At 40.4% G+C, this 72089-nt stretch overlaps 2 protein-coding genes across 2 annotated transcripts; both read right to left on the reverse strand.

The window, feature by feature from the left end:
• Positions 1 to 18718: 18718 nt before the first annotated feature.
• Nup35 (nucleoporin 35) lies at positions 18719 to 39462 on the reverse strand. The gene is made up of 9 exons (XM_021153689.2): positions 39361 to 39462; positions 35522 to 35692; positions 34005 to 34132; positions 31940 to 31994; positions 23569 to 23710; positions 22958 to 23027; positions 21704 to 21832; positions 20605 to 20769; positions 18719 to 19604 (listed from the first exon to the last, which is right to left on the reverse strand). The coding sequence occupies exons 1-9, from the start codon at positions 39398 to 39400 to the stop codon at positions 19527 to 19529; spliced, it is 978 nt and encodes a 325-aa protein (XP_021009348.1). The 5' UTR covers positions 39401 to 39462; the 3' UTR covers positions 18719 to 19526.
• A 5349-nt stretch (positions 39463 to 44811) lies between these two features.
• Positions 44812 to 60372, reverse strand: Dusp19 (dual specificity phosphatase 19). Its single transcript, XM_021151544.3, has 4 exons — positions 60062 to 60372; positions 56487 to 56533; positions 53233 to 53385; positions 44812 to 47787 (listed from the first exon to the last, which is right to left on the reverse strand). Exons 1-4 carry the CDS (start codon positions 60282 to 60284, stop codon positions 47548 to 47550), a joined length of 663 nt encoding a protein of 220 aa, XP_021007203.1. The 5' UTR covers positions 60285 to 60372; the 3' UTR covers positions 44812 to 47547.
• Between the last annotated feature and the right edge of the window lie 11717 nt (positions 60373 to 72089).

A 72089-nucleotide genomic window follows, 5' to 3' on the forward strand; every position in this document is an offset into this window, starting at 1 on the left:
CATCAGCTCTCATTTCAGGTGGTTGTGAACCACATGTGGTTGCTGAGATTTGAACTCGGGACCTTTGGAAAAGCAGTCAGTGCTCTTAACTGCTGAGCCATCTCATCAGCCCAGTAGTCCCATTTTAATGAGCATTTTATTTAAAAAGTTAATTGGCAAGAAGGCAGAAATAAGTCCTCTGAAACGGAAATAATTTAAAGATGTATATTTCAAGTGTGATTATATATTGTTTTGCTCTGTTTTTATACAGGGTATTTCCACCACCTAGGTTGGTCTTCAGTACTGGATTTGAAGTGCACTTCCCACCATAAGCTCCTGAGAACTACAAGTATGTTCCCTCCCACAGAGCCATCAGTTTGTAAGGTTGCCAGGTGACATACGAGAAAGGGGGCCACCTTCAGTGGCAGATGCTGATGATAAGCTGAAATAAAGACAAATTAACTCATTCAACAAGATGGAAGGTATCATTTGCCTTCACTAAGACCACCATCAGCGGGATGATAGTGGTAAAAACTGACTGTCTTGACTTTTGTAAGCACTGGAGGGAGTCACTTAAGATAGTTGTGAGATACAGTAAGTAGAGGTAGGGGTATGGCTAAAGAAAGAGAAAAGGTCAGGAGATGCTATTCTTGTTTTCACTGATAAGTAGCACCACCCTTAGCAAAACAAACAAAAACTAATGACTCCAAAGAAAGGAAGGAATTATTATAGCGTGCAAAAGGTGTGCCTAGTATAAGAGTTTCCACACAAGGGAAAGCATGCTTTTAATTTCCCTTTAGTCTCAGGAGTGAAGACAGAGTTTTAGTTAAACTTTTCTTGTTGTGACAGAAGACCTTATACAGAGCCATGAGGGAGAGGTTTGTTTTGGCTCGCAGTCTGAGGGGACACAAACCATCTTGATGGGGAAGGCATCACAGCAGGTGGCTGGCAAAATGGGAATCAGGGGAGGGGATTCCAGTGCTCAGTGGCGGTTCCTATTTTCCCTCTGTACGCAGTCTGGGACAGTGAATCATGGGAACCAGGCTAGCCATATTACAGCAGTCTTCCCCCATTAATATTACAGCAGTCTTCCCCTATTAATATTACAGCAGTCTGTCTTCCCCCATTAACGAATCCTCTCTGAAAAATCCCTCACAGACAATAATGCCCCAAGCGTTTCTTGATTCAAGCAGGTTAACTGAATCTCGTCAGCTCACAGAAAACTGTAGGAGAATAGATGTAGACTAGAAGCATGAGGAAGTTCTCTCCTGCGTACCTTAGCTTCCTTGGGGGAAAAAATGGATCCAGATCAGCTGGGGGGCGGGGGGCGCAACAAGGAGCAAAAAGTACAAAACTGGCAAATTTGGCAAATTCTCAAATTTATATCACTTCTGATATGTGCAAAGGGAGTCTTTTTATAACTCATTAATTTCTTTTTAACACTTCACTCTGGAGAGATGTAGGTGGACAAAGAGCCTATAAAACTGCCAATTAACAGTTCCAGCTGGAACAGCCTCTAAACTGGGAGAGTCAACTGACTCAAACTGTGGCTGCTCTTACCATCCTCTTATGGAGCTGGCCTCGGAACAGAGGGGAAACTTGCAGAGCTAACGGAGTGATCCCTGCCATGTGTCCTGCCATCCTTGTGCTAGGCTCACTGTGGCGTGCTGGGTGTGACTTGGGAGTGTCCATTATCCCTACCCCTGGGACTTCACGTCTACACCTTCCCACCCTCATTGCTTCCGTTCTTTAGCAGACCTACTGTGTGGACATCTCTCAGAGTGTGGAGGTAATGCCCAGTGAATATTCAGCCTCATTCCCTCCTGCAGAAAATCACTCCCTTTACCCTCTCTTGCCACAAAACTGCCTCCCACTGACACAGACTCCCTCCGTAGCTACCACAGGAGCTCTCCAGATAGAAAGGGGGGACAAGAGCTCATTTATTTAAGATTGTCTTGGCTGCCTACCGCCTCTGAGAAGTCAGATCCCCACGTCTAACTACTTACGTCCACACATTTAGGAGCCAGAAGAAGCCGGCTCCTTCAGTTTCCTAGCAGGGTTTTGCAGAGCACTACATCCTACTTTTCTTATGGCTACTGAACCCAGCTGCTTAACCTGACTACATGGATGTGTGCATTTGTTACACTGTAGAAGAAAACACTCAATAGATAATCTGGGTATGATTCTAAAGAACAATAGACTTGCATCAAGGTAGAACTGAGGATTACTTAAAATGGAACTGCAACGGATTCAGTGTCTTAAGATCCGACTCCTTCCACACAAACAGTAAACACTACACTCCATGTTTTCTATTTGCCCATGCACTTTAGAGAAGTGTAGCTAATATAACTGGTATGGAACTCCACGGGTGACTTTTCATGCCAGCATTTCATACTACTTTTAGCAGCACTCCCCACCTGGTTTTAGTGGCATTACCATCTTAATAATTCTATACTGAAGCGATTACTTTTAAAAAGGCACAAACTTTACAAATAAAGCAAACACGCTTTACTGCTACCTAAATTGCAAACTGCAAATACCTGCCAACTGGCTGTGTTTAGGCTGTTTACACATTCTCTCTTAAAGGTCATGTCTCTAGGTCAAAGGCCAGCCTGGCCTTGCTAGTGTTTTGCTCATCACTGTTTAACCCATAACAACCTTTTTCCTCTCGAAAGAGGAATCCCTCAGTTCACCCTAGAAAACAGGTATGACGGTCAGGGCTCTTAGGTTGCCAACTCTACAACCTTACTGAGAACATGCCAAATGGGTTGTAGAAAATCAAAGCTTCACCAAACGGGCTAGAAAGTTGACATACTGAACAGAACAAGAATGGGTATGGACTGTCCCCTTTCATGTTTAGTAAATTAACCCCTTAGTCAGATGGTTGTGAAGTCAATGCATTCCAGCCTTGTTTGGGAACCATGAGGCCATGGATCTTTGAGGATAAGTTACAAGGACATAGGAGGTTATACAAAATGGTAAAGAGTGGCATTTACACCTTATAATAGGCACATAGGTTTTTAATACTAAAGGGAGAATAATTTAATGAGCCCATCATATCTTAAAAGTTTATAACTCATTGTACTTTTTATATTATACTACACTGTTAGATTTTTTTTCAACTAGTGTTTTGTTTCCTAATGAACACAGATAAATTTTGGGAAACATTTACCAATTTGCAAGTTAGTTGCGAGTGTGTAACAGTTACAGCTATCTGTGTTTGTCAAGTTCCCGTGTCCTCTAACTGCCTCTAATGTTGGACTAACCAGGCTCGGACCCAGCTCCATTATTCCCATGACCTAACATCTGCACTGCCTCAACATCCCCGCTTGTACGAGGACAACCACACTTACCGTTCCTCTGCGGAGAGTGGCACGCTTTTGTTTTGTTTTATAAACTGCCCAATAGCAGGCTTGGCTTTAAAGAACTCATAAAGGAGAGAGACTTGGAGCTCCGAGGTGGAGGAAGGTGGGTGTAGGTTTTCTGTGTTAGGAACAAAGCCTCAGCAGCAAGTGATCCAGAAATGCAGACTGCTTGGTCATTAGCAAGCATCCAAGCATAATTTGAGCCAGAGCAGCATTCTCTATTAACAAAACTCAGGTTGATCTCTGTGGGTGAGAGATCCTGTATCCTCAATACCACACATTCTATGGCAACCAGGATATACTGGGTGGTTGGGACCGTGATATGCTTAGCTGCAGTGCTCAGATGATTAGCTTCAGAGTATCTCAGCTCATAACAAAATTTATTGAATATTTTACCCTGGTGTTTATATAAAGGCTTTAAAGTTAACCAATTGAAGCAATGTTTCATTCAACCTTTTAATCACTTGCCTGTCTCCTAATCTCTGCTTTCCTTTGATCCAACTCTTCCCAATTTTCCCTCTTCTGCAGGAATGAAGAATCCATACTTAGGGCTTCAGACATTTCTTTTTGTGGTTGATGCTTAGGTCTTTCACTATTGGTCCTGTATTCTCAGTCCGAATTCACAGACTTCTGGTCTGACCGGTGAACATCCATGTCCACTGGATGGCCCCACCCTTGCACTGCATGGCATGTGTTGAAAATGGAGCCCTCTGCTTTCCTTTTCACCTTGGCATCTCTAACCAGACTCTTGCATTCTGTCCGTGTTATCTTCTAGGAGTTTTGTTTACATTTATTTGTTGTATGTATGGATTGTGTGAGTGTTCACATGCCACAGTGTGCATGTGGCGATCAGAGGATAACTGGTAACATTGGCTCTCTCTCCTTCCACCATCTGAGTTCTGGGGAATAAACTCAGGTCAGCTTTAGTGGCAAACTCCCTTACCCACTAAGCCATAGCCCGAATGCTTCCAGTTCTGACACTGGAATAATGGAAGGGTGCCTTCATTCTGTAGAACTGATTAATCTGAGTCCTTTACTTCACACCCAGAAGTGTTTCATACCCACCAATCATGTCCATTATGCTTTTGAATGCCCTGTCTAGGACTTGATTTCATGAGTAGGTTAACATTAATTTCTCCTATGCTCTTAATTCATTCTTTGTATAGAGGGTGGTTCTTTGTTCCATATACTGCTTGTCTAAGAGAAACATGCACAGTTTCACTTTGCAAAGTATGATGCTGATAAGAACACCCATGATGCTTGCTTGCTCCGAGGACAGATCCCTATGGAGGTTACTCTGTACATGGCCCCAAAGGCCTGTGTGTTAAAAGCTTGGATGCCCCCTATAGGTGGAACAACAATATGAACTAACCAGTACCCCGGAGCTCTTGACTCTAGCTGCATATGTATCAAAAGATGGCCTAGTCGGCCATCACTGGAAAGAGAGGCCCATTGGACACGCAAACTTTATATGCCCCAGTACAGGGGTACGCCAGGGCCAAAAAAATGGGAATGGGTGGGTAGGGAAGTTGGGGGGGGGGAAGGTATGGGGGACTTTTGGGATAGCATTGGAAATGTAATTGAGGAAAATATGTAATAAAAAATATAAAAAAAAGAAAATATCTAATAAAAAATAAAAAAGAAAGATTTTTAGAAAAAAAAAAAAAGCTTGGTTGCCACATGATAGATCTGGGGAGTTTAGATCATGATGGCTTTATCCTCCTCCGAGAACAAATTGATGGCATCCCTAGCACACTCTGATGCCTCTCATTCCAACCATACATGCCCCCCGCTTCCTCAGCCATCACAGAGTGAACAGCTTTCTTCTCCACATCTTTCCACCATGATACGCTGCTTCATCATAAGGCAATGGGGCAGCTCACCATGGGCTGAAACCATGGACTCTGACAACTGAAGAAGCTGGAGTAGTCCACAGCTGAGCTTTCCTGCAATACTGAAGTACCCCTCTCCCTAGCTCTGCTCTTTAAAACAATGGGCTCCAGATTTCAATTATTTTATTGTTTAAAGGAAATTTTGAGGTAAAAGAAAAATTTATACCTGCTCATTCTTGTACTTGCTCATAGCAGTACATTTTTTGATCCTTTATAATAAAACCAGGTATGTACTATACAATTAAAATCAAGACTCACAACTGCCAAGAAAGTACAAAGTCTAAAAAAGTGTTTCAATTTTTCCAAAAGCTGATGCACTTTCCTTCACATTTTCTTTCCAGCTGCTGTTTTCTGACTAGTCACCAGCAGGTGGAGGCACACCTGCACGCAGAAGTGTTTCTGAGGAGCGGCAGCAGGAACACTGTTTCTAAGCACTTTAACTTACACACATGGATGCACTTCAAAACGATTTCTAGAAGGCTTGGCTTCTAAGCAGCAGCCAGGAAGAGACGGATAGTTTAAATTTACAGATACTCCACAGATTATTCAAAGAAATAACTTAAGATATGACACAAAAGTCGCTAAGAAACTTGTCTCATTGGGCCCATCTCTTAAGAGAAAAGTTCAGCGTTCCTGCCCAGGAACTCCTGTCATCTGGTTCCTCCCCATTTGCTCCATGAGCCAGTGAAACTCTTTACCCCAAATGCATACCTTAACCTCAGCCACATACACTAACACGATGTATGAAGAACTTACCCACAACTAATAAATATGACCAATGACCTAATATTCACAGTATTTTGCACAAAGCTTTGGTTCACAGAACCATCTGTTTTTTAAATTGTTAATTATTTTTAGTACTTTAAATGTTTTTCTTAAAACATTTTTAAGCAACAGAGTTGTTCTGGAGCCCAGAAAGTACAAGTTCTCTAGTGTACCTCAAACTTAAAGATCAAATGTATTTCTGTAATTTCCCTAACTTCCTATTTCCATACTCCCATGCCCAGCCCGCCCCCCCAACTCCCTCTCAAATGTATGGCCTCTTATTGTGTATTACTAGTACAAATAAACAAATATAACCTGCTGAGTCCACTTAGTTGTACATATATGTGTATGTTTGGACTGACTAGTTGGTACTTGATAACCAATAGGGAAATACTAATTACTAATACTCATCCTGGGAAATACTAATTACCTCTCAGAGTTGGTAATGACTTGTAGCATTTTATCTAGGGGTGAGACCTTACATTTATCTAGGGGTGAGATGCACACCGGCATGTCGGCTAGTGTTGTCATTGCTCAAATACTGATTAAGCAGCCACACTTTCCTGTAATATGCAGAAGACACAATTTTACAGACTTCCTGGTCCTCTGGCTCTTACATTCATCCTACCACCATTTCTGTAATTTCTGTCTTAGGTGCAGCAGTTGTGTTGTAGATTTATCAGTTGGGGCTGAAGGGTGAGAGCCACATATACCTGCATATAAGGATATACATTTAGAATGCCTCAAGTCCAGTCAGAGCGCTGTAGGTTGCCTCTATAAGTGCGTCCATTGCTCCTTTAGAGATGTCCTGCCACAATGTCCTTATGGCTCACAGACATGACAGCTGGGTAGGACTCCTGACTGCTTTTCTTTTCTGTAGTTTGCAAGCCACCTTTCAGTGCTGTGAAAGAAATCTCCTGGGAGGAGATTCCCAGGTCAGATTCAGCTCAATTCCTCCAAATCCAGTCTCCAGTGTGTTATGTTCAACAGGACTTCTGGGAGGCAAAAAAATAAATAAATAAATAAAGGCAACAACAGAAGCCTACATTGTTTGGGGAGTTACTCAGACTCCCCTAACTTCAAAAACCAAGGAAAAAAAATGACCATGGAGATAAAAGGAATTCTAGACAGAAATACCAGGAAGCATGTGATATGAAGGGGGAAAAACGGGCAGGGAGTTTGAGTTAGGAAGAGGGGGAGATAACAGAATTAGGAGAGAGGAAGGATAAATAAAGGTGTTTTTAAAAGCCACAGAGAATCAGTATCGTATACCATTATACTCTCTTCTCTCTCTCTCTCTCTCTCTCTCTCTCTCTCTCTCTCTCTCTCTCTCTCTCTCTCTGTGTGTGTGTGTGTGTGTGTGTGTGTGTGTGTGTGTGTGTGTGTGTGTATGTGTGCATAGTTGAATGAAGTTATGCCAAAAGAGATGTAATACTTTCCCCAGGAGCCATAGACTAATAAAATCCCCAGTATTTCAGGCATTAGATTTCTCTTATCAAAGACAATGCTGAGTATAATGATACTGTCACCTACATCTGCATTGAAATTATACCCCTTATGAATTTAGGTTCAAGACTTTGTGAAGGGGGGTCAGAAAAGGAAATGGGTATATTATTAAAACTTTAGAGACAGAGGTTGAAGGCAACATAGGAAATCATGTGTGCCTCATCTCTTTCCTGATCCTACATAATGGTGGGAGGCACTAAAATGAACAAGAACATCCTAACAAAGACAAAGAAACAATGATCACCAAAGCAGCTTATGGAAATGTATGCACAGGTACAATAGCACAGAGCATATTACTGAATGGACCTGAGCAAACTGGAAGACACCCCTCAAAGCAGAGACTTGCTGTGCAGTATTCTCAGTTCTGCATCCCATTACTTCCCTCTTTGTAGTGCTGGAACTGGTTCAACAGAGTCCATTACTTCCCTTCAGCCAGCTGGGTCTCGGACTCTGCCAAGAGAGGGTCCAGAGAGAGCCCAGCCAGCACCAAGAAACAGGAGCAGCTTCTTTTCAAAGATCTGTTTTCAATGTGGCTAGACTGAATTAAAATTGAGAATAATGACAACAGAAATACAGAAAAGAGAAAATCCTATTAAATCAGGAGAGTGAAATGAAGCAGAAAGTCAGTCAGCTGCCAAGTATCTGCACATTACAAGAAATCCACAGGAAAGAAACCAATAGGCAATTAGAAAGGGTTACCTGGAGGTTACCTTTTCTACAGATTCAAGAAAACTAATCCTACATAAAAAAATGAAAAATAAAGTATCAAAATCAAATCTCACCTGAGCCTGATGACACAACTGGGAAGGTTGAGGCAGGTACATCTCTGAGTTCCAGGCCAGCCTGGGATACAAGGGAAGTTCCAGGCCTGCCAAGGCTATATAGAAAGACCCTATCTCAAAAAATAATGAAAGGAAAAAGGGAGAAAGGAAGAAAAGAAGGAGAAGGAAAAGGAAAAGGAAAAGGAGGAGGAGGAGGAAGAGGAGGGGAGATCAAATCTCCTAACAGTATGATTAAAAAAGAGGGAATGACAACTGTGTATTTCAATGAAAGCATGAGAGGGGCTGGAGCGATGGCTCAGCAGTTAAGAGCACTGACTGCTCTTGTAGACGTCCTGAGTTCAAATCCCAGAAACCACATGGTGGCTCACAACCATCTGTAATGAGATCTGATGCCCTCTTCTGGTGTGTCTGAAAATAGCTACAGTGTATTTATATATAATAAATAAATAAATCTTTTAAAAAAGAAAGAAAGCATGTGAGACACACCCCAGAAAAGAGTAATACTATAAAATCTGTTTCAAGTGGAGCTAAGATACATCAAGGAGCAATGCAAGCATCATGGAATAATATGAGTCAGAATTAGAACAACTGGGAAATGATGCAGAATTCGGACAAGAATCCAGTTAAAAACAATTTCAATAAAGAGCATACAACTGAACAAGTACTCAAAGCTCACTAAAGATGAAAAGCTCAGCCCTGCTCCTCCACATTCTGGCTTACCTTTCTCTTTGCTACCCAAGTAGACAGATTATGGACTCCAAGAATTTCAAGATATTTTTTACTTTGTAACTTATGAATAGTAAAATGTATTTTCTACTAATACCCTTTGGGGGCTTCCAACCACCTCTCTGCTGTCCAAATACTGAGAAATAAATAATGAAGCTGAGGGAGCCCTAAGCAGACCTTGGGCCCAAACTCTGCATCCAGTCCCACGATATGTAGAGGAAGCTCCACTCCCAGCTGCTCTAACATCTAACATGCCCAGGATCAAAGGATTGCAGTATCACAGGATCTCAGGGTCCCAGAGGCAGGTTTACTACCAGGAGCTCTGACACTGAAAGACCCACAACGTGAGGACTCCCCCACGTTCTGACTCAGGAGAGGCGACACCCCAAAATCACCCACAAGAAACAGTCTTGCTGCAAATTGCAAGAGGATTTTTATTCAAGAGCGCTCTCGGGCCCATGATCATACACCACACAGGCGCTCTCGGGCCCATGATCATACACCACGCAGGGGTAGAGGACCGTGGCGCCCCGAGTAGCTGAGTAAGGGGGTATTTAAAGGAAGAAACCACAACTCAATGAAGTGGGGAGAGCGTTGTTGGAAAATACCAAAGGTACCAGTTAAGAGTCACAAGGAAGTGCAAAGTCACAAGTGTTACAAGGACTACCTGGTAATTGTTCCGGTTAACTCTCAACACAGTTTCTAAGAGCCCCTAACAAAAGCACATTTACATAGTGGGTTCCGGCATTGGTCAGGGTGACTTTCTTTGAATGAACACTCTTTGAACCCAGGAAGCAGGTGGGTGGAGGAAGGAATGTCGATATCAAGGTATGATTAGCATACCTTGGAGCAATGAGTCACAAAGGTCACATTCCCAAGCCTCGACCTAAAGGCCTAGAATTTTGTTTTTACTTTGCTATACTTTCAACACAACCAGGATCACAGGAAGGCTCCAGTCAGATATATCAAGGACAGGTAGCACTAGCAAGAACCAGATGGTGGGATGCAAGTGTAAGAACAAAAGCAACAGAAACCAAAGTTATTTGTCATCATCAGAACCCACTTCTACCAACATAGCAAGTCCTGGATACACCATCACACCAGAAAAGCAAGATTTGGATTTTTAAAATCACTTCTCATGATGATGATAGAGGAATTGAAGAAGGACATAAATAACTACCTTAAAGAAATACAGGAGAGCACAGGTAAACAGCTAGAAGCCCTTAGAGACGAAACACAAAAATCCCTTAAAAAATTATAGGAAAACACAACCAAACAGGTGAAGGAAATGAACAAAATCATCCAAGATCTAAAAATGGAAATAGAAACAATAAAGAAATCACAAAGGGAGACAACCCTGGAGATTGAAGACCTAGGAAAGGGATCAGGAGTCATAGACACAAGCATCGCCAACAGAATGCAAGAGCTAGAAGAGAGAATCTCAGGTACAGAAGATACCATAAAAAACACTGACACAACAATCAAAGAAAGGCAAAAGACAAAAAGCTCCTAACCCTAGACATCCAGGAAATCCAGGACACAATGAGAAGATCAAACCTAAGGATAATAGATATAGAAGAGAGTGAAGATTCCCAACTTAGAGCCAGTAAATATCTTCAACAAAATTATAGAAGAAAACTTCCCTAACCTAAAGAAAGAGATGCCCAAGAACATACAAGAAGCCTACAGAACACCAAATAGACTGGACCAGAAAAGAAATTCCTCCAGACACATAATAATCAAAACATCAAATGCACTAAACAAAGAAAGAATATTAAAAGCAGTAAGGGAAAAAGATCCCATAACATATAAAGGCAGACCTATCAGAAATACACCAGACTTCTAACCAGAGACTATGAAAGCTAGAAGATCCTGGGTGGATTTCATATAGACCCTAAGAGAACACAAATGCCAGCCCAAGCTACTATAACCAGCAAAACTCTCAATTACCATAGATGGAGAAAACAGGATATTCCATGACAAAACCAAATTTACACAATATCTTTCCACAAATCCAGCCCTACAAAGGATAATAGATGAAAAACACCAACACAAGGAGGGAAACTCCACTCTAGAAAAAGCAAGAAAGTAATCTTTCAACAAACCCAAAAGAAGACAGCCAAACAAACATAATTCCACCTCTAACAACAAAAATAACAGGAAATAACGATCACTTTTCCTTAATATCTCTTAACATCGATGGACTCAACTCCCCAATAAAAAGGCATAGTCTAACAGACTGGCTACATAAACAGGACCCAGCATTTTGCTGCAAACAGGAAACCCACCTCAGTGACAAAGACAGACACTACCTCAGAGTAAAAGGTTGGAAAACAATTTTCCAAGCAAATGGTCCAAAGAAATAAGCTGGATAGCCATCCTAATATCAATTAAAGTCGAATTTCAACTAAAATAACACACACATATGATTTACATGAGAACTTTGATTTAGCAAGAGATGCATGGTTATAACAAATAAATGTTTAAGAAGAAGCCAAGAAAGGTGGGGTGCACATGAACACAGTACCAGTAACATAGGCAACCTGAAGAAATGAACACAGAACCAAATACTCTAGACTATTCACCTCAATATATCAAATGACCCCTCCACACAATGGTGTTCAAGTGGGAAAGACATGAATCTGAATTTAGGTGCACAGATTCTAGTCAAAACATTCCAGGTCTCAAGTAATTTTGGAAACGTGAGTATATAATGTCCTCCAAGACTTTTGCAGTCCTGAGAAGGAATGAGGGCAGTCTTCAAGTAACCCATGCTTCCCAAACTAATTTGGAATATCTGTGTTATCTACCCTGGTATTGACTGAAGTAAACACATTGGAACTTCTTTGTCGTATGCTGAATATCTAGAGAAGAAAACCAAACAGCACCCTTCACCCTTTCTAAGACAATCATGTAAATCAAGACCCATTCTACGGTTGAACACATTAAGACTCAAAGAATTTAAGAGTGAGTTCTGAGATTCCTAATGGTGGAAGAGGACAATGGGTACAATGGAGAACTGAAAGTGATTGACTTAAAAATCAGTGATACAATAGAAACAGATACATAAAAGTTGGGATCTTAAACAGATGCACTTAGCACTTAAAACGAGCAGAATGCATAGAAACAAACACTTATCTAGGACTAATTGGCTACTCTGGGTCTTTTGTTGCTCCGTATCAATTTGAGGATTTTCTATTTATATGAAGAATGAGATGAGGATGTTGATTGTGATTTCAATCATTCAGTAAATTGTTTTAGTAGGAAGGTCTTTTTTTTTAAATGTTAATTCTATGAAGCTATACGTTTGGGAGGTCTTCAAATTCTAGTACCTTTCTTAATCTCTTTCTTCACACATTTAAAGTTTTCATTGTAAAGGTTTTTTTACCCATTTTGTTACGTATGTTCTTGCCATGTCCTCCGGTCGGGTCTGCTTGACAGGCTGAAAAAGTCTGTAAGCACTCAAGGAGGAAAAGAGTTTCAAGGAAGCTCACCTCCTGGAGTTTTGGCGTTCTCATTTACCCATATACTCATACTCTATTCCCACGTTAGTCTGGTGTATGGATCTACGAGCTCTCTTTTAATATTTTATTATAAATGCCTTTTAATATTAAATTCTGTTATAGTCAAGCCTCCACATTGTTCCAAGGTCCCAGAAGCCTGCAAGCTTGAAATCCAAGCTTGAAATCTGGCAGGAATGCAGAAAGGAAGTTACCTATTCAGTTACTAATTAAGCATTACAAAGACAGTAGCTCAGAGCTGGTCTGCAAAATATTTACCAAGGACAGTAGCAATTCTCACCCAAACAAGGGAATAATAGAGCTAGGGAATCCCACTGAGACCGAGATCTTCTCTACAGCTAGGTATAGCGAACTTCACTTTAGAAGCAAGTTGGTATATTCTTCTGTAGACCCAGGAAATAGGGTGTTGGGTGGGGTATTGCAGTATTCATGATAAGGTCCGATAGTGCAGAACCCCTGGTGGTGGGTTTAACAATAGACCAGTTTACACCTGGCTCCCTTCTTTTGCAGCAGCCTGGTCCCCACCTTCTTTGGATGTATACATTCCTTTTGTATTGCGTCACTGTAACTTGGTGGATTGTATTTTGCCCGGTTTCTTGTTATTTCTTTGGTATAAAAAGTTTGATGCTCGACCTGACACAATACATTCAGATTCTACACAATCTCTCGTTGGTCTGTCTGTCAACTGCCGACGCTTTGCCCACCTGCCCCAGAGACCCGTTCCATGCAAACAAAGGGATCCAGAGGGTCTGCGGCATATTCTAAATATTTTATTTGAGAAACTGGGAAGAACATGTCCATGATCTCTTTCTCAGAATGCTTGTTACTCATATGTATTAAGACTAGTAAATTTTTTAAGTCAATTATGTATTATAATACTTTGCTGGAATTATTGATTTCTATAATTTTTCTAGTTATATTTTGGAAACACTGAATATAAGATAATGTAATCTTCAATTGAAAATAATTTGACTTAATATTTTCCTATTTGTATCCCTTCTCTTGCCTTACTGCTCCAGCTAATGCTTCAGTTGAAAAAGTATAACGTAAAAACCAAAATTCTAGGCCTTTAGGCCTAGGCTTGAGAATGTGACCTTTGTGACTCAATGCTCCAAAGTATGCTAATCATAAAATAGATAGCGACATTCCTTCACCCACCCGCTTCCTGGCTTCAAAGAGTACTCATTCAAAGAAAGTCACCCTGACCCACCCTGACCATTGCTGGAACCCGCTATGCAAATGTGCTATTGTTAGGGGCTCTTAGAAACTGTGTTGAGAGATAACCTGCACAATTACCAGGTATTCCTTGTGACTTTTTTGACTTTGTACTTCTTTGTTGACTCTTAACTGGTATCTTTGGTATTTTCCAACAACGCCCTCCCCACCTCCTTGAGTTGTGGTTATCTTCCTTTAAATACCCCCTTACCCAGCTACTCAGGGCGCCACAGTTTTCTACCCCTGCATGGTGTATGACCGTGGGCCCAAGAGCGCTCTTGAATAAAAGTCCTCTTGCAGTTTGCAGCAAGACTGTTTCTCATGATTGATTTGGGGTGTCGCCTCTCCTGAGTCAGAACATGGGGGCATCTTCACGTTGTGGGTCTTTCACAATCACATTATGGATGAGCAGTAGGGATAGTGGGCAGTCCTCTCCCATTCCTTATGTTTATGGGGCTTATTAGTGGTTTTATTCATTTAGGATGATATTGGCCATGGATTTGTCATACATAACCTTTATCATGTTGGAATATGTTTCCTACAGTCCTAACTTGTTCTAGGGCTTTTATTAAGAAGGCATGTTGAATCTTATCAAAGACTTTGTTTTCTTCTATTGAGATGATCATGATTCTTGTATTTTTTTGTCCACGTATTTGGTTTACTACATTTGTTTCTTATATATGTTAAAAAAAAAAAAAAAAAGAAAAAAAATGAAGCTGAAATATACTTTACTCTTGTAAGGCAATTCCCTCCAAATTGAAGCCTTTCTACCAGAAGTGAGGGGAAGGCTCATGAGACTAAGAAGAGAAAAACAGCACAGAACAGAACAGAGATACTTTAGTGGTTAAGAGCACTGGCTTTAAATCCCAGCACCCAAATGGTAGTTTAAATCACCGATACAGGTGAGTGATACACTGAGTGATACAACTCAGTTCCAGGGAATCTGCACCTCTTCTGGCATCTGAGGCACCAGGTATGGAAATAGTGCACATACATACAAGCAGGCTAAACACCCACACTCATAAATTTAAATTAAAAAGAAATAGCAGATTTAAGTATTCAGGACACCTTAGTGCAGGAGAAAAGCCATCAGGTTTACCATGCTGGTGAAGTTGTGAGGAGTATGGTAGTTGTAGGGCATGGGACAACCCTTTCCATAAATAATAAATTGGACTTTGCAACCTTTCATTGCTGAAAAGGAGATCAAAGTCTGGATTGCTGGGAAATGACTTTAATCTATACCTTGGGTGTCAGAAAACTTTAGTGAGGCAGAGCAGGAGGACCCTGGAGCAAATTAAGGCTATAATACAATAAGCCACAACTCAGGCCAATGGTGTGGTATATTCCAACACTCTAGTTTCTGGCAATTTATTACAAAACTCATCAACACATTTACTGTTCTAGAGCTAAGCTCCTCTTACTGCACCCTTACCTTCCTGTAACAGGTTAACTGTTCACTGGTTACAAAGCAACTTGTATCATTATACGAATTATGTAACAAAATATCAAATAAGTACCTAAGCCACCCACCAAAAGCTAAGCATTATCAGACATGCTGAGCCATAAGACTAGATCAGCAGAATAGCAATTCACAATATGGTCAAAATAGGGCTCAACTCAGGAAAAGATAGCCAAAACACCAATATCTCGACTTCTCCCTCACTTTACCATTGATTTTAGTGGATTCACTACCATAGCTGACAGTGCAGAGAAAACACAGGTTTGGTATAGATAGGACTTGTACTACTTGATGGCACACCAAAATCTGCTGCCATGGTGGACTCTGAAAATCTACCCACTTGGCTGAGCTTACACAATAAGTCTCATGAGCTCCTTGGTTTAGTGGTGCCAAGTCAAATGAAATGCTGACCACAGCTTTAGAATATCCATCACATTATAGGGTTGATTTGAGAAGCTGTTTGAACAACACAGAAGATCTTATTCACACTTCCTTTCCATAGCATCTACAGTATATTCACCTGCTTCCCTCATGTAACGTTGCTGTTAGTTTTGCTATTTTTGCCTAGGCAGTCAAGTTCAAAGCTTGCTGTCGCTTTCTCTGGGATTAAATTCTCAGGTGAATCCGATGTTCTTCAAATACATACTTCCAAGTACTTGTGGATTTTTTGCCACATAAGTTTCCGTTTTTGTTCAATGTATGTTTTTTATATTCTATTTTGGACTTACTAATCTCCTTAACTGTCTTTCTGATTTAAAAAGCCATCTTTAACTTCTTTATTTTAGCGACTGGAACAAGCAGTTAATGGCACTGTCTGCTCTTACAGAGGTCCCAAGTTCAATTCTCAGCAACTAGAGGTGGCTAATAATATGGCTATAATATGGTCTGATGCCCTCTTCTGGTTGTAGATGAACATGCATATAGAGCACTCATATACATACAATAAAAAAATAAAAATATGTATAACTTCCTTATTTTTGCAGTTGCCAGCCTTACACATGCTAGATAAGACTTTCTCAGCTCACTCCCGGTCCACCGCCCCCATTTTTATCTTGCATTCCCCATAAGGAATCTGCTTTTGCTCATTCTAGTTTAGTTTTCTTGATAACTTTTTCACCTTTAGTTCCAATATTTTCTTAAAAATTTAAACTTCTGATTTTGTGTTATTTTATAGTTTGTTGTTTTCTAAACATATTACACTTCAATGTAAGCTAGGAGTTATAATGTTTATCTGTCTCATGGGCATTCTTCCGTGTCTGTGGGAATATCATTTAGACCTTTATCATCTTTCACGATAAGTTAGTGCTATTACTTGTGTGAATCAGCATTCTGAAGTTTTAAAAGGAGACTTGGTTTGAGGTTCTCCTAGCTTTACAGAGATGAAAATTCTATTGTTTTATTACACAATAATCAAAAATTCAGAAACAGATTTCCTTGGCTCTTAAAGGAAATTATGTGATAGATACAAAATGCTATTGGGGGAAAAAGTCAAATCCAAATATAACAAAAAATATTTCTAGCCAAAAGACAAACTTCTCATTTCATAAAGGCCTAGGAAAGCAATAAAAGGCCCCATCCAATATAAACAAGGAAGCCTTTTTAAGTGTGCTTCATTGCCTAGCCTTTTCTATCGTGAATAGAGTACTTTGTACAATGAGGCAAGATATAAAATGCTTCAGTGCAATGTGTTCTAATAAAGAGATTTTTTTTCCTTTCTAAACCTTCATCCCAGAAAACTAAAATCTCCAATTGTCATTTGCGGTGACTTTAAGCTTATGAAAACCTTAGAGGGCTTGTTTCTTACCAGAATGTGTTAAAGCGTAGACTGCTATACTGGGAGACAAGGGTTACACTCAGCCTCCACTTCTTTACAGCTTTTTTAACAGTCAGCAGCAGTGAAGGTAGAAAAAGTAACTGTCGAGTGTCCAGCCCTAAAAGGAACTTCATTATTACCCTCCAGGCTCAGGAACGTTAAGCAATGAGGAGTGGAAAGGCTTTGTAAGGGGGGAATAATGGAGAAGAGTGCTGGGGAATCATGAACTCACAGTGGCTGAGGCAGCCGTACTGGCCTGCTCAGAGCTGGACCTGTCAACCTTCAAGTCACAGATGGCGGGCTTATGGGGCCCTGTGCCTCCACAGTACACTGCAGACTGTTGATGGCTGCTGGAGAAGCAGGTGTTTTTGTCTTCAGTGGTACAGCCACTGATGAGAGCCCTATGTTCCAGTCAGTAGCTCTACACCCTTGCTCATGTGGGAAACCCAGGCTAAACTCAGTGGGCACTAAAAACAAGACAGGTGGGAAGGGGATTCAGGGATGGAAGACACGGGTGAGAGGGGAATAAGAGGGTCTCGATCAGAGAGGATCATGATCAGAATATACTATGTGTATGAAATTGTCAATTACTTACAGTAAATAGGGGTGGGGGAGGAAAGAAAGTTAAAATTCTATTAAAAGAAAAACATTTAGTGCATGCCCTGTATTTTTTAATTAAAAGCTTCTTTCCTTTTAAGAGCCCTTTCTGAGAACCTTAGCAGCCAAAGGAGATAATCTGAACAATAACAAGAAACAATAATAAAATGAAACCTCTTTTCAATATAGTATGTACACATAGTATCTTTGTAAATATAAGTATAGTATTATATTTAAGTTCATAAGACACCAAGGCCTGGGGGGCTGGTGAGATGGTTCAGTGGGTAAGAGCACCCAACTGCTCTTCCAAAGGTCCGGAGTTCAAATCCCAGCAACCACATGGTGGCTCACAACCATCCGTAACGAGATCTGACTCCCTCTTCTGGAGTGTCTGAAGACAGCTACAGTGTACTATATAATCAATAAATAAATCTTTAAAAAAAAAAAAAAGACACCAAGGCCTGAAAACATTATTCTGTATGATAAAGAGAAAGGACTGGTATTTCTGTATGAATGTATACTACTGTAACCAAAGCCTAGCGCAGAAAGGCTTCTTTCTACATAGGGTAATTCTGAAATATAAATGCAATAGTAGTGACAGCTGGAAAAAAGTCTTATTGTCTCCAAACAACTGATACAGGTAAGCATCAGAAATATGAGGGCTTTAAACATTTTATCAAAGAATTCAGAGAAGGTTCCAAAGAAGGTATTATTAGGCCTGTACCTGTGGCCAGTGATAAAGATAAGTACCTTTAAAAGTGTGACGAGAATTAGGTGTCTCTTCTTTTTATATAAAGTATACCTATTGCTATTTAAAAAAAAAAAAATGAAAGCAGAATGTGATTCTCTCCAGATATAATGGCTAGATATGAAAAAATGAGGTACAAGTTGAACCATAAATACATACATACATACATACACACACACATACATACACCTGACCAAATCCAAGCACTAGACTCTGTACTCACAACTCACGTGGCTGTTTTACCAAGGCCAGGTGTGTTGGATAGTGAGGAACACAGACAACTATTGTTTTTAATTAAACAGTTAAATATTAAGACACTATTAATACTGTGGCAACCTCATTAAGATCATGATTTGAATAAAGCACAACAACAAATAGTCAATTTGGGGGAAATTACAAATTTAAATGACCTGTATTTTGCATATTAACAAACTTAAGACTCTATAGAAATGTTTTTTTATTTATCCAAATATTTGGATGAAAAAATATCTCAAATCTGAGAAGTACTCAAACAAAAGAAGGAAATCAAATATGACAAAATGTAATAATGATAATGAAATCTGGATTCTAGGTATAGGTTACTAACATGTTTTCTATTATTTCAGTGAACTCTTAAAACTACAACAATAAATCAACCTTCCAAACAAATGTTTAGCACATAAAAATTGACAAAGTTTATTAGGAAACATTAGTTGTAGATGGTTTTTAAAAAGAATATAAGAGATGACAATCCACAAGACATATACAAAGATATTAAATACTATCTAAATTAAGACCATAATTCAAATTTCTAATTATAATCAGTGTGTCTTGGTAAAGCAGCTCTCACTCTCTGAGATTCATCCGCCTTCTCCTGAAAGCCAGTGAGACTCACTTCAAGCTCAATCATTTAATTGACCGCAGTAGTCGCCGGGTACCCGGCACTAAGCATGCACTACATCACAGAAGCACAAATGCCATGTGGGCATCTTCTCTTCAGGTCTATCACGGCCATCTTTTAAAGTGCAAGATACAGATGGGCTGTTTCCTTAACCAAAGGATTATAAAAGATGTATCTGAGATGGGTATCCCACACTGCCAGGATGGTTATACAACTAACCCATGGCATGGCAGCCCTCTGCTACTGTAGCATAGCGGCTCAGTCCAGCTCCTGATGTACTACCAACCGAACATGTACTCCATCGCTCTTGACACAAGGCTCTCATCCTTCTTTGGTGTCTGTCTGTCAGAAATAACCTATTAAATAACACATCACAACAAAAAAGAGAAAGAATAAAAATGTATCAGGTTAGTTTCCTTAGTGGCAGGTAATTCTACAGTTAACTAATTAAGTCTGACATTAAAATTCGAATTTTTAACATCTTCTAGTTAGAAAACTAAGTAAAAGCAAACCCTACAAAATGAGGAATTTAAAATACAGATCTAAAGAGTAATAACAAAAAACTCAAATTCTGTAATGATCTCCAAATTTCAGGAGACTACAATGGGAAATTCCCCCACCCATCTGACAGCTCACGTATACTTCATGTGCAGGTATCATGGCCTGTGCCAAAATTCAGGACTCCCGGTAAATCAATGGGGCCAGTAACAGCTTAAGCATCTCAGTTCCCATACCATTCTTGAGAAGGCAATGAATTTCTTTATATTTTTTAAAGGACAACTTTCTCATCTGATATTAAAAGCTGGTCGCCTTCCTTTAATAACTATTGCATTGTAAAGCTTTTTTGTTTTTGTTTAAAAGTTTTATAGTCAACTTGATAAAGTTTAATATTTTTTTCATGCCAGCAATGTATAATATTTTGGTTTTAAAAACTGTTTTCTTTTGCTTTGCAGTACTGGAGATCAAACCGTATACCTGTGGCACATGCTGCATAAAATGCTGAGCTATGTCCCCAGCCCAAATAAAGAAACTGCTGCAAAATTAAAGACAGCTTTCTTTTTCTTTTTCCTTTTTTTTAATTAGATATTTTCTTTATTTACATTTAAATTTTTATCCTCTTTCCTCTTTTCCCCTCCAAAACCTCCCATCCTATCCCCCTTCCCCTTCCTTTTGAACTGGTGAAGGCTCTAACTTTAAAAATGATAATGATAAATTTAGAAGTTTGAAGGCTTCATCAAGGAAAATGAAGAGTAAACATTTAACTGTACACACACACACACACACACACACACACACACACACACACACCACTGATCTAATGAAACAGTAAACAGGCTACACGTATCCTAAGAATACCTGGTAGTCACTAGTGGAGGCCTTGTATGCTGTGGCAAGAGGCCTCATGGTAGAAACCCTAGGAGTGCTTCCGGACTGTGTTGGAGTGCCTAAAGTCCTGATGGGTGTTGTAAAGGCTAGAGATGGAGATGACAAGACTCCTCTGTCACTGTTTTCCATGACATTCTGGAGAAATAAAGAAACATGGGACACATAATTATGTTACACATAATACTGTGTAATACTTTCCCCAAACACACACACACACACACACACTTATTAAAGACTACTAAATTTGACCATATAAAGTTTTTAAGTAAACTTAGCTTTGAGAATAAATACTATTTCTTAGCTAGAATTTGGGATCTAATCCAAATCAAACAGCCTCAATTTAATTATATATCACAAGAACAAGAGTCTCTGCATAAAACGGATGTTTTGGAATAACAGGCTTCCAGAAGATGTGAGAGAGGAATGGGGATGAATAAGACCAAAATACATGATAAACATGTATGCATTTTTTTTTAAAGCATCTTAGAGCAGACCCTAAGATAAGTCAGCAAGGACAAACAGAACTAACTCGTGTTACTGTACAATTCCTGTAGCGCCATCAGAGAGCCCTAGGGAAGAGAGGAAAAGGTTTGCATATATTTATTTCAAGTATGTTCCAAAGGGCTTTTTTTAAGCCACAAAACTTAAATTCTACTCACTAATGTTGAAAAAGTACATATAAAATAAACTTTAGCGCTCTGAAACAGAAATGAGTATCAGAAAACTTTAGCTATTTAAAGCTATCAGTCAGCATCCATGTGACATGTCTGTGCTGAGCAGCACCAGTCATTAGAAAGTTTATAAACCCTGATATGCTCTGAGCAGAAGTCAGAGAGGGCTAGTAGTCCAGACACCTAAAATCTACTTTAGTACTACTCCACACAAGTTACCTTTCTTTTTTAAAAAATGAAGAGTGCAGAGAGATAATCTCTAACATCTTGTAATGCCATTTCACAAACTAGGGAAAAGAAGAAAGGTGAGGCTAAAGGACAAACACTAATGTTAACATTTACCTGCACTCTGCGTGCAGAATAAGTAAGCTACTTTCCTTAAATCACCTACAACTTACTTTATCTATACAGGGCTTGACACCAATCATGATGGACTCTCCAAATATTCTCCCGTCTTTGCTTAAGGCTTTCCGGGCTTGCAATTTAGATTGGTAACGAATATGCATCCAGTTGCCTGTGTTAGACATCTGCAAACAATAAAATTGTTTCATAAGATACAAAATCCACACCTAACATACAAACATGAGGACAAAATTGACTTGCACTTTTATTTGATCCCCTATAAAAGCTGCATATTAGAATTTAGAAAGATCTATGGAAATAGCTTCTATACTCCCTCTCCAGATCTCAACTCCCTAAAACAAAACATGTGGCAAATACTCCCTGAAAGTAAAATAACTTCCAAATGAATTATCTCCTACAGAAGAGTTATATTAGCAACTATTATGTAATTTCTAAAAAGCTATATTCATGAATATGACTGTGTAGGAGTGAGAACTGAAATAATAGAAATGCAACCTGGTTATGGCCTGTGTATGGGACAAGTATCTCCTAAGGCCACTGTAGGATAAAGAGCTCTTAGACACTCCAGAAGATCTGGGCTCCCCACTTCCTCTGTTCCCAATAAAGCTTAAGAGAAAACCACCACTGTATACAAGACGTAGTCGACCTATCTAAGAGCCTGAACTAGTTAAGAAAGGAGGGTGGATCATGACACAGTCACTCAACCCTAACTATTCCTTCACTAACACTACTCAAATTTGAGTCTTCTAGACTCCAAAGTAAATATACTTTGAACATAAAAACTAAATTTATACAGAAGTGGATGCTCACAGTCAGCTATTGGCTGGAACACAGGGCCCCCAAAGAAGGAGCTAGAGAAAGTACCCAAGGAGCTAAAGGGGTCTGCAACCCTATAGGAGGAACAACAATATGAACTAACCAGTACCCCCGAAGCTCATGTCTCTAGCTGCATATGTAGCAGAGGATGGCCTAGTCGGCCATCAATGGGAGGAGAGGCCCTTGGTCTTGCGAAGATCATATGGCCCAGTACAGGGGAATGCCAGGACCAGGAAGTAGGAGTGGGTGGGTTGGGGAGCAGGGCAGGGAAAGGGTATAGGGGACTTTGGGGATAGCATTTGAAATGTAAATGAAGAAAATATCTAATTAAAAAAAAAGAAATAAAAAAAAATTTTAAAGATAAAAACTAAATTTAGAAAAAAAGACAAAAAGAAGTAGTGCTCTTTAACTTATAACTTTTCTTTCCTTAACCAAAATGTTAATTGAATAAAAAAAAAATTAGTGAGCCTTACCACATGCTTTAAGATATTCCCATATTGTGCAAACTGTAATAATATATAAGAAGCAGATGCCTGTGGAAACCTGGGGGAAAAAATTGCCCAGACAAAACCATCAATTTCTATTATCAATACAAAAAACAAACTACCATACCATTTCCTCTATAGTAAATTCTATCAGTCACCTTTGACTCAACTACACTCCATGCCCAGAGCCATCTCTGAAATGTTTCAAATTCCCAGTCCCATAACTAATTACCACAGCTAATCAACAGCTAGCCAGATGCAGGTGTGAACTCAAATTTCATTATTTCCTTATATATCTCTGTATATGAGATTTTGGTTCCAAAAAAAAGTGGTACAAATAAAAGTAAGACACAAAAATGAAAATGGCTGCAAGTGAGGATGGCATTTAAGAAATAAAACATGGTTTAAGTAAGGCTTGACTGCCTTTATTACTTTCAATAATACTAATATTCTAGAACTCTTAAGACAGACGCTGAGGTAAAGCTGACAACTCTTCAGTCGGACAAGTCAGGCGGCACGGGTGCGCGGGTGCACAGGTATTTAAGAGTATAAGCAAATACTGGGGTGGAGTAAATTTTTAGCAGGTTCAGAATCCTTACCCAAACACAGTCACCCAGGTGTCATCTAGGTGATCTTCTGAAGTCAGAGAATCTCCTTGAGTATAAAAAGGATCCAGTTGGGCAGGAGATAGTGTTGTCTTTCGTGGTTGACCAATGTTTGCTGGACTAAACATGCTTTGCCCTGTATTAGTAAATTTAGGAAGTTAGTTACCAATAAAAACACATGGGCTTATTTTAAATCAAAGATCTTAGTTCATAGGGCAAATTCTATTAAAAGCTGACAATTAGATATAATGATTTGAAACATACAACTGTAGCCAATAGCCATTTCATACTATCATGTAGAGACAGTCATTAATAACTGGGATAATTTGTCATTTTGTCTTTGAGATAGGGTTTCACCATATAGCCTAGGCTGGCTTCAAACTTGCAATCCTCCTGAATCAGCCTTTTGTGCTCAGGTTACAGGTACGCTCCACCACACATGATTCTGTGTTTGGTTATTCTGAAATTAAGCACTAATGTCTCATCGTAAGCATGTTCAACATTTGTAAATTTCTAACAGAAAAGTGAAAGACGCTCCTTCTCCTTCCCTAGATCCCAGTGCTGGGAAGACACCAAGGGCGTTACACAGGACCGCCGCCTGCACGATCACTGAGCTACATCCGACCCTTGCTTCTTAACACACCTGATCCTCGTGCATCTAAGATTGCAGATGTATGCCACCAAACCTTGCTGTAAGTTTATTTCATCTCAAAGTCTTGACTATATATTTCTAAGTAGATATTAATTTTCTTTATCTTTTACAATAGAAATAATTTATCAATCCAGTTAATCGTTTCATATATATGGAACATCATTCTTGATGTTACAAGCAGAGCAGCACAAATCATAAAAATGTGAAACCAAGCACAAACAACCCTAATGAAGCCTAAATTCTAGAACAAAGACAAACAGGTGTGTAACTCTAGAAAACATCCAAGTCTAGATAGTAACTACTAACAATTAGCAAAGACAGGGGCTGCGAACACAGGGGAGGCAGAATGAAGACAACAGGGTACTCAATGTCAAGTGTGGTGACAAGGTGAAGACAATGGCCAATGCAGGGCCCAAGAAGGTTGGGGTAGGTGTTGGATAAAAGCCGAGTTCACTTCTTCCACAGTGAGCACACTGACGAAGACTGGGAATACCAGCTCATATGGAAGCCCTTATAAAAACCTCTGTAAGGACTTTTGATACCAAGAATCTAACGGATACAACTTATAGAGGAAAGGAGTTTGTGAGCTCATGGTTTCAGGGGGATTCGAGGCCATCACAGTGGAGAAGGCAAGATGGAACCGCAGCTCCCTCTGTGAAAATTGGAATGTAAGGTAGAGCAGATGTTTATATTGCAGCAGACCAGGAAACTGGAGCAGGCTGGAACTAGAAGCTAAGCAATGAATCTCACCTCTACTCAACTACATACACTAGGCAGACCCCCATCTCCTAAGGGCTTCATAGCTTTCAAAATAGCAGCTCAAACACAAACCTGTAGAGGACCTTGGCCCCAGTGTCTCCTACTCCTTCTAATGATGTGGAATGCATCTACACTAAAGGTCTCCACAGTTTTAGCAGTGCAACATAGTTCAAACTCCAAACAACCAAAAAGCAAATTGAAGTTCTCAAAAACTACAATGTAACAATGTATTTTTAACTCAAAAAAAAAAAAAGTCTTTAATCCCATCACTTTGGAGGCAGAGGCAGGTTCCGAGTTAGAGGCCAGCTGGGTCTACAGAGTGAGTTCCAAGACAGCCAGGGCTATACAGAGAAACCTTGTCTCAGAAAAACAAAAACAAACAAAAAAAAAGGTCATCTAAAATTTCAAACATCTCAATTCTCTTAAGTAGGCTACATAACTTGGGCTTAGAAAGCCATCTAATCCAATCTATTAACATAGCCTTTACTTTGGGGAAAAGGTTAGACCAAACCAGACCTACTATGCTTATTAAAAACCCTTCAAAACCCAGCTAGATGGCTCAGTGGGAGATAAAGGCACTTTCCACTAAGAAAATTACTGATAACTATAGAGTTGCACCCCTGAGATCCTCATGGTAGAAGATTCAACTTCTACAATTTGTCCTGACTTCAACATGCAAGTCATGGCAGGTGTCCTGACTTCAACATACAATCCAAGGTCAAAAGAAATGAGGAGAGAGGAAGAAAATAACCTAAAAGAGGGTTAATCACATATATTCTGAGACCCTTGGCTTTGATTGTCCACTTGACACAATGAAGAGTTCTCAATGTGGAACTGGCTAAACCAGTCTAGTCTGTCTGTAGGTATGCTTGTAAGGGATTCTGTTGATTGCATAGCTTAAGTGGGAAGCCTTGTCTTCTATGGGTGGTGCTGTCTCCTCACTGGTTTGCAGAATTGTAAAAATGGAGAAATTACACTGAGCAGAGACACACATTTCTTTGCTCTTTAGTGTAGACGTATTTTGAGCAGCTGCTGTAAGCTGCTGTTGCCTCGGCGCCTCCACAATGATAGGCTGGAGCCTGGAACTGCGAGCCAAATAAACCTTTTCTCCCTTGAGTTGCTTTTGTTGGATGGGGTTTTTTAATCACCACAACAGGAAGAGAAATTAGAACACATTATAACACACTGAACAATTATTATTCTTCATGCCATCACAGTTGGATCTAATAAGTAAAATGTATTTTTAAAATGAGACATTTATAATGGAATGTCTCAGGAACTGGAGAGCTGGCTCAGCAGTTAAGAGCACAGGTCTTGCAGAGGACCTGAGTTTAGTTCCCAGCACCCATGTCAGACAATTCACACCTGACTGCAATACCAACTTCAAGGGACCCAATACCTTCTGTGGACACTACTCAAATGTACATTCAGACTCAGACACACAAACAAAAACACATCTTTCCAGTTTCAGTGTCACATCTTTAGTCCCAACACTTGGGTGGCAAAGGTAAGAGGATCTCTGTGAGTTCAAAGCCAGACTGGTCTAAATATTAGCAAGGTATAGGCCAGCCAGGGCTATACAATGATACTGTGTCTAATAAACAAACAAACAAACAAACAAATAAGCCTTATCGACCATCTCTTTAAAATCTAATTAATTCTAACTACAAAGATATGCCTTTAATAAGCTAAAAACAATAAAAGGTACATTAGTATAAAGCCAACTCAATTTTATGCCCTATATAACCACTAGGATATAGTTTAGTTATGTTATATCATGTAATAACCTTCAAGCAAGAAATTTAATTAAGGCTCAAGTTGAGACAACCATTATGACCTTTAAATAGACAAATCAAAATTAAGTCTCAAATGCATAAGCAATCTAATCTTTGCCTTGTCAACTAATCTAAAAAATGCAATTACTTACACTAATCGAAAAGTATTTACATAAGTTTAGTATAATTGCTCCCCACCAAGCTAATATTTAATTGCTGCACTGATTTCCCTTCCTTCAAATCAAACTTCTGGTACCGACACAGTATGCTTAAGAGGAAAATAAAGTGCCCATCAACCACATCAGGCTGGACGAGAAGTTATCTCCTTGGGAAATCACTAGCCGAACATTCCTCACAAAATCAGACTAAAGGGCGGGCAAAAACTCTTACTGCCCTTCAATTAAAGAACAGATCCAACTATTTCAAAATAAGTGAAAACAAAAGAAAAATTACAGCAAATTGCAAAGTGATATAAATGATATGAGGTCTTGGCCATGATATCTTCTCACCATGAAAACAAGCAGGACAGGTCTGGAATAAAGAGTTTTGCCTCAGCCCAATGGACACTACACCAGGGAAGTTTCCCCAATGATAGGAGTATTTTTCTTAAGCATGGTAGGCTCTTCAGATTGAATGTGGTAGCTTATAGATTCATGGAAACTCCAGACAGATCACAATAGTACTAGCAATGGTTTCTGACAGCCTTTCATATAGATTATCAAAACTTAGCCTCATTTGGTAACCTCCAAGTTTATATCCAATCCATCTGAGGATAGGAAAGTCCTGAATACCCTCACGCTCACAGCCTGTGTCTGAAGTGAGGATAAACTGGTGGGTACTTTCCGTACCACTTCAGGTCTAGCATAGCTGGACAAGGGATAGTGTCCAGTGAAGCAGAGTGAACAGACCACCACCATCCCTGGAGCCCCTCCGGACAACTAATAGCAACACTCCACAAGTTCCTGCTGCCTTGACCTTCCCAGAGTTTCCTCCTCACTGCACATGGATTTAGTAGGCAAAATATATTTCTAAAATGAGACATTTAGAACAGAGTATATGGAGAGTTGGAAAAATAGAGCTTAAAGCACACATAACCAGGAATGTGGTGCTTGGGACCAGCTCATCCCAGACAGATAATAACTGCCACTGTCTCTGTCGTAAAAGACCTTGGAGGTATGCTGCTCTTTGGCCTGCTTAGCATGGCTTGTTAGGCCTCCTTTCTTACATGAGGTAGGACTACCTGATGAAGAGTGGCATTGCCCGCCCACCATGAGCTGGACCCTCCCAGATGACTCACTGGATCAAGAGAATGCCCCACAGACTTTCCTACAGACCAGTCTAATGGAGGCATTTTCTCAAACCAACTTGCCTCTTCCCAGAAGACCCTGGCTCCCAACCCCAGGAAACCAAGGGTTTTATCTCTAGAGAAATAAAAGCTAAACACGTCAAAACTCAATGAGCCCACTCACAGAAGAGACAAAAGGTATGAAAATGACAAGAAGGGAAAGTGAAAATCTGCATACTGAGAATGGATTTGCCTGTCTGTATTCAGAATACCAGCCAGGCTACACTCATGTCCATAAAGGCTATTCTTTGGGGAAAATATTAAAAGGCAGGAAAAAAGCTACATAAGCTAAAATTACCCTCTCTGTGTCCCTTCTCAAAATATTTGGCATATTATTCCAATTCTCTTACAGTGTTACACAGTAAGAAACAAGAGAGTTTTTATTTGTCTGAACCCCAATTCCAACCCCTACCTATGTAAAAGATTCTATGTAGCTAGCTTTTTAGGGTCACCTTCAATAATTATGCTTTTATCAACAATGACAAAATAAGTATAAAAAAAATTAGAAAGGAACAGAACTTAAGAGTATTATTCTCACAGTCAAAACTCTGACCCATAATTGTTCCTGTCTGAAAGAACTGCAGGGTTGGAAATGGAGAGGAGCATGCAGAAAAGAAGGTCCAGCAACAGGCCCAAAGTGGGATCCAGCTCAAGCGGAGGTCCCAAGGCCTGACACGATCACTGAGGCTATCTATGGAGCACTCACAAAAATGGGCCTAGCATGACCACACTCCAGAAGACACAACAAGCAGCTCAAAGAGTCAGATGCAGATTATTTGCACCCAACCAATGGACAGAGCTGACCCCTGAGGGAGGACCAGCAGTCTCAATTACCTGGACCTGAGATCTCTCAAACAATAGACCACCAACCAGGCGCATACATGAGCTGATGTGAGGCCCATCACATATACCATAGAGGACATACCCGATGGGTCTGGGTTCAGTCAGAGAAGATGCAAGAGACTGGAGTTCCCAGGGAGTTTAGAGGTCTGGTTAGGTGGAGGGGGTGGGACATCCTCATGGAGACAGGAAGGTGGGGAGGAGGTATGGAATGTGGAACAGTCAGAGGGTGGATGGGGGCAGGGGAATAGGGGAATAAAATCTAGAGTGTAAATGTGTAAATAAATAAATAAATAAAAGACAAAAAAAGAGATACTATTAATCTTAGCTGGAGAGACATCTTTTAAAAAGAACAAGATGTTCGATTTTTCTAAGTTTGTTCAAAGAACATAAAGTGGAACTAAAGATGCCACACAGAACAACGACTCATTGAAGAGGAAGTCTCCGAGAAAGTAGCACACAAATGTGAATGGTAATAGAAAGGAGAAAAACAACATTTCAAATCTTCAAGGGATCCAAATACAAACAAAAGGAATTCCCCAAAGATAGAAGGCAAAAGAAAGTAAACAAGGACCCAAGATACACGCAGAAGTTTTTCAGAAATAAAGGACATGCCTTAAGGAATCTATCAATAGCCCAGTAAAGCAAAATCCCACACCAAAACACACTATGAAACCCAGAACAGAAACCATGTAGAAATCATGATTTTTTTTTTCTCCCAACAGCCAGGAATTGTCATGGCAAACATTTCCACAGTGCAGTAGAAATCAGAAGACCAAGAAACTTCATCTCTGAAATCCCAATCTCATACAGGATTAAAAAGAAGCAATTCCACCTTGAGTTTTGAGTTTTACTTATTCTGCAACCTTTATGATAAAACTACACAAATGTGTGCTTTGCTAAAAAATATAAGAATAAAAAAAATGGGAGACAAACAATTATAAAAACAAGCTCAACGCAGGAAATGAAGGCAAATCCTAGGGTGACAGTTGTTCACTATTCTGAAGCAGCAAACTGACAAGAGAATGATGTTCTCAGCTTAAAACAAAACAAAAAAAAAGTGCTTGAAGCTGGTCATTTTATAAAAAGATAAACAGGTATCATAGTAACAGAAAACTTCCTTACAGGGAGTGGTGGTGGTCTGTTCATTCTGCTTCACTGGACACTCTATCCCGTGTCCAGCTATGTTAGACCTGAAATGGTACGGAAAGTACCCACCAGTTTATCCTCACTTCAGACACAGGCAGTGAGCGTGAGGGTATTCAGGACTTTCCTATCCTCAGATGGATGGGATATAACCTGGGAGGTTACCAAATGAGGCTGATCTTAATAACTTCTGTGAAAGGCTCTCAGAATCAGGAGCTGGGCCCTTTTCTTCTATCTAGAACATTTTGTTTTTCCATACCTCCCTCACTTCAAGTTTTTTTCCTACCTGTGGACAAGTAAAATAATGCCCCCCAATGATGTTCATAATCTAACCTCCTGAATATGGAGACTATTCTGTAGTATTTGCCAAAAAGGGATTATAGTTGCAGGTGGAATTGAGTTTGCTAATCATCTGGTTTTCTAATAGATTCAGGAGGGCAATATAACAGAGTTACTAAATAAATAAGTGACTTGAGATGTAACTACAAGAATGCTCAGTGTGGTGGTACACACCTTTAATCGCATCGCTTGGAGACAAGTAGATCTCTGTGAATTTGAGGCCAGCCTAATCTACACAGCAAGTCCCATGACAGCTAAAGCCTCATAGTAAGACTTCTCAAAACAAACAAAAAGAATGGTCCAAGAATAATTGCTAACATTAAAAGTGGAAGACAGGGATCATCATCCAAGGAAAGAGAGCCATCTATAGAACAGAAAAGGTGGAACCTGTATTCTCAATAGCCTCCTCCACAAATTGCAGCAGCCTTTCCAATGCCCTCCTACTTCACTAAGAACTATGGCACTCTCTTGATCTTCAGAACTACAGCACAATACATAGTCCGGCTTAAGCCATTACTCAGTATATTGTAACTAATAAAATAGCAACAGAAAACTAACATACTACTCTATAAAACTCCAAGCCCAGTCAGATGAGATAGCATAGCTATAATCCTAACTCCCAAGAGGCTGAGACAGGAGGGCTGGAGATCAGCCTGATTAATTAGCAAAACTCTGGCCCAACACACACACACACACACACACACACACACACACACACACACACACACACCCCTACCTTTTAAATCTCTTCTACCACAAACCCTCTCCTCTATACAAAATATATTCATTTCTAATGAGATTTCTTTTTTTTTTTTCTTTTTTCTTTTTCTTTTTTTTTTGGTTTTTCAAGACAGGGTTTCTCTGTGTCGCCCTGGCTCTCCTGGAACTCACTCTGTAGACCAGGCTGGCCTTGAACTCAGAAACCCACCTGCCTCTGCCTCCCAAGTGCTGGGATTAAAGGCGTGTGCCACCTCTGCTCGGCTTCTAATGAGCTTCCTAATCTGCTTATTTTGTTTATAAACATAAATCCTGTGACCAATATTGTCTACTGGAGGATTATTTCCTGTGTTTGTTCTCTTTCACCCAGGTCGTTTCTGAGCAATTCCCATCATTCATTGGGAATGGTAAACATGTTTAAAGGACCATGTCCTACGGATGATACTGAGAGTGACTAGAACGTTGTCAAAGACAAACCAGGGATTACACTCGCTTACAACTCAGTGTCAGTACCCCTTAAAACACCTATGTTTGATCTCAGTCTTCTACCCACTTGTGGTGACTCTTATTTTATACAGTTTTTATAAGCCAAGAACTACTTCAAAAATCTATTTAGTGTGCATTCTTAAATTCTTAATACTTTTGGTAGACTATCCTATCTGTAAATTCACAAAGCGTTGCCTTCCTAAAGATTACTGACATTTCAGCCAGCCTCCAAATTTAAAGAGAAAGTTTTTTTCTCTGCTCTGGCAAACATCAGAGCAGAAACAGAAGCTGAGTAAGAGGACTCACCAGTCACAGGAGTTGTAGCTCCAACAAGAGGACTCTGCAACAATGAAATGTTTGCCTACATGAAAAGAGTGCTAAGTTAAAAACACAAAGTTGTAACCATGCACAAACACAGTAATCACTAAAGGTTCAATAGAGAAGCTTCTTTAATCGATATGTCAATTCCTAGAATGTATTCATTAACAGACCTGTTTCTATCAGCACACACTTGCAAAGGGGGACTCTCACTGTTCATCTTCTGTCCTGACCAGTATTAACTCAAAATCTGGCAAGGTCACATTTCCTTTGGCTCCTTTAGTGTATATTTAACAGTAGGAAGCATGAGGGTGGTGACATGGCTCAGGGCTAAGTATTCTTGCTGCCTGAGCTCAATCCCCAGCTCCACATGGTGGGAAGAGGGCCTACTCCTGCAGGCTAGCCTATGGCCTCTACAGTGCATCTCATCACACACATACACACAATATAAAGAAAAACTTAATTTGAAAGATGTTACATTGGGTAACGAAAAACTTTTATAGGAATTAATAGTAACATAGTAGCTATTTGGTGTTATTTCTCAATGACCAATACACAAACTAATGGATATAATGATAATTTGTTCATCAAATTCACACAAAAAAGAAAAAAAAATGCAATTTTAAACAGACACAAACTATAAAACAACACATTCAAATGACAACAAAAGAGAACTTATGTTTAACACTCAGTAAAACATTACCAAGAGGAAAATATCATTAGGCATCTCTAAATAAGAAAATATTTTAGAGTTAGAAATCCATTAATAGAAGCTGGAGAGATGACTCAGATATTAAAAGCACCTGCTGCTCTTCCAGAAGCCCTGAGTTCAGTTCCCATCCCAAGGGGCCAGGATCCTCCTTTGACCTCTCAGTGCACCCACACAGTAGCACATGCCCACAAAGAGATGCACACATACTCACAAATAAAAATAAATCTGTTTTAAATCCTCCTATAAACAGAATAAAAGAAACAAAAAGTCCACCATTATCCAACTATCTGATCCAAACCAGAGCTGAGCATGGTATCTTGGGAGCATAACTAAATTTGGCCCTCATGTATTAATAATGTTCATACTTCAAAGTCAAAAACATTGGTGTATGCTATCACCTACAAGTCTTCTCACCCTTTCAAGTGAGTTAATAACTGACTCGAGTTCTCTTCATGCATCACAAGACTATGGAGAACGGTCATGAATCCAGAAGCGAGTGGTTCTCACACTAAGCTGCACACTGGATTTTACGTAACCTTCCGAATGATCCCCATTCAGGATGCTCTGGATGTGGTAAACCTAGAAGAGCACCGTCCACCGAGACTGATACCTCTGCAAGCCAGGCATGGCATCCCACACCTGCCCTGAGAATGCCCACGACACTGACAGAGGAGCATGCTAAATGATTAGCTCATCAACTTGCAGCAGGCAGTTTCTTTAGTAAGAGAATACTGGTCTTATGTAAGAAAGAAACTCCTAAAACAAAGCTCTCCGGCCAGGCATGGTGGCACACGCCTTTAATTCCAGCACTTGGGAGGCAGAAACTGACCTGTGAAAACTCCAGGCCAACCAGAAGTACATGGTGACGCGCTGTCTCAAAACCAAAGCTCACAAATCATTATTAAACATTAAACCTCCAAATACTACACTGAATTTTCACTTACTTTTTTCCAGAAAAAAAATAAATAAACAAAATTTGTGCTTAAACAAGTGGAATGACTTAAAATTCTAATTATACTCTACATTTACAATAATTAGGTTGGAAACATGGGCAGGTTAATAAGACATACCTAGCCCACAGAACTACTTATATAAGAAAACAATCTATAGTCTACCACCTTCTTTCTTTTTTTGGCTAATACAGGATCTTGCTATATAGAAGAGTCCAGCTGCAAACTTCTCATACTTCTGCCTTGCCTCAGCCTTCCTAGTACTGGACTACAGGTGTATGCCACCATGCCCACCTTAGGATCCTATGACATCTTACATACATTTCCTCAGTGTGTAACCATACAAAACCACAAAATGGCTACCTATTGAGCAAGGGAATGTGTTTACCACCTGTCTTCTTGAAGTCAAAGGCGTTGCTCCAAGTCCTGGGCTGGAAATGTCATCATAGATACTTCTCACAGGTGGAGCACCACTCTTATCTTTATGAGCAGGGACAACGGGCTGTGGTGGGGAGCCCCCTACAACATACAAACCACTCAGGTGAAAACAAAGCAACTGTGCATCTCTCCTGCAAGGTAGGTTTAGTTTGTGGTTTTGAAATAAACCTGTTTCCTACAGCTATTCAAACTTTAATGTCTAACAGTCGCCTGAGCTCTTGTTTGAATTCAGGCTCTGATTCAAATGGTACAAGTGGAACCTGTGACTACAACTCTGAAAAGCTCCCAAGTGATGTCACAATGTTGGTGAGCTGCAGAATGCACTTTGAATAAAAGGTTTCAGAATAAACTATTGGAGATTTTAGTTTTTATAAAAAACACATGTAACACTGGTTCCTCTACCATATGCTTAACATTCAATACCAAATGGGATCAATCTCAGGGCCACACGTGATGATTTATGCCCTCGGTCCTAACTACCCAGGAGGCTGAGTCGGCAGATCACCTAGATTACAAGGTCAAGGCCAGGACAAACAACATATCAAAACCCTGTCTCAAAAGAAAATATAATCCCATTTCTTCCTTGAAAATAGGTATAAACAACAATATATTTACGTGAATAATTTAAATGACCCCAGCATGGAATTTAACTATCAAAATTAAACAGAGCCTATTTAACAGAGAAAAAGGAGCAACTTTTGTCACATAAGCAATGGTAAACAATGAAACAGACCAGGCCTTTATTGGACACTGAACAGCTACAGAAGTCACCTGGCTACTCAGAGTCCAGACTAGAGAACAAAACTGACCTGGTTCAGCATGCTGCCACTAAGGAGCAAGTCTGTCAAATTATTATTTAGCTTCAGACTCATCTTCTGAAATACTATTTTTTTTTTAAGAATGGAGCTCTTCTACCTATCAAACTGATTTTTTAATGAGAGAAATAGAAAAGGATTAGCATACACATGGTTACCACTTCATCAAGAGCCCGAGGGAAAAAAGTATACCTTCATTTCTTGTGGGGTTTTCTGGTAGTTGCTTATTGGTTTGTATATTGTTTTGAGACAGGTCTCCTATGGCCCAAGCTGACCTCTGAGAATCACAATGAGGGGAAGAATGTCCTTAAACTCCAAATCCTTGCTTTATTTCCTAGATGATGGATTATAGACTTTCACCACCATGCCTGGCTATGTATAAGGCTTTTTAGAGAGGGTATCCCCTATAGCCTCAGCTTGCCTGAAATACCTATGTGGCCCAGGCTAGCCTTTAACTCACAATTCTCCTACATCAACCTCCTGAATGCTGAATTATAGAGGCTTATAACCAGGCTGGGCTAAAGCATAACTTTATTATGAAAATATTTAAAAACTAATAATAATGTGTTGGTGAGGGAGTGTTGTACCATTACTTCTCTGAAATTCCACTATGCATACCCATATACCATAATATCACCATAAGCAATTAACCCACCTGCTAGTAAAGGTGATCTCATTTCCATTACTCCTACTGAAGGGCCACTAATTGATCGAGGTTGCGGAGTCACTGGAGCTGGTAGGTCCCCCATTAAAAATCCAGGCAAGAACTGGGCGTTAACGCCTGTCTTTGGAGATGTGGGTGAACCCAACATCATTGGTTCAGATCCTAAATTAATCAAAAACGGAATAAAATAAAGCCATTTCCATTACAGTACCTCACAAACAGATACAGCAATTTATGATAAAGTTGAATAATTTAATCATAAAAATTTAAATATGAACTTTGAATTCCAAACTGTGAAATAGTCTTGTATTCACAATACTAATCTTTCACCTGTATTTGACGATGCTAGAGATCCAATCCAGGGCATTTTGCTCGTGTTATACAAGCGCCCACAAGGTATATCCACCAGGTTAATCTTTGGCAGGTGTTCTTAGTTATATTATTTCATTGATTTAAAAGCATCATTTTGAAAACCTTAGCTTATTATTTAAAAAGAAATCTCTAATAAAAGCAGAATAATTTACTTCTACATCTGTGTTTCTACTATGTACCTAAAAACAAGAATACACCAATCTTTATACAAATATTGGCAAATCAAAAACAATAAAAATGTAATAATCATGCACCCCTTACCACACTAAGGACGCTAGAACTTACCTTCTAATTCAGAAATACACTGAGAGGAGTTATAAAACTCATTTTCAGCCAGGCGTGGTGGCGCACGCCTTTAATCCCAGCACCTGGGAGGCAGAGGCAGGCGGATTTCTGAGTTCAAGGCCAGCCTGGTCTACAGAGTGAGTTCCAGGACAGCCAGGGCTACACAGAGAAACCCTGTCTGGAAACAAACAAACAAAAACTTACTTTCAGATCATTTATCTTAAATTCATTAAAAACAACCTTTAGAAAACTGTAATCAGCAAAAGTCTCCCTAACATAAAACCAATCTAAAGAAAGAATATTTTGTAACCATCCATTCAAAATTACTCTTCGAGGGGTAAAGAGATGCCTCAGTAGTTACAATCACTGGCTGCTCTTCCAGATTAACTAACTCCCCAGTGTCCAAATGGTGGCTTACAAAACTCCAGTTCCACGAAATCTGATGCCCTCTTTTGGCTTCCTCAGATGCCAGGCACACAGGTGGTACAGGACATTAATACAAACAAAGCATCCAAGCACATATAAAAAAACAAATACGTATTTTTAAAAAAATTAACCTTCTCGAGCAGCAGCAATGATTATTCCCATTTTTAGAATAAGAAAACTGTAACTGAATTACATAGTAAAATTAAGCAGTAAGAAAGTCATAAGCCACATAGAGATGTAGACTCAGGTTCTCTTAGCAAGATGAGCATAAGGGTAGAATCCACTCACAGCTTTTATTACTTTATCACACGCAGAGCACTTGATCTGATAGCTAATATTCAGTAAGTACTTCACAATCCACCAGCATCTTATGATACAAAACCTCTGTAAAGTGCTAATGAAGAATTGCATGTCTACCGAGGAACACGTAAGTTTCTGGCTTAGGGAGTAAGCCTTTGTATGATTTATTGTATTCAGAGAAGTCTGATGTTTGGTATGAGAGTTATGTGGGTTTTACTAACTATTGCTTAACTTCTAAATAGCTTAAATACTTGTTTTCTGATATTCAAAAGCTTTTTTTTTTTATTGTTTTTCGAGACAGGGTTTCTCTATATAGCCCTGGCTGTCCTGGAACTCACTTTGTAGACCAGGCTGGCCTCGAACTCAGAAATCCGCCTGCCTCTGCCTCCTAACCAAGTGCTGGGATTAAAGGCGTGTGCCACCACACCTGGCTCAAAAGCTTTTAATAGCATACCCTTCCTCTTTTTTCCATTATTAATGCAGATCTGGATATTAACAGTTTAAGTTTAAAAAGAGGGATGAAAAAAACAAAGTAACTCAGAAGAATAAAACAAGTATCAAAAAAGTTGTAAGGCTGGATGGTGGTAGCCTTTAATTCCAGCACTCGTGAGAAAGAGGCAGGCAGGTCTCTGTAAGTTCTAGGTCAGCTTGGTCAACAAAGTGAGTCCCAGTCAGCCAGGGGCTATATAGAGAAACCCGATCTTTAAACTCCCACCCTCATCCCTCCCCGACCCCTCAGGGGAAATATGTATACACACACACACACACACACACAAACACTAAGGTGTAAAAAAAATATTGTAATTCTTTTGTAAAGCACTAGTTATGTTACATAGTGCTACTACGTATCTCAAAAGAAAGTTAAACTCAAAGCAGAAGTCTCAACAAAAGCATATTCTAAATAGATATTTAGAAAAGACCAGTAACGAAATACAAAGGTTTTGGTAACACAACTATCATCTACAAGAGGGGTAGGAAAACTGTGACAGCTGTAAGAGTTATCAAGGTGTGGTGAGATGGTTCAATGGGTCAAAGTCCTTGCCATTAAGCCTAAATTCAGTCCCCAGGACACACAACACATCCATACACTTGCACATTATATAAAAATCTAATTAGGTCAAGAAAAACCTCGGCTACCTAAATACACAGTGATAAAGTAGGCAGCCAGACTGCCACTTCATGACTAAACATAAAGGCTTAATGACTGCTGCATCCTGCACATCTGAAATTCCACTTCTCAATCTCTGCCCCTAAATGTTAAGTCCTTCACTGACTTCTTCAGCAGTGCCTGGGTGAGGTGCCAAGAGGACATCAGACCAGCAGACACCTGAAAAACGCACAACATGTGACTCTGAACAGTTAACATCAGACAAAGTCAGAGCCTAAGCTAGGCAATATACAAGAATGTGTTCACATTTATCACACCTGAAAATATGCTCTCCAAAATGTCACTGTTGGACAGAAAAACTGGAACTGCCCTGATCTCTAAATAATATGAAAAAAAATCAGAAAATAAGTTTTAATGCAACAGTGTCTCTACATTATTAACATAATTGGTTCACTTTTTATGATAAACAAAACCAAGTTACGTCATTCTTTTTTTCCCTTTTTAGTTTGATTTGGTTTTAATACAAGTTTTCTCGGTATAATCCTGGCTGTCCTGGAACTCACTTTCTAGACCAGGCTGGCCTCCAACTCAGAAATCCCACCTGCCTCTGCCTCCCAAAGTGCTGGGATTAAAGGCATGGCCACCACTGCCCGGCTGCAACTCTATTCTTAAAACAACTTTTTACCCAAAACGTGGCAAGCATTACATACCATTTGAATCTACAAAGTTAGTTCTACACAATATATACAATGCTTACTCTCTTTAACAAGCTTGGAGAGTTATAATACTACGATACGTCTCGGAAACTGTAGACAGGTTTTGTTTGTTTTCTGTTGTAGAATATGACCATTGTCACTACTCACAAAACTCAGCGGGAGTGAAGAATCAAAATGTTAATTGGTTTGTTTTTTCTCCAAATACGGCATATTAGGAACGTTTCCCCAACAAATAATGGGGATGACTCTTTAGCATCAGCAGTCGTCCAATAGAGTCACGTTCCAAAGTAAAAGGCGGGGGAGGCGGGCGAGCCAGGTTGGTTCTGGGTCATGCATTCGTATACAAATTTCTTTTGTGACGTTAAGACCAGACCTAGAAACCTAGGTGGCCCCGCGGCAACCGGTTACCACAGCGACCAGTGGTTTACCGCCCATCCTCGTGCACGCTTTCGGGGTACGGGGCAGGTGACCAAAGTGCAGCCGGGCGGTATGCCGGGTTCCCGGGTACCGCCGCCCAGATGTCACCGGCCACCGCGCTCCCCGCCCCCTCCGTGGCGTGTGACGGCCACCTCCGGGTCCACAGCGCGCTGGCTGTGCCACCGGGAAGGCCGCGGTTCACTCACCCAATGTGGGCGCCTGGGGATCCACTGCAAACGCTGCCATCGCAACGGCCGCTCCTACTCCAGCAATGAGCTTCCCAGTTTTCAAAAATGGCGGAAACTCTTATCACCGTAAGAGCCGCGCAGCCTTATGGGTTGCGCAACTTCCGGTCATGCTCTCTGAGGAGGCTGAGGGCGCTTCAGCCATTTTGGAAGAGGGCAACCTTCTTTACCCTGTCTGGGATGCTAAGGAAGATTTTATGAGGATACCGAGAGCAATGTGGGACGTCTGCTTCTAAGAATAGCAAACCACAGTGGTGGTGCACGCCTTTAATCCCGGCACTTGGGAGGTAGAGGCAAGCGGAGATCTGAGTTCGAGGCCAGCCTGGTCTACAGAGTGAGTTCCAGGGCAGCCAGGGCTATACAGAGAAACCCTGTCTAGAGAAACCAAATTTAAAAAAAAAAAAAAAAAAAAAAAAAAAAGAAGAAAAAGATCTTGGCAAACCTCCTGATATGTTGTTGTTTATGCTTCATAAAGATTCCTTTGCTCTCTTGATAATTAGTGAGATTTTTGCATTAACTTCCCTAGCACCTGTTAAAGTATATTCCTTTCTTTCAACTTGATTCCTGCACTTGATATAGGCCTTTTTTTCTCAAAATATGTTTTCCATCATCATTTCTTGTAGCTTTTTTTTTGTTGTTTTGCTTTGTTTTGTTTTTGTTTTTTGAGACAGGGTTTCTCTGCATCACCCAGGTTGTCCTGGAGCTCGCTCTGTACACCAGGCTGGCCTTGAACTCAGAAATCCTCCTGCCTCTGTCTCCCAAGTGCTGAGATTAAAGGCATGTGTCACCACTGCCCATGCCATTTCTTTTAAATGGTGTTATCTAAGAGTAATTTTACATTGCCGGGCGTGGTGGCGCACGCCTTTAATCCCAGCACTCGGGAGGCAGAGGCAGGCGGATTTCTGAGTTCGAGGCCAGCCTGGTCTACAAAGTGAGTGCCAGGACAGCCAGGGCTACACAGGTTTTGGTCTCGAACCCCCCCCCAAAAAAAAAGAGTAATTTTACATTAAAGCATAATCATAGTTTATTACATCAAATAAATACAAACTAAAAATATAATTTTTTAAAAATGATAAGGAAAGCCCTGGAGCCACATGGCATCCTGACCATGGTATCTGTGTGCTCTCCTCTTCACTCTGCTACCTCTCCTTAGAGTATGTATATTCATGTGCTTATATATGTGTTAACATACATTTAGTTCTGGCTGAGCAGTACGGCACAGGCCTTTAATTCCAGCACTTGGGAGGCAGAGGAAGGCAGATCTCTGAGTTCAAAGCCAGCCAGGTCTACAGGAGTGTTCCAGGACAGCCAGGGTTACACAGAGAATTCTAGCTAAAATAAAAATAAAAATGCAAATGTCAACAGCCTTGGGTCTGATACTGTGTTAAATTTGAGTCACTACAAAGGAGTCAGATATAAATCATTACACAGACTTGACCGCTCTTAGGAGAGTGTCAGTACTGACTGAGAGACAGCGGTTTCTTCCTGTACAGGCAATACAACAACGCCATGGGGTTAGAGCTGGCTGTCACAGCTTCACAATGATCCCAATATTAAATGACAGATTCCTAGAATTCAATTTTATTTTGTTTGGTTTGGTTCAGTTGAGACCTGTTTTCTCTGCATAGTCCTGGCTGTCCTAGAAGTCACTTTGTAAAATAGGCTGGCCTCCGTGACTCTGCCTCCAGAGTGCTGGAATTAAAGGTGTGCACCACCACCACCCACCCAGAATTAAAATCTGAAAACCACTTACATGTTCAGTTTACCTTTTTTTAAGAAAGGTGTGCTGAATGCAATGCCGTACAACTTTAATTCCTCCTCTCAGGAGGCAGAGGGAAGTGGATCTCTGCAAGTTCAAAGTCATCGTGGTCTGTACATAGTGAGTTCCAGGAGAGCAAAAGCTACACAGACTCTGCCCCTTCCCCCACACAAAAAAAAAGAATATATAAATATAAATTTTAAAATAAGTGTGTGTTGTACATATCAAAAGATGCATTGCCTTGATCTTGTACATATAAATCAGTGTTCACTCAGCAATGGTCTCTACAGAGACAAAAGCACACGATTTGTGCTGGATCACCAACTAGTTGGTAACTTAAAGCATCGCAAAAAAAAAAACAAACAAACAAAAAAAACAAACATTTTTTTTGAGGCCAGAAATCCAGACTATGTTTTAAAGGGCTCCTATCAAGGCAGCAATTGGCCTGGTTTCTTTGGAGATACAAGAGGAGTATGGGTTTCCTTCCACCTTCTAAAGACTATACTTGTCATTTGGCTGCTAGCATCACTGTCCAGTCAAAGCCAGAGGCATTGCATTTCCCTCTCCTCTCCTCTCCTCTCCTCTCCTCTCCTCTCCTCTCCTCTCCTCTCCTCTCCTCTCCTCTCCTCTCCTCTCCTCTCCTCTCTCTCTCTGCCACTTCTTCTTAAAGCTTCTATTATTATGTGACTAACACTACCATAGTGACACATGTCCCTCTGCCTCCTGTCTAATGGTTCTTAGGGCTCACTCTCAACCCAAATAACCCATTTGAGGTAATTAAGTCAATAATCACATCTGTAAAACACTTGTGGATGTTTTGGAGAAGAGGGACCATTATCTTTTCTTTCTTACTTTCCCTTTATCTGTACATATATGAAAAAACTAATTATAAGTTAAAACACTCTTGGAGATTTTTTGTTGGTTGGTTTGGTTTGGTTTGGTTTTGGGATTTTGGCTTTTAGAGACAAGGTTTCTCTGCATAGCCTGGACTGTGCTGGAACTCACGCTGTAAACCACGCTGGCCTCCAACTCAGAGATCTGCCTGACTCTGCCTCTGGAGTGGTGGGATTAAAGATGTGAGCCACCACTGCCCAGCTTAGATTACCATCTTTTTTTTAAAAAAAATTATTTTATGTATATGAGTAGTACACTGTAGCTGTCTTCAGACACACAAGAGGTTATCAGATCCCATTAACAGATGGTGATAGCTATGAGCCGCCATATGTTTCCTGGGAATTGAACTCTGGACTTCTCTAGAAGAGCAGTCCGTGCTCTTAACCGATGAGTCACCTCTCCAGCCCCTAGATTAGCATCTTAATTACAATGCTTCTCTTTCTATTGTCTTCTCTGACCCTGTTGAATGAAGTGCACATAGATTTCCTCCACATCTATTCTGAATTACTAGTTTACTCAGGACATGAGATCTTAACATGCTGTTTTATACTCTAGATTTTCAAGCTTAGATGGAGAACTCTTTCTTCAAAGCATGGTGTCTGAACAAAACAAAACTACTGCTCTAATTATGGAAAAATACAGGAAATGTTCAAGCCAGACCAACTCAGGGTTCTTGCCCACCAGCCTGGCATTTACCAGTACAGGAAACACAGGTGAGAAATTTGGTCTACAAAGAATCCAACTTAAAATTTAATTCAAGGCTGGATACTCAAGAACTTTCTTCTAAAATCAAGTTTTGAAATTTCAGAACTATATAGCTCTAAATGTATTCACCTTTAATGAACACAGTGGGTTAAACTTTTGTGTATCTATCACATATACTCATAGTTCTTCAACTTTATTAAATCTCCATTAACATTTATATATAAATACAAAATTAAGCTTTTAACATAACTGTCTATTTTGTAAGTATATAAAAACATAATTTTTTTAAAAAGATGGGGCGGGAGAGATGGCTCTGTGGTTAAGAATATCTACCGCTCTTCCAAAGAACCAGAGTTCGGTTCCCAGCACCCACACCAGGCAGCTCACAGCCACCTATAACTCCAGCTCCAGGGGGATCATATGCACTTACCACACACATACATAGGATTAAAAATAATTTAAAAACTAAAAACAAAACCAAGGAGAGATATCCACCTATGTAAGACTTTAGGAAATGATGGAATTTGTCTTCTTCAGACAGAGATAGAAGGGAGGACGCATGATGCCTGGGCGTGTCAGCTCTGCCTTTGGCAGCTTGTACATCACGGGCTGTCTGTCATTCACCTAGACTGTGACGTTATATAAGCACTCATGTGACTTCACAGTGGCCACGATCAAGTGATCTCCAGAACACTTTCATGATGTAAATAAACCATAAGGACCATCTCAAACAAAAGTACCAACCCAACAGCTGGCACTGCATTGTGGGGCTCTATAAACAATAACACCAGAAGCTGTATCTCTAAGTGTCTTTGAGTCAACAGTTACAAACAGAAACATGGTGGTTTGCTGATGGTCTCGTTATAGGCAACAACTGACAGAAAAGACGCAGCCTGACATCAGTGAAATACGAGCTCAGCTGATTTGCCTTCTCATTTTTTTTAACCAACTAAATGGATCCTTTTGCTTTTTGAAAGCTAAGAGTAACTTCCAAACTTAAACAACTTTCCTGTGCAAGTTTGTTTCTTGGTCTTGTATTCAAATACCAATTAGGTTTAATCGGATATGATAAAGGCTCGGGGAAGTTATAACAGTCAAAACAGACTTCAGGGGAGGCACAGTTGTCTCGGCAGATTCTTGACAGAGTTACATCTGGAATTTACCTTGAGGGGACTTGTTCACGTGTTCAAGAGGGAGAAGAAAGGATGAGTGAGTGACAGGAAACTAGAGTTGTGGTTATAAATACGTTATTTTCTGTAATTTTGTTTGACATTTTCTCTCATCTTTTAAATAAGCCCAAATTTTAAGATATTCAAAAGTCATACATTTTTGTCACCACTTATGTGAAAACTATTAGTGAAAAATCATTACCTGATAATTATTTTTATTTAGCCAACACATAGTTTTTGGAGGACTTTGAACAGTTACTAATCAGGGACACTGGTAACTCCAGGATTTAGTTTACTCATCTGAATCATAGAAAAGTTTAGTGTCGACCTTATATGTAATACACTGGTTTATTCACCCCAAAATAGGCATGTTATTGCCTTATTACTCAGCAAACTACAGAGCAACAAAAACATCAGTCTGGCTTCTCCCATCACTTATCCCACCAAACTGATCTTTCCAAGGTCACCTAAGCTCCATGACACTGAGCCCAGACATCTTCAATTACATGTTTATCACATGGAAAGCCTCAGTATCATTTGCTCTTATTTCGAGTGCACTCTGAAGCCCTCCTTGGTTCCTCGACAGTGTGTTTTGGATGCTCTCTTCTCTCTCTGGCCATATCTCTTTTCTTGGCCCACCCTCCACCCAGCCTTTAAATGTGGCTGTTTTCCAAGGCCCAGTTTTTTTGTTTGTTTGTTTGTTTAAGATTTCTTTATTTATTTTAATGTATGTAAGTACACTGTAGTTGTCTTCAGACACACCAGAAGAGGGAATCAGATCACATTGCAGATGGTTGTGAGGCACCATGTGGTTGCTGGGAATTGAACTCAGGACCTTTGGAAAAGTAGTCAGCGCCCTTGACTGCTGAGCCATCTCTCCAGCCCCTAAGGCCCAGTTTTAGTACCTTTAGTTGTACTCAAAACTTTTTCTTGTGTGATGCTGTCCATTCCTGCTGCCAGTTCATAGCAATGCCCAAGTGTGCCACTGAGTCACTCTCTTGACGTACTCACTTGACCTGGCTATCTCAAGGATACCTCAAATCAAATATAAAGGGTCAACTTCGGAATAAATATTTATCCCAAAGAAGGGCACTGCCCGTTCTCTAGTTATTGAAGTTGGAAACCTTGGGGTGATTTTTGAAAACTCCTCTTTTCAATAAAATTCAATGTCAAGGCTTGTAAGTTTCCTTTTTATATGATTTATTTTTATTTCAATTATGTGTAGGTGTGTGTGTGTGTGTGTGTGTGTGTGTGTGTGTGTGTGTGTGCTGGTGCCTGCAGCAGCCAAAGGCTGGTCATACAACCTGGAAGAGGAGCTGCAATTACACACTGTTGTGTGTTACCTGATGCCTGTGCTGGGAACCAAACTCTGGTCCTCTGACAAGGCAGTGAGTGCTCTTAACCACTGAGCCCTCTCTCTAGCTTCCACTTCCTTGCATCTTTACTATATCAACTAAATCTAACGTCACCACTAGAAACCTGGACCTAACCTCCTTGCTGGCTTGCTTTTCCTCCTAATTCACTCTAGGCAATACAACCAGACTGAACCTTTAAAAGAATATTCTGAAGATTAGGGAATACAGCTGAGTTGGGAGAGTGCCGGCCTAGCATGGAAGAAACCCAGCACCAACCAGCTAACCCAACCAACCCAGGCTTGGTGGCCATGAGAGCAAGTCAGAGCCCACCTGTTAAACATTAGACCCTGTCTCAAATGAATGAACTACCATTTCTTTAAGCTAGAGAGATGGTTCAGCTAAAAGCACTGGCTGCTCTTCCAGAGGATCTGGGTTCAATTCTCCATACCCACATGGCAGCTCACAGCTGTCTGAAATCCCAGTCCCATACAGCACCCTCTGCTGGCCCATGGATACCACATGCACATGGTGCACAGGCATACAGGCAGGCAAAATGCCTAGGTACACAAAATAAAAATGAAAATAAGCAATAACAACAAAACATTCTAAGCAAATTCCCGATTATCTCCTCTCGATCTTCTCACTAATCCAAAAGACTAGCATCCCAAAACTCTGCCAGCTCCCACTTGACATGCCAACAGTCCACCCTCACAGACAGCATCTCATGGCCTCCGGCTCACCGCTCCCACATCTCGGCACTTCCGTGCCGCCAACGTTCAGTGCTCCTCCCCAGTCCTTGCCCTTTACATATACTCTTGACTCAGTTCTGGAAAATCTGCCACAGCCCACCCACCTTCAGTCAACACCCACTTATCTTTCTAGCACTTATCACAAATGTCACTCAAAAGGCGTGAAAGAATTCCCTCATAACTAGAAAAAGTTAAGATTTGCAGTCTGTACTTACATAAAATTGTAAAAGATTTATTCGAGGGTGTGTGTTGCTGATGATGGAGGTCAGGGCCTTTGGCAAACTAAGCATGCACTCTGCCACTGGATCTGCAATTCCCGGGCCCAAGTTCAAAGCCTTGAAGCAAATTTATAATGTACATAGTTCAACTTGGTTAATGGGAACATTAAAGGGAAAAGAAACCTCTTTCAAGTGTTCCTCTAGGAAGCAATGTGTATAATGTTAAGCAGCCCAACAATCTTTACAGCTTGCTATGGGTTCATATTTGTTTTCCTAAAACATGTTCTCCAGCAGAATACTGAAATATAAAATAGATCAATCTTAAGATTCCATCTTCAAAAATCTTCTCTCACTATAATGCAGTTTTTAGGGATCCAAGGAAACCCCAAAAGCATGGCAGGTGCTAAACAGAACACTTAGCACCCTAGTTAAAAAGCTTGAAGTGTGCGGGAGTGGGTGGGGGGAGCACCCTCTCAGGCAAAGGGGCAGATGGGATGAACAACTCTGGTGTGGGTCGGGGGGAGACCCAGGTTGGGGGTAATATTTGGAATGTAAATAAATAAAATAATTTAATAAAAAAAAGTTGAAATTAAAAAAAAAACCCACAAAGTATAAGAGATAACACCTAACTTTTAAAAAATCATAAAATCACAGTATCTACACAATCACTTGAAGAATATAAGAGAAATGTTTGTAATAGGACCAAATTTAAAAGTCAAAATGAAAAAAAAGTGAAAATGGAATAAGAGGATATAAAGATCACATGAATTTATAATCATTATATAAATGTTTATATAATGATTATAAATTCCTTTTGATTCTGGTACTCTTGGCAGGGGGTGGGGGGAGGAGGTACAGGTATTATTTTTAACCTTAAAAATATTCTCAAAAATTTTACTTCCCTTTGAAATGCTAAGTCTTCACTTAGTAAGTTCATGACTTCAAAGGTTCTCAGGCCAGAAAGCATATGAGAAAAGAAGGGGTTAAAAGGTGTCATGGCTTGTTTTTCTAACTCTAAGGAAGGTTTTTAGGTTTAAACGTTTTCCTACACAAACCAGTGATTTACTGACTTGATAATACACTATTTTCTCTTACAACTCAAAGAAACACTTAACTAGATACTGAAATAACAAGGAAAAGGTAAAACTTTAAAATGTAGTAATTCAGGGCAACAAAAGTAACATTCATTTCCACTGGTAAAAGACAACAGAAAAGGGAAGTTTTCCAAGTTTCCTTCCAAAACACAGGCAAGAGGACAGAGTCTGATGCAGAAGTCGTTTGCCTCTGCTGGAGTACAGATCACAGACCACAGGCCGTGTCCACAGCGGGCCCTTTGTCACCTCCATTGCTCTCCTTGCCTACTTGGTAGGTGCAGAGTTGTTCCATGAAGCCAGGATTCGGACATATGGATGGTCTCGCCTCTTTCACCAACGACAGGGCAGTGGTGAAAGCGACTTCTTCAGAACTCATGAGGAAGCCAATGACAATTGCAGCAGCCCTGGAAACACCTGCATTACAGTGCACGAGAACCACGCCATCCTGAAATGCCGTCAAACAAAATTCATATTAGACACCTGAGAAGGCTTACGTTAATTACACATTCTTTTTTTTTTTCTTAAGATTTATTTATTAATATATCTAAGTACACTGTAGCTGTCTTCAGATGCACCAGAACCCATTACAGATGGTTGTGAGTCACCGTGTGGTTGCTGGGATTTGAACTCAGGACCTTCGGAAGAGCAGTCAGTGCTCTTAACTGCTGAGCCATATCTCCAGCCGTAATTACACATTCTTAGTAGACTCAAAACTACAAAGTAAATGACTTGTCTATGTATTTACCAGAATAAATTTCATTGCAAAAAAATGAGGGAAAAAAATTGCATTGCAAAAAAAAAAAAAAAAAAAAAAAAAGTCATCCAATATCTGTTCTTGCCCAGACTGAAATGGTCGGATAATGTGGTTGGAATTCTAAAATGGCACTTTTTACAGGACTCAAATGATTCAGTCCAGTACACATAAAAGCCTACTAACTAACTTCCCATGTATATAAATAACTGGTGTCATTGGCTTGAACATCTATATACAAAATGACTGGCAGGGGAAAAAAATTATGCCCTGGGGAATATTATTCTGTAAGGAAGTAAATGAAAAATGTTTTTAACTCATCAGTAAATGATGGCTTGGACAGTTTATAAGAACATGGAGTGGAAAATGTAATTGGACACCAGCAGTGAGGACAGTGAGTGAAGAGCGTCTCGGGTGAGCTGTAAACGATATTTTACAAGGGAAATGAACACAGTGTGGGTGGATACTGATGTAGGCAATATCATATTAATAATGAATGGAGTAGATCTGATGGGTCAGCACTGATACAGCCTGGCCTCGTACAGGCTTCTAAAAAGTTAATGATCTATAGTGAACAAAGCACACACCACAGAATTAGCCCCTTCAGCAGCTTCCTTTCTCCACTCTTCATTTGCTACAACACAGAAAAGGGACAGGACGAATTAACAAATTACTGGAGCCCCTATCCCACAAGCACAGGGCACACACTACTGTTGTTATGGATCACTTGGCTTCTTTAGGTTTTCAAGGCAGCTTTCTCACATCTGTCTATCTGTGGTACAATTTCTTTTTAACCCATTATATCAAACTTGCAAATGTATCTCTTCTAAAGAATGATTAGCAACAAAATGACCAGTATTTTAAAATTTCTTACATCAACAAGTTTACTTCAAGTGTTTTGTTAGAGATAACTATGATTCATTTTCTTGTTTTGTTTCTACACAAGGATAGGAAAATAATGTTCACTATATACATCTATACATCAAGAAATGTTCTCACTTTTAAAAAATTATTTTTATTTTTAAAAACAGTATGTGTCTATCTATGTACACTCACAGACACAGTGGGCTAATGCACAGATGGGTGCAGTGCACATGGAAGCCAGAAGAGGGCTCTGGAACTAGAGAGGGTTGTGAGCTGCCTAGGTACTGAGAACTCACTCTGAGAACTTAACTGCTGAAGCATCTCTCTAGCCCCCCCCCCCTCTCTCTCTCTTTTTCTTTTTTCGTTTGTGTGTATGTGTTCTGCTTTTTGCAGTACTGAGAACTAAATCTACAGCTTTGTACACACTAGGAAGCACTCTATCCCCAGTCCTTTTTTTTTTTAAACTTTTCATTTTAAGGCAGGTTTTCCCTAAGTAGCCCAGGGTGGTCCTGAACTCACCCAGTACTTCTCGGTTCTCCAGCCTCAACCTTTTTCTTCTTCTTCTTCTTCTTCTTCTTCTTCTTCTTCTTCTTCTTCTTCTTCTTCTTCTTCTTCTTCTTCTTCTTCTTTTTTACTTTGTACCAACAGCTAATTTTTTTATGACTTAAAATGTTTAAAAATTATATTACAACAACTTGAAAATTACTAATACATATATATAAATGTATATGTGTGTGTATGTGTGTGTGTGTGTGTATCAGTTCAAAACAAATCTTCAGATCTCAAATTTACTCATTTGAAAATATTTTCTTTTCACTATGTTATATAACTACTTTTCTTTTTAGGATTTACTTTATGTATATTGCCTGCCTGCATGCATGGGCACCTTGTGTATGAAGTACCTTCAGGTCAGGTGTTAGATTCCCTGGAACTAGAGTTACAGATGGTTGTGAGACAGCATATTGGTGCTGCGAACTGAAGCTGTATACTCTGTAGGAACAAGTGCTCTTAACAGCTAGGCCAATCCTCCAGACCCAATAACTACTTTCTGTAGCTTTTAAATTCCTTCCTTCCTGTTTTATTTAAACTATTCTGTAGGGATCATATTGTCCTTGAAGGTACTTGCAAAAGAATGGTTGGATTTTATTTCTTGTTCTCAGAGCTTAAAAATACTGAAGCAGAGCCGGGCGTGGTGGCGCACGCCTTTAATCCCAGCACTCGGGAGGCAGAGGCAGAGGCAGGCGGATTTCTGAGTTCGAGGCCAGCCTGGTCTACAAAGTGAGTGCCAGGACAGCCAGGGCTACACAGAGAAACCCTGTCTCAAAAAAAAAAAAAAAGCCAAAAAAAAAAAAATACTGAAGCAAAGTTTTCCTTTACACTTACTGCTATGCTACGTCTGACAGACCTTTATCTCTTCTTGGCGCAGCTGACCCTGGCTCTTGTCCTAAGAAAACTGGCCCTCTGCAGGTGAGATGAGAGAGGAGGGCTGTTTCACCCATCTTTGAATCTCTAGCACGAAGTTCAATTCTTAGCACATAGTAGGAATTCTGTGAATTTTTGCTAAGTAAATAAATCAATTTAGTGTGCACTTGTGTGAAGAAATCTTGTTACCCTAAAAATTCAGAGTAAGGGAAGATGAGCCATCCAGTAGGTAAAGACACTGACTGTCAAATTTTGACCCAGGGAAGGGTCTTGGTAATACAGACACTCATGACCAGTCAAGAGGCAAAAAATAAGCCACTGTGCAGTGCTCAGCCGTAAATGGAACACGTATGTGATAACCCCTCCCCTGAAGGCTCCAGGAACATTGTGGAAGAGGGGGCAGAAAGACTGTCAGAGCCAGAAGTCGAGGCTGGGTGCAACAGTGTCTTCTGAACACGGAAGGAATGCTGCACTCACTAACTAACCCACTGCAGCTGACGGTGCCTGCACCAGACCTGCACAAGACCAAGCCAGTCAACGCTCCAACAGGGATGGGGAGGGCTCATCAAGTCTTGACCCTGCTTGAGAAGCTGTTGACAAGTTGACGGGTACTAGGGAATGGAAGGGTCAGTTTTCTTTATAAGTGTAGGTTGACTACGCTCCAGTGGGTGCCCTATGCCCATGGGTGCCCCATGCCGATGTTTATATGGACAGTTAATCAGACTCAGTGAGTTACTGAAAAAAACAAACAAGGACATGAATTTGGGAGGGGGATGTGGAAGGATCTTGGAGGAGTTGGAGGGAAGAGAGTAGGGGAGAAATATGATTAAAATACATTGTGTCCATGCATGAAATTCTCAAAAACTAAATTTAAAATGCTATATTAAAAATAAAATTAAATAATGAAATATTTCCAATCCTTTTTGGGTAGTCAACTCTGTCAGTCAGTGAAGCAAAACTCAGGTCCTATCTCATTATCATGCTGAAGTCTGACTGCAAGCATCTGTCAGCACAGGTCACTCTGACGACATTCATGACTGTCTAGACATGGTGTTGTAGTTTGAATATGTTTTGAACATGTTGCCTAGAGGTTCATGCTCAAGGTTAGGAGCTGGTAGATGTGTAGCTGTTCTTTTGCTATTGTGTGAGTTCTTCTTCCTTCCACCCTTCTCCACCGCTTTTCTTCTGCCTTTTCAACCTCCCAACACTAGATAGAGTTGAAAAAAAAAGGATAGAGAGGAGAGGAAAGAGATCCCTGAATAAAGTCAGGGGGTGGCATTATCTTTAGACTACTTCCTCTTAATTAGGAATGTTGATTTCCCTAGGGCAAGTTTGAGCTTCCTTGTGAAGATAACTAATTTCTACTTCTTCTGGTTCCTTCTTCGCACATGACTACCAAACAAACCACAATCAACAACAACCAATCAACAACCCACAACACCTCTCAGGGCCCTAGCTTTTATATACCCTCTGAAAAGTCCCCAGAATCCCAAATGTCACACAATCAAAGAAACTAACTGCAGCTGGCAAAAATCACACCCCAGCTAGAGCATGAAGCGAATCATAGTCAACTGCTGTGAAGCAGTCCCATATCCCACCCCTGAGACTAAAATGAAAATATAGTCTTATATTTCTATGTTTTTTAAAGAAACTAAAATTCCAAAATTGTCACTACAGGCATGCACTCTTTCGTGGAAGGTAATAGCAGAGTTACCATGGAACTCCTGATTAGTTCTTAGGGGAGGAACTTATTATATAAACCCCACCTACAATCCTGCCTGTGGATGTGATATTGCTAACAATAAACAAGTCTGTAAGTACGAATTCTATGATATTATTCTGTATTAAAGATGTATATACATTCAGTTATATATAATAATTAAAGGAATTGATTTTGAAAAGTATAAACTTAATTATAATAAAAATGTAAAAAAAATTGACAAAAAAATATCATTTCAAGGAACAACTTTAGGTAATAACCATCCTAGAAGCCTTGCCTATCAGAATGTTGATGCAGATCAAAAATTAAGAATAAAATAATTCGCCATGCCATGCTGATCTTCTAGAGTCACAAAACCAGCAGACAATTCTTGATTAGGATTCCATATAATCTCAGCACACACAAAAAAAATTCATTCTTCCTTAAAATTCTATGGTTCCAAACACATGAGGGTCAGAGATATGGCTCAGTTGGTACAGCACTTACTTGGCTTGAAAGCCCTGAGTTCCATCCTAGGGCAACATAAAAACAGGCATGGTAATGCACACCTGTAATTCCAGCACCCGGATGGTAGAGGCAGGAGGATCAAAAGTCCAAGATCATCCTTGGCTACACCAGCAAGTCAGAAACTTAACCTAAGCTACATGAGACCCTGCCTCAATAAATATATCAACAAAAATGTAAATGCACAGATACAGTCTCTGTGCCTTAGTCATGAAAATGAATGAATATTCATATTCATCATCATGAATACATTCACAAGACTAGAGCAGACTGTACCCTTTGTTCCATCTGCTTTCTTATGAATCAGTCAAAATGCAGGTCCCAATACAGCCTCCGAGTATATGTAACTACATATTTGCAAAGAAAAATTCATTAAGTGAGGGAGTTTATCTCCTAGTGTTTCTTGGTAAGAACTCAGAACAGAACTAAATTAATATAAAAAGCAAACCTCCCATTAAGAAAGAAAAACCAATTAGAGAATGAAAACCTTAAGGATTTAGTGAGTATTGCTGAAGGGAAATTTTCACAATGGCTCTTCACAAATCCATTGCAAAATGTACAAAGACTGGGTGGTGGTCCTTTGTTTTTGAATTTCTACTTCTGAATAACTGTATCAAAACAAACCTCACCTTCAGTTTTGCTTGCTCAATAAACTCAAAACATTCTGGAAAATAAGACAGGATATTGGTTTCAGGCACATCCAGTATAGAAATGGTCTTATATGTAAACTCACTGAGGAAAGCATTTTCAACTCCATATGCAACATTGAGAATATGAGTCACCTTAAAGGAAAGAAAAAAAAAGATGAATTTTAAGTTCTATGAATCAGATAATCTAAAAATAGACTATAATGTTAATTTCCATCATAAGAATAATCAGAAATATAACTTGACTCACTGAATGATACATCATCTTTGTGCCCGTTCCTCTGCCTCATCCCTCAACAGCAATGCTCCTTCATAATACATGTACAGCCCTTTTGTTGTAACCCAACTCAATGAAAATAAAGACCAGGTTGACCTTACTATCACAAGCACTGAATGAACAATGACCTTAGCAGAACGTTCTTAAAAGATCTACTGGGGGGAAACAAAACAAAACAAACAAACAAAAACCCTCAGTTCATACCCATACAAAAACTTTGGTGACAAGGGGTGGGTTTTGGTCAGTTGGTTGGTTGGTTTGTTTTATTGCAGTGAACCACAGGTAGTAGAGCTGATGAGGAACCCAACCTAAAAAGCCTTTTTTTCCAATAAGGCCTCCTTATATTTCTCAGGTAGAGAACTGCTTACTGATGCTGGCCTTGGGATGGGATGCCCTTTATAGTAGGGATAGTAAGAGGAGTTCGCTTCTCCTAGGCATGACTAAGAGGGTGACTGTGCAGAGAGCGAGCAGGATGTGATCGAGATGCACTTGTTTCCCACCCCAACTGTGAAGCAGAATGTGGACAAGTCTGCCATTAAAACAGGAGCAGTGATAACAAAAACAAAACAAAACAAAACAAAACAAAAACACAAAAAAACAAAAACATGACTTGCTAATGCAAAGGTTTTTCAGATTCCATTTGCCACATTACCCTGAACAGCACTGATCAGTTAGTGGAAAGAAGGCTGAAACTTTCTCTCGTTTTGTTGAACTGTTGGTGTGCAAGGATCCTGGTAGGCGATCCAGGCATTCTCACATGTTTACGAAATTAAGGGTCGTTATTTCTCATTATCGTGCTAATAAGTGTAATAAACCAAAGAGAAGCTAAATTAAACACAGGTCTATAAATTGACAGGCACAGGTACTAGCTAATGAACTGATCATTAGATATTTTCCTTTGGGAAATAACTGCAAATAATTAACATGTCACATTTTTTTATCCTCCATTCAATCAATTGTTGTTTCCCTCAGAGCTGTGGGTGACAAACATACGATGAGTAAGGTCTTTATCCTCTCAGCGTCTCAGTGGTGATAATATAAGACAGGCAGTGGTGAGAGCTAAGGCTAAGGGAGTGGACTCCCATGGGAGGAAGAGATTACCCAGTGTACCACTTGTCTCAGCCCACACCAGTGTGTGTGGGGAGGAGAGGTGGTAGTTGTCCACAGCTCTTCTCTCAGCCGAAATGTTCTTCCCATCTTCATCACGGTTGCCAGTTATGAGGTCTCAGCGAAATGAATGCTCTCAGAGAAGTCAGTTCACACAAGCTGCCCTACCAGTCTCTTGCTGCCTTGTTTGGTCCTTTCAGAGGAGATGATCTCCTCTGAAAGTGTCACATGGCAACCTTTACATCTTCCCATCAGATCTCACTGCCTTACCTATATGCTTCCTTTCTGCCTTACTTCCATAAGTGATACATTCCTGCATACTTTGTAGGCCCTTCCTGGTTGTGCACCTGGATCCATACTACTACGTCTACACTTTCCTCTAGTGACTTTCCAGAACCTTCTACTTCTCTAACATTGGCCTTAATGTTAATGCCTTAACTCAATGCCTGCCCGGTGCCACCCAATTTCTCTTACTTGCAGTTCTACCTTTGGGAAGAGACACCATGACCAAGGCAACTCCTAAAAGAAACCATTTAAGTGGGGGCTTGCTTGAGGTTTGGCAGCAGCCAGTCAGTCATGGTCCTAGACCAGTAGCTGAGAGCCCACATCTGATCCACACTGAGAGATGGCATGAGACTATGCCTGGTATGGGCTTTTGAAAGTGAGACATCTCCTCCAACAAGGCCACAAGTCCTAATCCTTCCTAAACAGCCCAGCAACTAACTAGGAAGCCCCTTCTCCCTATAGCTAAGCAATCACTGAATTGTAAGGATTTGGATATCTAAGCATATCTCAAATCCACTACAATCATCTTCTCTAAGAGTACTAAAATAACTTCACAGTTGGCCTCTCCATCTCTAGCTCAAGCAATTCCCACAGTCTATTTCCCATGCGGCTTCTAATGAGAAATCTTTTTTGGAAGACAATTTAATCTTGCTATTTCCCTAGATAAAACCTCTCATTGGATTTATGCCATGTTTTAGATCACTTCCAGACAACTTGCACTGGTTTTACATGGCCCTCCATACTCTGTTTTACACTTACCTCTCTCACTCATTCTCTTCGCTCTCATATCATTTTCTGAGCTGTTTCTGTCCCTGAAAACGTCAGCCTTTCTCTTTTCTAGCTCTGGGGTGTCTACACACCCCATCTCTTCCATCCGAGTCCTAAGATGCCTGTTCCTTTCTCCACCCTTCTCAGAGCAAAACTGAATCCTCACCTCCTCCAAGAAGCATTTCCCGAGTCCCCAAGCCCCAAGCTAAATACGACAACCCGGGGTTAAAGGCACCATCACTCTGCACTCAACCCCACAATACCCGACTGTACACCTCTGGCTTCTTCTTGGGTCCACTCAGTGCATTAAAACCCCATGTGCTCCTCAAACCACTTAACATGAGTTGTCAACAGCAAATAGCTAAAAATTACTCTGAAGAAATACTGAAAAGGAGCAATAAATCCTATTGGCTGTGTGAAGCGAGGTCGTCAGAAGCAGTGTCCAGGAGACTGGGATATGAGCCGGGAGCGAGAATGGGTAGATCTGTGACAAGCAGACATGAGGGAAAATCTGACATGAGGGAAAGCAGAGGCGAGAAATAAGCCCTGCCAGAGTCCAGTTCATGAGGGCGTGAAGGAATCTGAGAAGGATTCAAACGAAACTCAAAGGATGAATTACAGTCCTGTATATTTAAAATAGATGCAATTATTTCGGCAATGCTACTAAAAGGATAGCCCAAGTGATACAAATCAAACCAAAATCCTAGTCCAAAAGTGAGGGATACAATCCTTCCCATAGAAAAATGGACATCTTCCTGTACGTGGTACCAGAGTTGAAATATCCATTTTCTTCATTTACCTTATGCTTTCTCAGTAGCTCCAGGTCATGTGCAGCATCCTGTGACCCTGAGGAAATAAATCATATTACCTTGAACATAAGTACAATCATGGGAACTTTCTGTAATGATTCTCTTAAAAATCACAACAGAGGTAGGCTAGAGAGACAGCTCAGTGGTTAAGAGCACTGACTGTTCTTCCAGAGGTCCTGAGTTCAATTCCCAGCAACCACATGGTGGCTCACAACCATCTGTAATAGGATCTGATGCCCTCTTCTGGTGCATCTGAAGACAGCTTCAGTGTACTCATATAAATAAAATTTAAGTGAATAAAAAATGTAAAAAAAAAAAAAAATCACAACAGGGGGTAAAAATCATCATGGGAAGAAACCAGCTTTGGGAAAGGAAATTTGGTAATATTCATCGTGGAAAATTATCTTTTATAATCTAAGGACTTTCCCACTTTGAATAATTTACACTAAAGTCATAGGTGCTGCAGTGATTACCTCTCAGGATGTTCAACACATAACAAATAAAAACAAAACCAGCAAGCAAAACAACTCCTAGTCCAACAGAGGTGCTCAGAATTTAAAGATTACCATAGTGAGATCTGTCCCACAATATGTACCACTGGAAACAAACATTAAAATAGGTAAGGCATGGCGATCATGTTCTCAATATATTAGGAAATAGAATGTGCTTCAGGGGCTTGGGAAATGGCTCAGCGGGAAAAGTACTTTACTAACATGGGACCTGAGTTTAGATCCCTAATACACACATAAACTCCAGGCATGCTGTGAAATAAACAATAGAAAATAAAAACATGTATTGCTGAATAACAAAGTACACCGGACAAAACACTAAACGCAGGTTTACAATAAATAACCCTTTCTTTTATAAAAGAAAAAGAAAAAGGGTATTAAGGAAATCAGACACCCACAGAGTTCCGGGCAGCAGGAGAGGGAACACTTGGTAGCTTTGAGGTTCATGGCTCCCACCCACACACTGTGTGCCGCTAGTGCTGTGCCTTTCACCGGCTCTTTCTATTGAAGATGGCTCTCTACTCTCCCACATTTGGAGACTAGCTCTAGTTAATAAGCAAAGAATTAGCCTGGCGGTGGTGGCGCATGCCTTTAATCCCAGCACTTGGTTAGGAGGCAGAGGCAGGTGGATTTCTGAGTTCGAGGCCAGCCTGGTCTACAAAGTGAGTTCCAGGACAGCCAGGACAGCCAGGGCTATACAGAGAAACCCTGTCTCAAAAAACCAAAAAAAAAAAAAAAAAAAAAAAAAAAAAGCAAAGAATGAATGACAGAGTATAGCAGGTTTCCCAAATGATCAAATAGGACATTCGCAATAAAGGGTTTCAAGAATTTTACTTTTCTGTGGCTCCATTTCCATAAACAATGCTCTTTTCCATCCCCTTCCATATCTAGGAATCAGCCAGTTTCTCTCACATGATAACCAAGGGGCCACAAGCACACAGTGATTCCAAGCTGAGAGGCTCCTTACTAAACCTGGTCAGCAGAATGTGTGTTCTGCTTCAGTCTACTTGGAAGCTGGACTTCTAAAATATGAGCATTTGGCAAATATGTATGGTGGGTACAGAAACTCTGCTCTCTCACCATCCTGTGACTTTCTATCAGTTGGAAATACTTCATGACTAAAAAGGTGATTCTCGGTTTTAACTGTGTTGGGGTGGGTAAACAGGTTCAGATACATTAATTTTAGTTTAGTAGTTAACATATCTTTAAACTAATTATTCTATTCTGGTTCTATTTTAAAATAATAAAAAATTGTAACATAACTTAAATGAAATTATTTCCCTTTTCACCCTACACTGACTGCCTTGGTAATTCTCTCTCTGTGTCTCTGTCTCTGTCTCTGTCTCTCTCTTCATATCTGAAGCAGACAGGTCAGGTTGACTATAGATGCTTTACTTTCTAAGTGACTTCCAAATTAAGACAATATTGATATAAACATAAATGCTGTGTATTAGGTGTGTTTGTGGCGTTGAGGCAAGTACTCTATCACTGACTCTCACTATGTTGCTCAATCCGACCTCACTCTGGAGCCCAGGCAGGCCTTGAACTAGTTACTATCCTCTCTCAGCTTCTGAGACAGCTCTAATTGCAGCCAATTAAGATTCTTTTTTTTTAAAAAGTATTTGCTAATTTATTCACTTACTTTTTTTCTGTTTATTGTGTATGTAAGAGAGAGAAAGACAAAGAGGGGGTGAGAGGGAGAGAGAAAGACAAAGGACAGACAGAGAGTTGGTGATCAATTGTGGAGGTCAGAAAAGGCTTGGTGGGGGGGTGCTGCAAAGTATGAATGTACATAATCTCATTCTTAGATGAAGACATAAGATCTGAACTAGCCAGCTCAGCCAAAAGTCACTTCACTTTCTGCTTTTCATTGGTTAGAAGATGGTATTTTTATTTTCTCTAAACTGCAAATTTTATCTGGTCCTATTTATTTAGTCAATCTAGAGAAAATGTATGTGACAGGTCTTAGGATACATGGTGGTACTTGAGTTTTGCCAAAAGAAAAAAAAAAATCACAATGCCAAAACAACCTTATACGATGTCCTTTCAGTGAAAGCAGACAGGAGCTGGAGAGGTGGAGTGTCGTACACACACTACACGCGCATACACTTATGCAACACATGCACACAAAATAAAATAAATAAACTAAAAAATAATGTAAGCAGATGGGTTTTTTGAAGTTTTGAGAGAATAAATGAATTGGAACACCTAATGTAAGTTTAACCTTAAACAACATAGTACTATGATAGTGTGCAAGAGTCAGTCACACTTAGACCTAATCCCCTTGGACATCTCTGCTATTTCCTGAATCTATTGCCTGTGCAAATTACTTAACCAATATTAATGCCAATTCCTATTTGTAATATAAAGATAATCCCTACTTGAAGACCTTTAAAACAATATATGCTGTGTTTAGTCCATATGGTGGGTGTGTCTAACTCCTGGTTCTGTGTCCAAGAGTTAATTTCTCATTCATAAATGCACACCAATGCCGACTTATGGAACAGGCTGGTTTCTACAGAACACCGTCCCAGAACAACAAGGTAACAAGTGAGTTTACAAGCTTGTTTACAAGCTCTTACAAGCTTGTTTCTATTGTTATCTGTGGGTGTTGCTTGTATACGAACTCAGTGTTTCCATAGCACAAGAAATAAGACCATCGGGTTCATAGCTATGAGCACCATGAGCAGATGCAGCCACAGGAAGGAAGTGTGTCCTCAACATCCTTTCAAAAGCCAATGCTTTTTGCATTTTTAAAGGTATAGTCTTTTCTATAATACAAGAAAATACAACATCCCATTATCTTTTAAAGAAAGTTAGAGAAATAGAGGAACATTTCTTCTAAAACTCAATCATCAGGTATCAAAGTGCTACTGTTTTCAGAAGAAGGTTGTGGGGGCAGACACGTCCCTGTTTTTTCCTAACCTAAACATTTCAACTGTTCATTAGGATAGCTGATAGTATTGTGCATAGGGGATTAGTGTGCACAGGGGAAGCTGATGGCAAAGGAACCCAGCCTAGGACTCCATAAGGAAGTGGCAAGTCAGTCTACTCACCCAGAAGCAACCAGGGCTTAATAACGCCAACTTGCAGGTCCAAGGTAAGGTCCTGCACATAGCCACAACCACCCCCACCGCTGGGCTCTGTCTCCACAACATGAACTGTGGCATCTTTCCAGGTTTCTATAAGTTTCTTTCCAGTTAGCGTGGTCACCCTGGTGCACTGCTTCCTGAGATTATCCCGGGAGAATGCTTTGATTTCTTGGTTCAGGGAGTGCATTACATGAGCGGAGAAGGAAAAGCAGCAAGCACAAGAAAAAAAAAGAAATAAAGAGAGAAAAAAAAAAAAAAAAAAGACACTGCACTGGTAACTTACTGGAGCTGGCCCCTGCAGTGACAACCTTACCCCTTACAAAGAGAGCAGCCCAGGCCTCCTCTCCGGAGCACCGTTGTAAGGTGAGGGCTGATTGGCTGCTAAGAAACGGGCGCCGATTGGATGCCGTTTCTCATCTGACGGAAGTTGGGAGTCTTCCGGATCTATTCAGATGCTTTTTATTTGGGCGTGTCTTCACTCTTGGTTTTTTTTTTATCTTAGCTTAGTTTTGGACCCGGGGAGCGGGGGTGGGGGTGGGGGAATATTCATTGCTAAGACTCATTTGGAGAGAGCTGATGTCTCGTAGCTTTCCAAGGGCAGTGATTTTTCTGAAAGTATTGACTGGTTTCGGAGATGAGAGCAGCTGACCCCATGGCCTTTTCCCACCCGGGTCTGAGTCTCCTGTGGCTCACTCACCAAAGCCTAAGGCCCCAGGGGCTGCCCCTCCCTTCCTCTGCCTTCACTTTTTTCTCTGTTGTTAGTCCTAGAAGAAACATCGACTAGATAGAACCACTGAGTCTGTTAGTGAGGCTCCAACTGAATAGAATCTACATTAAAAAGTCGTTTTAAGTATTCGTTTCTACAGACTAGCAAGGGTTAAAATATATGTGTGTTCCGACTTTTCAACGCCTTATACAGAATGAATGGTAATAATTTTATACGTAGTTGGGGAAAGCATAAACATTTACCAAACAGATGAATAGAATGACGATTCTGCTTGCAAAAGACGATTGCTTTTTGCAAACGGGGACTGCAAGATTTCAACTGAAATTTTCCTTATTAACCCTTACTAAAATGGAATTTTAAGATCATTTAAGTACAGTGCATAATGTTAAGATTTAGAAAAATGTATTCTTCAGCACTGCATACAAACATTTTGTTACTTTCAAAACCTTCTGTCTTTAAGTTTATGGGCTGAATTTTTGTACCCCTTCAAAATGAGTTGGAATTATGAGTCCAAGTGTTCAAATATTTTTCTGGGAGTTAATTAGTATTATATTAAGACATACGACAAGATTAATGGCTTCATGAAAACTGTACTGGATGAAGCAAGATTAAGGAAGGATGTTGGGAGAAATGGGTGTCAAGGAAGAGGAACAAACACACCAGGAGCCTTGCTTAGGCCAGCACCTTGATTTTGGACTTCTAGGCCTCCAAACCACAAGAAGTAAATTTCTCTTGCTTAAGCTACACAGTTTGTAGTTTTTGTTATGGACACCTGAGATATGAGCCAAAGTTTTTCTCCTTCAAATGGAGTTATCTGCCCACAATATCTACTGGGGATTCCAAAGTGAACTGTAAATTGTTTGCTTCATTTAGTTGACCACAGGCTCCTCGGAAACAGCTCTAACTATAAATCAATCCATGTATCTAACAATGAGCACTTAACTGTATACCCAGCACTCTACTAACAAATTTCACATACTTAATGATATGCACTCGGCATATAACAATACTTTAGACATTATGTCATTTTACTTTGCCACAAACTCTATATATAGTTTACAACTGGAGAAACGTGGTTTCTTTACTATGGAATGCTGCACTGCCCTCAAAATAACAGTAACTGTATTAACAAATATTAATTGAACTGGGTGCTACATGGATGAAACACATTAATAATGAATTGATTAATGTTGATTAATAATTAATAACGTATCAGCATCACATTAAAAAGAGAAATAAGCTGGGCAGTGGTGGCATATAGCTTTAATCCCTGCAGTGGGGAGGCAGAGGCAGGTGGATCTCTATAGCTCCAGAACAGCCAGAGATACACAGAGGAACCTGGTCTCACAAAAACAAAAACAAAAAGAAAGAAAAGTACTTCCCTTTAGGGTCCATTGAACCAAGAGTGAGTCCAGATTTGAAATGTACATCATACCGTCTATGGCTTCCTTCCTCTGTTTGTTGTATGAGTCTGAACCTGTGCCTGACTGGAGGTTGTCTTGCCACTCTGTCCCTGTCCTTGTATCTGTCCCCGTATATGTATATCTGTATCTGTCTCTGTGTATCTGTATCTGTATCTGTATCTGTACTTGTACCTGTGTCTGTGACTGTCCCTGTGTGCCTACCTGTTGCCTGACTGTATGTTTCATCTCTGTGTGTGACTGTGTCTTTTAAGCATCACTGAAAGCATCACCTAGGGAAGGAATGGCATACTTCATAGCAATCTCTAGTAGAGGGTTTACAAGCGAATCAGTCATTGGCTCCAACTGACTCAAATAGTACTACAAAATATTATTGTTTATCAGTCAATATACAAATGCATCTTCAACATTTATGGGGGATATTCATTTTTATAATATTGATTTTAACCTCTGCATTTGCTGCTTTCAGCAAATGATACACATTATTATGGGTTAGGGGCATAGAATAATATTAATTTTAATAATTATATAATTTTAGATTGCAGCTATACATTACATTAGGTTTTAAAGGTAATGACATGGGGGATACCAGGCAAGTAAGGTTGATAGTTACATTGTTTTATTTTTCCTTTGTTTTGTTTTGTCTTTCCAGACAGGATTTCTCTGTGTATCCCTGTCTGTTTGGAACTTGCTTTGTAGACCAGGCTGGCCTCAAACTCAGATCCCCCTGCCCCAGCCTCTGCCTCCGAAGTAGGGGGATTAAAGGTATGTATATGCTAGCAGCACCAGCATTACCATGTTTTCTTTAAAGTGGGTTAAACAGGCTGTACACAGTATCATACGAATTTATTTTATGAGAGTACACAGTTGCTGTCTGCAAACACAAGAAGAGGGCATTGGATCCCATTACGGATGGTTGTGAGTCACCATATGGTTGCTGGGAATTGAACTCAGGACCTCAGACAGAGCAACTCAGTGCTCTTACCCTCTGAGCCATCTCTCCAGTCCCCAGTCTTGAGTCTTAAGTGACCTCAGAATATGTTCTTCACTGGCTGTGAGGTCCAGACAAAGATCCAGTCTCTTTGAATGTAAGGCTACTTCATCATAATGCACTGCCAGCATGTGCCTCATGCTCACAGGAGGAATAAAACTTATGCCGTTTCATGGAGCACGGGCTGGTGAGAGAAGGCCCATTCAATAAAATAAATCTTGAAGTAGACTTGAGTAATATTCAGAAGTCAACCTTAGAAGTATCTGGGTAAAAGATCATAGCCAATGTCTAAAATACACTTACTGTCAACACGAGCTTCAGATAGTGTCCAGACAGGAGAATATTGAGGAGTAGGAGAGGTGGGTGTAGAGGCCCAAGATAAGGCTAGGTGGCTAATGGGTTTAGTGAGTTGCTTTAAAAAAAATATTGGAGGAGCTAGGGACTGAGAGATGGTGAGAGCTGTATTCTGAGTGAGACCAATGGTGTGATGGGCTCTGTTCTGAATTAACCAGAAGCCTCTTGAGAAAATGCCTGCTATTTCTACTGCTCTGAATATTATTGACCAACCAAGGGACAGTTTCTTCAAGGTCTTCCTCCTCTTCAGAAGGATCCTACCTGAGGTCACACCCCTGAATGGTTTATATGGGAACCTAGAGACCTGGTAATCTTAGCCTAACTAGGTACAATTCTAAAAGGTCACTGTAACTCTAAAGGACAGAACATGGTTGCCCAAGGCTCTCATAAAGTCTATGCAACCACTTGATTTCTGCCCACTCAGTCTTGCTTCCTTTCCCCCTTTATGAGTACTGATTCCCAAGAACACTTTAGCAAGACATATTTATTCATTATTTATTTTATGTACACGGGTGTTTTGCCTGCATGTATGTACGCCTGTGCACTGCACACATGCAGTGCCTGTAGAGACTAAAAGAGAGCATCAGGTCCTCAGGAACTGGAGTTACAGAGAGCTGTTAACTGCCCTATGGATTCTGGGAATTGAATCTGGGTTCTTCTGTAGAGCGCCAATGCTCTTAGCCACTTAGCCATCTTTCCTTAACCCCCTCCACCACAACCACCCCCTCCACCCCCACCACCAGAAGCATTTTTAAAAATCTTAAATGTTGAACTATACCCCAATCTGCTTCCAATGAAACTGAGTCTTTGACAAGCAATACGTTACTTATTCTCTAGAGGAATTAAGGCAGGAGCAAAGTCTGTGAGGAGACTGCTGTCATAGTCAGGATGAAAGATGGCACTTGCTCACACTAGAATGACAGCAGAGAGGGAAGCAACAAGACTTTTTTCTAGATACACATGTTTCTCAACTTAAGATGAAATTATATCCCCCCAAAATCCATCTCATGTTGAGATGTAAGTGGTAAGTGCATCTGATACACTGAACCTATTACAGACAGAAGCACAGTCACGCACCCTCAATAGAACATTGGGGTTTTTGTTTGTTTTTCTCCTCCAGTGGCTAACTTCCAGCTGGCAGCTCTTACTGCCTCTGCCCAGCACTGCAAGACAGCAGAGTAATTCACATTGCTAATCAAGGCAAAGATAAATTTTCAAAGTGCATTTTGCACAGAAAATTATCACTTTTGAATCATCATTAATTAAAAACATCGTAAATCAAAACATTACAACTAGGGGCTGTTTGTATCTGAGAATGAAACCTCAAGGAATTGCTAACAAGATAAAGGGTATTTGGATAATTCCAAAATTATTGGCCTGAGCAATTGAGTAATAAATTTGCCATTTACTAATAGAAGATTAATGCAGAAATGAGAAGCAATTTGGGATATAAAAATGTGTGCTGGCTAGTCTTATGTCAACTTGACACACAAATGAGTTATCTGAAAGGAGGCAACCTCAATTGGGAAAATGACTGCATAATATCCAGCTGTAAGGCATTTTCTTAATTAGTGATTGATGGGGGAGAGCCCAACACATTGTGGGTGATGCCATCTGGGTTCTGTAAGACAGCAAGCTGAGTAAGCCATGGGAAGGAGGCCAGGAAGCAGCATCCCTCTATGGCTTCTGCATCAGCTCCTACCTCCACGGACCCCACACCCTATATGAGTTCCTGCTTCAAAGGTGAACAGTAATATGGAAGTGTAAGCCAAATAAATCTTTCCCTCCCCAGTATGCTTTTTGGTCACAGTGTTTTGTCACAGCAGTAGAAACCCTAACTAAGACAGTATGTATAACATAGCTGTTGTTTGGGTATTGATGCCAGATGGGCAACTAACTGTCCACAGGACTCTAAACTTCCTAAGAAGGTTATCTTCTGAAAATGTGAATTTCTGGATGCCACTCAACTAAATGAGGGGATCTAGTACACAAGATTGAGAAGTCCCACATATGGTCTCATTCAGGTATCAGAAAAATGAGGAGGGTTGAGGGGGCCCAACAAAGGAAAGATGTGAGGAGTGGTCTGGAAATGGGAAACAGAGACTACAAGAGATCTGAAACAGTATGGTTTGTGCTGTCATATGTGAATAAATGTTATAAAACGGACAACTGATACCTAATATTAGACTTAAAGGCACCTGCAATAAAGTAAATAAAAACAGCAGCAGCTCATGTTAGCTGCCGGGTAACTCAGTGTGATGGATACAATGTATCTTATTGAAAAAGGTTTGTTTAATCTGGATATTAAAGTCTTAGCCTTTGGTCACCTGGTTGCAGTTTCTTTGTTAACTTTTAATAACAAGGTTGATTTAAGAGAGCTCTGTATCACTTGAGAAAATGTGGACTTCACCCATTTTGTAGAGGATTATAGAATTATTCCTTACATTTAAATAACTGCAGTCATTCTTGATAACACTGAATTGCCCATTGACATGTCCACAGGCCAATCGGATCTAGAAGATATCTCTATTGAGATTCCTTTCCCTGAAGACTCTAGGATATGTCAAGTTGACAGATCAGGCTAACTAGGACAGACATTTAATCCACTGCACTTTCATTGTTCTCTAGTTGAAAGCATCTAAGGTCCAGGGAAATAAACCGACTTGCCAAGTGTCACATCACTTGTCATCCCAGATCCCTCGATTTAAAGCACAGTGCATATTCTATCCTATTGAAAGTACTTTAAGGGTAAAAGTCTTTGCAAAGCTAGCCAGGGTGCAGAGGTGCTGGGAGAAGCACCACTCTCCATCCTGCAGTGCTCCCAGGAGAGAAAAAAAAAAAAGCAGCAAAATGCCAGGAGAACCAGGCCAGGGAGAAAAGGAGGAATTTCACCCATGGGGTGGTAGTGCCTGTGTTCCACTATGACCAGTAAGGGGTTGTCCTGGGGGAGGGGGTACTTCCCTATTTCCCCTCAATAATATCGTTTAACCTCTGATTTGCTCATGATCATGCTGACCTGAATGGGAGCATGAGATGAGGTCAAGCTATTAACACTCCCTTGTGGAGGGATGGAAGCCCATATGGCTGCTCCCTCCCCTGAAATTGTGTGATCTAAGCATTGACTATGGGCAGGGCTCTCCAGTTGTGCAGCTTTTTATGAGTCATTGGGGAGATGATGGGGCGTCCCTTCCGTGCTGCAGCTGCCTTTGTGGCACCGGTGCTTCTGTAACTAACCCTAATAAACTCACTGATTCACTAAGAGGGGCCTGGATAGAATCCTTTCCCTGTTGTTCTGTGACCACCATCTCTACTTGAAGTGATCAGACATATGTTTTTTGGGTTTTTTGTTTTTGTTTTGTTTTCTTTTCTTTTCAATCTCCCCAGAAGAAGACATGAAACACTTGAAACCTGAGCAGGTACTGACAAAATCAAAGATGAGTGGCAGAACATTCTAGCGTGACCATCTCCATCTTCATGGTGGGAAGGTGTGCTTCCTCAAAGTAGATGTGGTTGCACTTGCACGACCCCCCCCCCCAATGAAGACTGGAACATTGAGCTGAGACTGAACTGTCTGTTCAGAGGGAACTGGGCGTGTAAGGGAGGGAATAAAATGGAAAATATGGGTATACGAGGCGGCATGCCCCATGTTAGGCTCTGATCTGGAAGGAAAAATAGCAAGCAGTAAGGACGAGATAGTTCTTGGCTTTCCAAGTCTCTCAGCTGTGGCTGTGTAAGGCAAAGCAGACAAAGGGTTTGTCTGAGTTACTGAGTTACTGAGTTGCAATGGTGGCAAGCTGTGTGTCGAGCCAGATCTCTAGAATTTCAATTCTAAAATTTTAACAAAAAGCCAGAGGAAGCGCTTGTAAGCTTCTCAGAAGCCTTAACACCTGCCTAAGAGTTTGATGAAGGGTTAAAAGGCAAGAAGAGGCCCATGTACCCACAGTACCCTGTTCAAAAGGGAGATCTCCTGGGTAGGAACTTCCTAACGGGGTAACCAAAGCTTCTTACAGGCAAGGATTGTACAGAGTGGTGACGGAGACTATGCTGAATTATAGACTTTTTGGTTACCTACTAACATGAAGAAAGGGCTGGATTTACTTGGGTACAGAAGTTGAATCCACAGTAACCTCTGAAAGCATTGGAGTTAGGTGAGGGATGGACTACAGGGGGTCAATAGGGAGTTAAATCAAAGCAAGTGAGAGGATTAAGCTTGAACTTGGTGTAGACTGTTCACACAAAAGGTACACTTCTCTTCTGCAAGAAAGTGTCCTGGGAATAGACAGACTACTGGGAAACACATTGACTATCACACTTGGAGAAATTGTGTTTGAGGGTACAAATTGTAAAATCAGTCCTGTATGGTTGAGTGAAGCTGGAACCAAAACAGTTGAGAGACTGTTCACCCATTCTGAGGCCGTTTCCATGACAAAGTACAGTCAACGAGGAGCCAAGACAGCTTCGAGAAAACAATCGCGGTTTACGAAATTGTGGATAGAGTAGATTCCCTCACCGATGTGCTAAACCCACTATGACTTTTCAAAGATGTTTTCCTCACTTTCTGATCCACTTTTAAAAAGTACACCAGGCAGTGGTGGCTCACGCCTTTAAGCCCAGCCCTTGGGAGGCAGAGGCAGGTGGATTTCTGAGTTCGAGGCCAACCTGGTCTACAAAGTGAGTTCCAGGACAGCCAGGGCTATACAGACAAACCCTGTCTCGAAAAAACAAACAAACAAAAAAAAAAGTGTGTGTGTGCAGGTGTATACATACACTAGGTCAAACATGACAGTCAAGGGACAACATTGTACCATCTGTTCTCTCCTTACAGCTTTACATTTATTCTTATGATTGAATCCCATTCCCAGGTGTATGCAGCAAGCACAATCCCTCTGGGTCATCTGAGAGGCCTCATTACCTTTTTTGACAGAGGACTTAACACAAGTGATGGGTATCTTTTTATACAGTTTCTTAAAAAAAAAAAAGGATTTATTTATTATATGTAAGTACATTTTAGCTGCCTTCAGACACCCCAGAAGAGGGCATCAGATCTCATTATGGATGGTTGTCAACCACCATTTGGTTGCTGGGATTTGAATTCAGGACCATCGGAAGAGCAGTCGGTGCTCTTAACTGCTGAGCCATCTCTCCAGCCCACAATTTCTTAAATTACAAAACACAGGTCTCATCTCAAAGGGAGTAAGGGGGAGTTTCCTTTTGGCCAAATGTGAGTGACGATGGCCCAGAAACTGATCCAAGTTGTCCTGAGTGCCATGTTCCACATTGAAATGTTTTTGCAATGTATTTAACATTATAAAACAAAAGGAAATAATGTCAAGCTATTTTCTAGATCTATGTAGACAAAATACCCGTACACATAAAATAAAAATTAAAAGCTAGGTTTTTAAAAGGGGCAGTTAGACTAGATAAAGATGTAGCCAATGAATGACTATTAAGAGAACTAAAGATAATTTTGCCTCTAGATGTGTAATTGTCAGGAACCATCAAGGAAAGGCTAAAGCACACAAGCAAGCTTTCTGGAGATAGCTCACCATTTTTGCATGGCCTGGGGTGAGTAAACCTTGAGAGGCCCCAAGAGACATCATCTCAGAATTGCGTCATGCTATTGATATGCCTTTCTTATCACCATTACACAGTCCAATGATTGCTGGGCATCAACCCACCCTATTTCTGCAGATCAACATGAAGATGGACTTTCATGAATTAATGCTGTTTAGATGAATTAATGATTTTATAGAATTCCTGACTTGATAAAAATAATTTTAGGAAGAAGGTTTTTGGGAGATGGCTTTAGCTGTTTTGTCAGAAAGATATAATAAGTCAGAATCAAGAACAAAATGTGCCCAGTCTCATAGAATAATAAGTAAAGGCTGCATAATAAGGAATACAGTGAGCTTTCACAATCACACTAAAAAGAGAAATAGGCTTGGGACAAATTTGTGATCAAGGGGAAGCATTCATTTTAGGTTGGGTTTAAGGATGAAGCCACAGGTGTGCACTGTGATGAAGCAAGGCCATGTGGAACTGTTGCTTTGCCTCTATAATAAGCTTAAAGATGAAGCACTGCTTTGTACTTGTCTTAGTTAGGGTTTTACTGCTATGAACAGACACCATGACCAAGGTAACTCTTATCAGGACAACTTTCAATTGGAGCTGGATTACAGGTTCAGACTTTCAGTCCATTATCATCAAGGTGGGAGCATGGCAGCTTCCAGGCAGGCATGGTGCAGGAGGAGCTGAGAGTTCTACATCTTCATCTGAAGGCTGCTAGCAGAATACTGACTTCTACGCAGCTACGATGAGGGTCTTTGTTTTTGTTTTTGTTTGTTTGTTTGTTTGTTTGTTTTTGAGACAGGGTTTCTCTGTGTAGCCCTGGCTGTCCTGGAACTCACTCTGTAGACCAGGCTGGCCTCGAACTCAGAAATCCACTTGCCTCTGCCTCCCAAGTGCTGGGATTAAAGGCGTGAGCCACCACGCCCGGCTCAAATAGAAGTTTAAAGAGGTTACTTCTTCCTTTTTTTTTTCTCTCTCTTTTTTTTTCTTATTACCATAAGGCTAAATCCAGTCAGGCATTCTGACTCGAGGTCCATTTCTTTTTCTTTTTTTTTTTGGTTTTTTGAGACAGGGTTTCTCTGTGTAGCTCTGGCTGTCCTGGAACTCACTCTGTAGCCCAGGCTGGCCTCGAACTCAGAAATCCGCCTGCCTCTGCCTCCCAAGTGCTGGGATTAAAGGCGTGCACCACCATGCCCGTTTTTATTTTTTTCTTTTTTTTTTCTTTTCGATGAGGGTCTTAAAGCTCACACCCACAGTGACACACCTACTCCAACAGGGCCACACCTCCTAACAGTGCCACTCCCTGGGCCTAGCATATACAAAACCATCACAGTACCTAACTATCAACATCCTTCTGTAACTCCCCTTTTGTGTAACACTTTATGAGGTAATTTTCTAAGGCCTTTTGTCTAAGAGTGTATAAGAAGACCAGAGAGGAGGAATAAAAATATGACAGCTGAGGCTCTGCCATCTACCCTCCAAGTATGTATATGTGGCATTTGGGGCTCAGCTCCATCCACCAAATGTGTGTGTGTGTGTGTGTGTGTGTGTGTGTGTGTGTGTATATGTATATACCTCTTTGTCTATACACACCAGTGTAGGTAGGTATATGTGTATGCATGTAAGTATGCATAAACACTTGTTGAGTTCATGAGCTAGGTGGTCAGGCCCAACCACAGTATGTGAGTCTGTGCATATTGCCGGTATAAAAGATTTTAATTATTTTCCTTTCTTTCCTCTCTAGTTCATGAAGAATTAATGAGGTCTAAGCCACTCACCTGGCCAGTGACAGCATGGGCTTTTGAAACCTTAAAGTTCACCCCCAGTGTAATACTCCCTCGAACAAGGCCACACCCCCTAATCCTTGTAATCCTTTCCAATAGCTCTACTTGCATTTGAATGCAAGGATTCAAATATAAGAACCTATGAGGCCATTCTTATTCAAACCTACATAAAGTACAAATTATTAAAATTTTTATTTATGGTTAGTAATTTTATTTGTTTTATTATTTTGGCATTATACTAGATTCCAACCTGGGAACTTAAATGGACAGTCACATCAGAGAATAAAAAACAGATAACATTATAATTTTAATTTCTTTTCTCATAAAATAGGGCTTTCTTTGTGTACTAAATATTATTAGTAATATTAGTAGAAACAAGAAGCTAGACTTGTGAGAAATCTGGATTTCATTGACTTTGTGAGATAATTTTTGGTTCTGGATTTATAGCATTCCAACTCTCTACCATCACAAAGTTCTCATCAACCAAGGCTTGTCAAATCTAGGTATGGATTCTTTTCTCCTCCTCCCCCCACCCCCACCCCCCCCCCCCGCCCCCAAGAGTTTTAGCTTACACTATACTGGATCTTGGTTATATTTGGGAGGCTGTTTTATCCTGTTGGCTGGTGAGTTCCAAGTCCAATTGGGACAAAAAGTACTAGATCTTCTGAGATCATGTCCACCTCTGTACAAAGGTCTCATTAGATCATGTTACTCATTGAGTGACTTACAGATTTGGTTTTGTTTTGTTTTGTTTTGTTTTGTTTTGGATTTTTCGAGACAGGGTTTCTCTGTATTGCCCTGGCTGTCCTGGAACTCACTCTGTAGACCAGGCTGGCCTCGAACTCAGATCTCCGCCTGCCTCTGCCTCCCGAGTGCTGGGATTAAAGGCGTGTGCCACCACGCCCGGCTAAACCTTGTGTGTTATGCTAGATAGGTAACATGTGCCCCCAGGTGCAATCATGGCATAACTTTTAGCAATAAAAGCAACTCTTCCAGGTATATCTCAGAACCTCCCCACAAGAAGGAGCCCATGTTTGTTACTGTAAAGGCTGGCAAAAATCTCTGAGGAAATCATAGGCCCCAAGTCAAGGCTACTACCATGTGTTACACAGTGTGACTGTCAATTTTCCATATGCACATTAATTGC

The sequence above is a fragment of the Mus caroli genome, unplaced genomic scaffold, assembly GCF_978045245.1.
Source record: "Mus caroli unplaced genomic scaffold, Mus_caroli_1 scaffold_2, whole genome shotgun sequence".
Classification (NCBI taxonomy): Eukaryota; Metazoa; Chordata; class Mammalia; order Rodentia; family Muridae; genus Mus; species Mus caroli.

Bases quoted from the DNA above. Each gene is read 5' to 3' on its own strand.
- Dusp19 (XM_021151544.3), bottom strand. From the start codon at position 60,284: ATGCACTCCCTGAACCAAGAAATCAAAGCATTCTCCCGGGATAATCTC. The intron at 56,534-60,061 runs GTGAGTAGACTG...TTATTTCCTCAG, and splicing joins TAAGCCCTGGTTGCTTCTGG to GGTCACAGGATGCTGCACAT. The intron at 47,788-53,232 runs GTGAGGTTTGTT...ACGGCATTTCAG, and splicing joins TTGAGCAAGCAAAACTGAAG to GATGGCGTGGTTCTCGTGCA.
- Nup35 (XM_021153689.2), bottom strand. From the start codon at position 39,400: ATGGCAGCGTTTGCAGTGGATCCCCAGGCGCCCACATTGG. The intron at 21,833-22,957 runs GTAAGGCTCACT...TATTGTTTGCAG, and splicing joins GGAATATCTTAAAGCATGTG to ATGTCTAACACAGGCAACTG. The intron at 19,605-20,604 runs GTATTCTTAGGA...GTTATTTAATAG, and splicing joins CCTCCACTAGTGACTACCAG to GTTATTTCTGACAGACAGAC.